This window comes from Haemorhous mexicanus, chromosome 2, assembly GCF_027477595.1.
Source record: "Haemorhous mexicanus isolate bHaeMex1 chromosome 2, bHaeMex1.pri, whole genome shotgun sequence".
Taxonomy (NCBI): Eukaryota; Metazoa; Chordata; class Aves; order Passeriformes; family Fringillidae; genus Haemorhous; species Haemorhous mexicanus.
In genome coordinates, this window is record NC_082342.1 from 30,666,009 (window position 1) to 30,725,478 (window position 59,470).

Here is a 59,470-nt window from a genome sequence, read left to right on the forward strand (position 1 = left end):
GCCTTGTTGCCATGCAGGGCAGGAGTCTTACTGTGCCCTTTGCCGTGACGTGTCCAGAGCCATGCAAGTCCCTCACCTCTGGCAGGGCCCCCACCTCCTCTCCATGTCCATTGCTGCCTCTGCTGCTGCTGCAAAAGCAGCTGAGTGTGATCCCAGCTGGCAGTTTGGAGCAGCCTTGTAGCTGGCTCAGGCACCAAGAGCTGGGGGCTGTAGCCCTCTCCTTGGCATCTCTGACAGCTCTGGCCACGGCTTCCACGTGGGAGAAAGATTGGGCTGGTGAGGCATGACAAGGGCCTGGGTGGCTCCAGTCCCTCTCAGTCCCTGGAAGGTGTTATGGGGAAGGTTGCCACTGCCCAGCAGTCTGTGTTTCTTCACCTCTCCCTGGGGAGAAAACCTGCACTATGGCAAAGTGGAGAAATACATCCCCTCCTGGGTGGGGCTTGGCTCTGTGAGCTAACATGGGGCTAGCTGGGGGTTATGCTTGTGTTTCCCACTGATAAATTGCTGCTTCTCTCAGCCCCAGGGACCTGCTGGAAGAGATGGGCTCGTGCTCCTGGGCTGTCCCAGACATGGCTCTGCATGAGGAGAGCCACCTATAGCTCTCTGTAGGCTTGGGCATGGCTCGGGATGAGTTACCTGTGAGTCAGAGACAGCCTGAGAAAATGGAAAGGGAAACCCAGGGCCAGGCTTGGAGCTCTCTCAGGGCTGGATCTTGGCAAAAGCTGGCTTGTGCTCAAGTAGGGACCACCGGAACCTCAACAGTCCCAGGAGAAGACCCTTCCTGTTGAAGGCATTGCACATGTTTGGTTTCACTCTGTCACAACAGCGGCGTTCTGTGGCCACTGCAGCCATCCTGTTGCCCTGCAGGAGAGGCCAGGTTTCCTGGGGAGTTGGAACCACCAGGGAAAACATTCAGAAACGGGGGCCTGCTGGTCACAGTAAAGCCAGGACGCTTGGGGTCTGTCAGCATGCTGTAGAGCACATCCCTCTCCTGGCATCCATCATCTGGGCTGGCTGCTTTTGACCCCGGGGGGAGGTGCAGCAGGGCTTGTGGCTGGAAACAGCTGCTTTCTCAGTGGCCTATTCTGGCTCAAAACAGCAGCTTTGTGAGAGGACACAGCAGCTAAAATGGGATGAGGCTGGAGGGCCAGGTGCAGCATGAAAGATTTCAGTGTCCCAGGTGCTGCCAATGATAACAAAAACAGAGAGAAGCCTGCTGCATCCTCCTGCCCATGCACTTGGACTTCCAGCCAAGCACCTAAAGTAGGTTTCTCCTGGGTGAGTGAGTGGCCCCTTTCTGCAAGATGCTTTGGTCCCCATCTTCCTCCTCTTCTCCCCTCATGCCAGTAGACAGCATGGCAACTGAAGCTTCCTCTCTGCACCTGAGAAAAGGAATTTGTCCCCTTGCTTTCCTGCACTCCTGCACCCCACAGAAACTCTCCTGCCCTGTTTTTGTGCTCTGGCCTGAGCACCAGTAGGTATGTGGAGGTAGGTGGAGGCCAGGGCCAGCATGGAGCCCATGGCAGAGGACTCTGCTCCAGCTCCATCCGTCCCTGTACGTGTGGGGACCTGCAGGGTGTGACACAGACACACCAGGCAGCCTGGCTGAGCTGGGTCAGGGTCTCTGAGCAGAGGTGTTGGATGGTCCTTCCAACACCCCAGCTCCTGGGGAAGCTGGGGGGTGGCTTGCAAGCCAAATGCCACACACCAACAAAGTCCTGTGTGTGCTGCTGTTTCCCTGGCCCAGCCCAGTGATGGACCAGGATCCCAGCACCAGCTGAGCCCCTGCCACTGCAGTGGTGTCCTGCAGTGAGCTCTGTGGCTCATGCAGCACCTGCTCCACACATGGCTCTTCAGGGCTGTTTCCCAGCCCAGAGTCCCTTCCTAGAGTGCTCAGTGCCACCCACAGCATGAGCTGCTTGTGCTCATCCCCATCCCATCCTGGGGAGCCTGGGGCTGCTCAGGGTGTCAGGGGGGGATGTTCCCATCCACCATGGAGGAGCAATTTGTTGGTGAACCTGCCTAGGAAGGTTCTGAGCTGTTCATAGTGCACCTCAGTAACCAATCTGAAAAGTCAGTGTGTGGTCCCCAGAGGTGCTTGCTCCTTTGGGAATGTGGAATAGCCCAATGTGTGATCCCACCAAAAGGTCCCCGTGATGCCAGGAGGATTTGTACTCCCATGTCTGAGTATCAGAGCACAAGGGATGGAATGAATAACTTGTTTCTTGGCCAACACCTGTGCTTTGCAATGGGAAAGGACTCTTTGAAGGGAAGTCAGAGCTTTTCATGGAGTTTGGCAGCTGTGGATGGCAGACGTGGTGCATCTGATGGAGTTCTCGGTGCTGGCTGAGCCTCTTGACAGCTTTGTCCCATCTTGGGTGCCAGTACCCCGGTGTTCCTGGCTGGACCAGCACTTGGGATCCCAGGAGCTGCCTCTCAGCTTTGCAGGGGAGCCAGCACTGGTGCCGAGGAGCAGCTCAGTTGCTCTCTGAGAGATCTGCAGTGCAAAATTCCTGAGAGCCAGTGATCCCTACAAGGCAGCAGCAAGCTGGAGACACAACAGTGAGGTCAGACTAAACATCAGCTCTGTGCCAGGTTGTTGACATCTTGTCCTGGAGGAAAAGATCCTGACAAGGCCTTGAGGAAGCAGTGAGGTGAGGCTCTGTGCCAGGATGGGATCCTTGCCCCAGCCACAGCCCTTTTGGAGAGGCCCTGGGTGGGAGCTTCCAGCTGCTTGCAGTGCTCCCTGCCCCAGCGTGCATCCCCAGGCTTGTGGGACTTGGGCATTTATCCCAGAAAGGGGAAAAAATCCCAAAGGTTCTGCTGCAGCTCCAGAGTCACATCAGGTTTTGGGGTGCTGCAGAAGCTGTGTCCCAAGGAGGCAGCGATGGCACAAACCCCTCTCCTAGGCTGGCATCCCAAACTGTGCCTGCACTTCTTGGGATGGGCACCTGGCTCTGCCGGCGCCGTTGGGCATCGCTCCTGTGGCAGAGCCTGCTGGGGCAGGTGCTGCTCACCCCGACAATTAGGACTTACCATCAGTTAAAGTGGGCCAAAAATAATGAAGAATGGGGTTTGCTGAGCTGCTGTTTGCTGTTCCCAGGCAGGAAGGGGTTAGTCCAGCTGTGAAAGCACAGGACGCTCTGTGGTGTGGGGAGAAACTGCGTGTGGTGCTTTCACAGAAGTGTCCCTCCAGCCACACTCATTGCCAGCCTCAACCCAAATCAACCTCATCTTTAGGCTCACTAATCTCAGTCACTGTCCTGGAAACCTGACCAAATATTCCTGTCCATTTCCACCCCTTTGCCTGGTTTCCATGGCAGAACTTCTCCCCTTTTACCACAGCAGGCAGGACTCTCTGGTTTTCACTCCTTCTTAAACATACAGCACAGGAACCAACAAGTCCATATGGCCTGACACTAGCAAGGAAGGTTCTGATTTCTCTTTTAATAATCTTTAAGCTAAATACCACAAGGCAGAATGGATAGAAAGAAAAAAAAAATCTACAAGGCAATACCCATACACTCTGTCTGCAGATTACCTTAGAAAGGACCCTGTTAAAAGCCTCTAGAAGTCCAAATCAGTTTTTTGTTTGGTTTTTTTAGTCACTTTTTGGCTGACTCAGCTGACCATTCTGTTGAGTTTGTGAGATGATGGCATTTGCTCTGCAGCAGGTGTTCCAGGCTGCAGTCAGTGGGTTTATGAATTTTCTAAAAGTGTCTTTGCTTGTTCTTTATTTTTTGCCTTTGGAGATTTGCCAGGTAGGAGTTTAGGCCCTATGGTTCTACAGTTCTGTCAGTTGGTGAGCAAGCTTTTGGAAGTCTCAGCACAAATTGCTAGAACAAATTGACCCATTTCATTCTGTCTCCAACTTGAAAACTTTTTTTCTCTTGGAAAAGTGGCATTAAACCAGAAGGGAGAGTTGAAGTTCTGGCCCATCATGCAAGAGGAAGGAGGATGGACAGTTGCTGTGTTTGGGGGATGGTTTTGGCTGTTTGTTTCTTTAAAAGCAGATACAAATACCTGCAACTTTGGCAGACTTGAGTTCTTTTTTTATTATTATTTTATTTTATTCTATTAAGGAAATTAGATCTTGATTGTTCTCATTTTCCTGGAAGACTTTTGACACAATTCAAGCAAGGGGAAAAAAACCAAGAACAACCAAGAGGCTCAAAAATATTTTAGTCAAACAAACAATTCAAAACATCTATGTTTTATGTTGGCTCCTTTTAGCAGCTCTCTGTCTCCAGATGTCTGGCAAGTGGTCACAAGAAGCACTTTATGGGAAAATTCAGAGAGTGGTCACTGCTTCAGCCAGCAATGGACAGAGTTTCCATCTCTGTTTATCTTTACCTGATCATCTTCCTGTGGGAAACAGGAGTGAGACACAAGACCTTGGGGTAAGCAGATTGTGCAAGGAGAACTCAATTCAGGATTAAACAACAAATATATATTTAAAAATCTCTATTTTAAAAAAATATCCCAAACCCAAGTCCCTTTTCATCTGCTGTGGGGGTTTTATATTACCAGAAAGCAAAGGATCTACAACACCTGAAACTCAGCAGAGCCACAAATTGCCTGTGACCTTTTGGAAATCACAAGAGATTGTCACCCCCTGACTCTGTCAGTGCTAGCAATATTGCAAAGGGCTGACTCTCTCCACAGCAAGAGCCCTTTTTCTACCTGGCGAGGACACTTCAGCTTAGCTGACATGGATTGTCTCTTGGAAAGGAGAAATTTTCTTTGGAAAACCTTGTGCCGGTTGGATCACTGGCTTTGCCCAGCTGAGGAACTTTCGCAAAACATGAATGGAGCTTTAGTTGTTAAAACTTTGTGGGGGGAGACAGCTGCATTGCTGCTCTTGGTCTTGGAAAAAAGAGGCAATTGAAATTGCAATTGCATGCAGTTGCATTTGTGTGCAGCTGGGCTCAGGGCTGGCCCTATATTTTTATTTATAAATTTGTTTTCCAGAATAAAAAGTTAATTACTCCTTATGCGGCTTGGAAAGTAGTAAGAGTAGGATGCATGGAAGTCAAATGGGTGTGACCTTTCACAAAATTGTCTGCCAGCAGGAAAGCAAATGCAAAAGGAAAAATAGTGAGGTTTAAAAAAGTGAAATATTTAAATAAAAAAAAAAAAAAAAGGAAAAGGAAATCCCCATTAGTAAAGCAGTTTGGGCCATCAAATAATATCCTCAAAGTTTATTCTTTGGCTGAAGACAACCCTGTTCTTTCTGTCTCTTTTTCTGGGCCATCACAAGATGCCCAGGACCGGTGATGTGCCTGGCCATGCTGTCTGTCTGTCCTGGGGCAATCAGCCTGCATGAACCAGAGCTGAGCCCAGGTTAAAAAACAACAGCTTTTTTGGCCTTGAGAAGCAGAGCACTTCATTCCCCTGACCCCCTCCTGCACCTTGCCAAAGGGGCTGAGAACTTCTGTGGGCCGTGCAGGCTCCCTGTTGCACTCCTGATCCCTGGGAGAGCAGCTCCAGCCCTGCCCCATCCTCCCTGCCGGTCCTCCCCATGTGGGGCTACTCGACTGTGCATATGAAAATAACTTGGATGTCCCAGTTTATTATTTCTCCTGGGCAGATGAGAGGGTTGGAGGCTGATCAGAGCAGAGGAGTCTCCTGGTGAGTTCATTCTTCAAAAGCTCGTGACGGCTGCTTCTCGTTAGGGCTTGCTCTGGTGCCAGGAGAAAAGAATCATTCTCTCTGGATTCATGAGCACGTCCCTTTACTGCTGTCCTGGAGCGGCTGCAGCTGCTCTGCTCTTGGGATTTTCAGACACAGCAAACTCTGTGCTGTTTAGGCTGCACGGGGTGCTGGCAGCTGGAGATGGAGGGCTGGGAGCAGTGTGAGCTCCCAGCTGTGCAGAGCAGCAGGGCCATGCACTGACCTCCCCAGCAGCGCTGAGGTGCCGGCACACGCTGCAGTCACAGGTGCTGTGATGCATCAAAGAGCAATTGGAGCATCCAAGGGGCTCCTAAATGGCTTTGCTCCTCCTCATCCCAAAAAACCTCAGCTGAAAGCCCTGCAAGAGGTGTCTGGAGTCAGCATGTTTGATTGAACATTGATGGCTTAAAGCTGCAGTGAGCTGTGCTGTGGGCTGGGGGCACACAGGAACTGCTCGCTGCCCCTGCCATCCTCGCTGGTTGCTCCAGGGTTGTGGTGAATTCCCTCAGGCTGGCTGAGGAGCATTGCAAGGCCAGCCTAAGGAAACAGCCCTGCATCAGAAAACCTTGCTGCTGGCTGCAGTGTGTTCTCCACAGATGTAAGGACTATTTCTGGTTGTACGACTTGCTGCCGCTCTGAATCAATAAAATAACTGATATCCATCAGCAAACAGTGACAGGCCTTTCCAAACCAGGTGCTGCAAAGGTGTTGCATTTTGAGCCTCTTGGAAAAGGGCCACTGGAAGATGGGGCAGGAGGGAGCAATGGGTTTTGCAGGGGGGCAGCCCCAACATCTATTTTTAGTAACTCACTTTGAAAGTTCATTGCTGATAGTGAATTATTTCTGTGCTGTGGCTTCTGTAATGACTGTGTAACCAGTTTTGCTGGCTAATGGTAGCAGTGATGATCACAATGCACAGAGTGAGACATTTAAATGTGATGCAGCAGAGGAGAATTTGCCTAACTGCACCAGTGACTCTAAACATGTCTAAAAGGGCATCTCTATTTATGGCCACTCCATCTGCAAGAACTCCACCTGCTCCAGCACTTTCTTTGGGTCTCAGTAGCTCTGATGGACAAAGCACCATCCCACACCCTGGGCTCTGCTGTCCTGAGCTGGCACATCAGCAGTTCCCACTGATGGCTGCTACTGCACCAGCCAGGCTGCAGAACATTTCTGCATCTTCTTCTTCGTGGTTGTCAGTTCTTGGGCTTAACATTTTATTATTATTATTTTCTAAATTCTTGGATCAGCCCCTCAAAAAATGTTTTGGTGTATGGCTGTAACAGAGTCCAGCTCAAAGAGATGCTCAAGTGCAAACAAAGACACCACAACAGGACATGGAGCATTTCCCTTCAACGTAACTACTTCACTGGGATCTGCCAAAAGAAGCTATCCTAGCATCACCATAAATATGTTTGCATTTTTTAGATGCTCTTGTCTGGTCTCATAAAGAGCAGCTCTTCTGCTTAGTGCTCTCTTTTTGATGGCTCTGGCCTTAGAAAAATTCTTGTTCAGTATTATCATTCAGATCATGATGTTGACCATTAGCTGGTCTCTGCTCAGTACCCTCTTACCAAGATCAAATTTCCTACTGACAGTGTGTGCAAGCTCCTGCACGTGTTTTCATAACAAACCAGAGAGGCTCACATTACTGAAATGTACTGTTCAGCACCTTTGAAGAACCCTCTGAAGTCCACTGGGACCAGAAGAGGGGGATTGCTCCTGGCCTCCAATGCAGAGCGCTTTCTGAAAATGGGAGAGTTTCAGCTATGCCCAGCAGTTTTCTGTCAGTTTTCCCCTTGCTGACAAGGGATGGATCCAAGGGTTGGATGGGCTGGATTGATGAGGCTTTACCTACTGACAGTGGCAGGATCAAGTGACCTCAGGGTCTGCTCTTTCTTTCTCCACTCTTCTCTGCTCAGGCAGTTGCATTATGCTTCACTCGTTATTGCTGCTGCAGAGAACAGGTTCCAAGTGCTGTGGGTTCACCTGCCCCAAACTGCACACTCTGCATCCCATGAAGAGGGTGCCAATGGATCAATGGGCTGGAGAACCAGCAGGGATAATGAACCCAGCCAGGCCTTTCCCTTACTACCACTATTAATTCAGTCAAGGGGCCATTTTCCACATTCCCTATTCTTGTGGAGATGTTCATTAGTGTTAATCTTCAATATGCAAAGCCACCTTTGAAATGTCCTGTCTGGGCAGACAGGGAACATCTTGTTGCAAAGAAGTAAACCTGTTCAGATGATGTGAAAACAGCTTTTCCAGCCAAACCATTAGCAATGGCTAAGTGTGCCCAAGCTGTGATGGCAGCCAGATGCTGCTATTAAACCTCTAAACCTTTAAACGACAGCGAGCTCCTTGCTGCACAAATGTTCTGGTGGGAATGAGAATCAGGGTTTGCAAACCTCTCTTTCACTGAAATAAGCATGATGAACTGATGGAAGACTGGGCCTGTTCTGTGGGACAAACACCTATCCCCAGGGCAGGACACAGGTACCAGTATTTCTGTCTGCTCCTGTGCAGCATTGCTTTATGGTAGATGTCAGTTTGTTAAGAGTGTCCTGCTAGAAACCAAACCTACAAACAAGACTCAATTGTGAATGCTCCTGTTGATAAAGCAGCTCTACAGCCACATTTGAAACTTGCTCTGCAGCCCTCTTCAAGCAGAAGGCCAGGTTCCAGCCCAGTTGCACTGAGCACAGTGTCCATGTGCCAGCCCAGGACTGCAGCTTGGACAGCAGCTCAGGTCTGTGGCAATCATGAAGACCCTCTCACCCAAAGCGTTCCTCAGTCATAGCCAGAATCCTCTTTCCTGAAGGTACCAGGTACGAGGGAGATTTTTGGCAAAAGATGGACAACACAGGACCCCTATTGCTCTGTGACAGGTCACACAATTGATCCCAGCAGAGTTGCTGAGTACACCACTCCATAGCTTCTTCAAAAGAAAATTATTTAAGAATTAAATAATTTTTCGTATCAACTACTTAAAAATTGCTTTTGCTTTCTGAAAAATAACAACATGAAACAAGAACAAATAATCAGGCTGAGCCTTTCCTCTGTTTACCATTCATGTCAGTTCTCAGTGAGTTACAGGGCCTTCCCAATGGACTGAGATTAAGCCCACCACATTTGCCCACAGCTTCCTTAGTGGATGGATCTGAAACTCACACACAGCAAATGAGCTGCGGGTACGAGGCAGAGATGTGTCAGGACCACACTGACTGACAGTGCAGAACTGGTTCTAGTCCAGGAACAGTCTATCCTGAGCATTTCTGCAGGACCTGGCTCAGAGGATTCCTGCCATTACTGGTTACCTGGCTGCAAACCACATCCTGCTCCCAAAACCAGTTCCACTTGGAAGCATTGGTATTAGAAGACACTGACCTGGTTTTGACACCTTCCTTGCTACTCCCCTCAAAAATAGGAGAGGCATGAACTGCGGTAGAAGGCAGGAATGAAGGGGAAGAGGTTCTGGTACCTACATCTTCCCTGGAGCAAGGACTTCTCACAAGAGCTGGGTGAAAGTGTTGAGCACGCAGTAACATTTTGAGTTTTGCTGCTCTTGTGCTAACCACACTGTAATGGAAAGCAGTCCTGCCACATCTGGATGAGGAATCTGGTTTTCAAGGGAAGCACAGCTGAGAAAGGCTTCAAACAGGATCTGATTGACCAATTAAAACCAGATGCTGTGCTGGCAGACAGGCTGCTGTGGATCATCTGATACAATCCCCTTCCCCTCGTTTCTGTACATAATGTCCTTCCAAGCAAAGCCACCTCCTCCTCAGCTACGTCTAAACTGCATTAGGAATCTTGGCATTTTTTCAGTTATACATATTGAGAATGGTTTTGCCATTTAAAATATTTCAGGGGGACTGTAGAATCAAGCAGTAGACTGCTTATCAGAAATCCACCTGGTACTCAAAGAGGCAGAGGCCATGCTGCAGAGGGCTCAGGGCTGCAGCATTTTAATGCCTGCAGTCCTTAACCTTTACACAGCACTCTCCACCCTTCTCCTGGAGGAGGGAGCTGTATCAGCTCTGGAACCAGAGAGGAACACCCTCCCCACCACCTCACACACTGCTTTAATTTTAAGCATATGAGCAAACAAGGTTCTGTATCTCATACTGAGGCATGAAACATCTTTCTCTCATTTCACTTTGGAAGGAAACAGCACCTTGCAGCAGGTTTGCTTGCCTCTACCTGCTCCAGTATGGCTCAGGGCTGCTTTAGCTCACCCACATCCTCACCCTGGCCTAGCACAGAGACTGGACACTGCACATTGCCAGTCTCTATACTCAGTTGTTCATCCCTCTAATTTGGGGATTATTACTTTCCTGGGGAGACTGAAGATAATCCAGTAGGCCAGCTGCTGTGGAAGTACGGGCTATATATTGGTGTTGGTCCTCCCTGGCACTGGAGGATCACAAATTGAATTGTTCCAGGTAGTTTCCTTCTTTCCCTCTTCCCCAAATACAGCTGAAACAATTCCCTTACTCCCCCAAGACTGTGCTTGCTAACAGAAGTCATCGGGATCAGTTCCCATTTAGCCAGAATCAACATAGTCAGGAATTCCTGTATTACCCTTAGAGGTGCAAATAAGTTTCAGACCAGGACTAGCTGGTTGCTTAGTCACAAATGTAACAGGAGATTCATCCCAGAGAGGCCAAGGAAAGGGGATAACTCCTTTTGCTCTTGTTTTTCAGTTTGACAGGGGAGAAGGGCTGGTATCAGCTTGCTGAATAGCAGAACCATCTAAATTGATTTCACATGGAGTGTCTGCTCTCAGCAGCAGGATGCTAATCCTGTGCAGCCCCTGCAGCCACAGGAGTGCTCAGGGACAGACCGGGGAGAAGGCCTCCTTCACTGCAAAGCTGAGGCAACAGAGGCAGCTGCAGCAGGAAAAATGGGTTCAGGCAACCACTGGGGAAGGGATGTCCAAGAAACTCAGCAGCTCTGTTTTCATCCTTAGATTTTTGTGAGCAGGAGAGCACAGGAAAAAAGAACAGTTCAGGTTGAAGTGTACATGGCCAACAAGGCACAAGAACAGGTTGTCCAGAGAAGCTGTGGATGCCCCATCCCTGGAACTGTTCAAGGCCAGGTTGGACGGTGCTTTGAACAACCTGGTCTAGTGAAAGGTGTCCTTGCCCATGGCAGGGGAGGTGGAACTAGATGACCCCTTAGGTCTCTTCCAACCCAAACCCTTCTGTGACTCTATAAATTCACCCTGGCTCAAAGGCCTGTAGATGTTCTGACTTCACCCACAACTTCTTCCCACTCCCCTACAGCATCCAGCTGAGAAACCAGCACAACACTCAACAAGAGCAGCAGCCACCAGGTAAATTATCTGTCACTGCCTTGGCAATTGCTACAACCTCAGCCTGGGCAAATGAGAACAGGTAAGCCCAGACACTAAGCCCAGACTTAGGACATCTAATGGCAGTGCCCCTGAGAGAACACAGGATCTGTCAGAACAGGGTGGCCAAGGAGAGCCTGAGCACCACAGCTCAGTTTTACTGACAGCAGTGCTGCCACTCTACCACTGAAACACCCCGGGCCATACTGAGGTGAATAATGACCCTCATAATTCCACTAACACACTTCTCTAAGGAGACTCCCCTTTTTGAGCATACAGATGGTGTAAGATGGCTTTAGGCAAGACAATAAACCCTTCACCAGAACTTTAAATTCTGCAGTGGGTAGGGATGATAAAACGCACAGACTGCCTCCCTGGCCACCTTCCAGAGGAAAGCATCGTGTCCACCCTTAACTAGGGCAGGCCAGTGTTTATCACTGCCTAGAACAAATGCAGCTCAGCTGTTTAATGCAGTTTTTTGCATCTTCGAATTAAGCAATGAAACATTTTAATAGCAGTGAATATCCTGAGCATTTCAATGATTTGGGTTTCTTCACTGTCACATTACCTTTTCAAATGTCTCCATTAAAAACATAAAACTGGTAAATTGTCACAGCTCCAGACTCACTGGAAAATGCAGGATCTTTGCAGCACAATGCAGGTCTGTCTTGCCTCTGAGATTTGCAAGACTTGGATAAAAAAATAAGATTTAAAGCAAAGTCTTTCAAGGGAAAAATATACACAATAAGATGCACAGAGCCAAAATCTCCTTTCTACTCTGCAAGTGCTCTGGAGGCACATTTACACTTCACTGAGCCAAATAATTCCTGAAAATGACTGCACGTTTGGAAAACGTGCAGACTGAGTCCTAACAAGAACTGTTTAGGTTTTATGACTCTGAGCCATCTGTGAGCTAAAGGGACAGAAACCATCTAAAAACTGTCAAGCTGAGAGTTTGGTTTCCACAATAAGCTCTGAATCACCTTTAATCTGCCCATTAAGTGCTCGCCGGCAATTCTGCAGCAGCGGCACTGGAAAAGCCAGGGGTGTGAAAAACAGCAGATGGTTAACGGGGGTGGAAAGCTGCACAAATCGTTAGAGAAGCATGGAAAATTCAGTGCTGGCTATAAAAATCACTGGGCAAGGGCAGCTGGGAACAGCCAGGTGAAAAGGGGCGGGAGGGACACGTGGTAGCTGCTCTGTACAAACTGCTGGTGTTTCCTTCTCCAAAGCCGCCAGAAAAGTGCGGAATCAATCCCATGTGAACAGACCATAAGGTGCAATGCTCCCCAGTATTAGCACTAAGGGAGTTTTCCATTGTGCTGGAGTTTCCGAGTTTTAGAAGCACCTTGGATGTGATTATGGAATCAGAGACCCTGAGGGACACTTAGAAAGCAAACCCACTTGCTTTTTATATGTTACAGCCCGGGCAAGTGATTACCGTAATCTGTGACTGACATAGCAACAGATATCCCAATATGCTGAGGACAGGTGCAGGATAAACACAACACTAAGCCAGGAGGCAAAGGTGGGAAAGAAAGGGAACTCAGTATGGCCTGTCATAGATCACACTCCAAACTCTGACTGCAAACAGAAATTATGACATGCAATTAGATGACCAAGAGAGAACTTTTTTCCCTGCTTATCCCATCAGTTTACAGTATCTTTAAATAAGACAGGGGTATAATTTCCAACCAGCTCAACAGGCATGAATAGCCACCTTCTAGGATATCTCACAATGACTTCTGCTAATGCTTAAATAAGGTAGTTATTGCAGAAATGGAAAACAAGGAAAACTGAATTTTGGTAAACAGAGAGCAGCAGATACGAGCCGGGGCAGGAAAGCAGCTAGAATCAAATCATGAAAATCATACCATCGTTTTCATATTCAGTAGTGTTGTGACATTCTTCCTACCAAGGATTTCATTCTTCTGCACTTGGGTCTGCCATCCCTGATTATGTTTTACAAGGGAGACTTCTTCCCCTCTTTTAGCTTTCCATAAGCAGCCCTGAAACACTTCTCGCCTCCAGTCCCTCAAGTAACCTATGGCTAAGCTCTCTGGCATGTATCATGTCTGTCAAAAATCAATGAGTGTCAGTGTAACAGGAAATCAGAGGGACACTGATACCTCCAAGAAACAATCTCTGCCACCAGAGGCTGGGGTTGGAGCCACCATTTCCCTCTCCCCTCCAAGCCCAGTTTAGGCAGATGGCATCCACTTATACCAACATACCTGGCCATGGCAAAGCAGAACATAAATGAGTACAGTTAGAGAAAAGAAACCACAAATGCTTTTCAGTTTTATTCTTACTGGGAGGGTAGTGGCATCCTGACATGGTCCTTCACATCATCCAATGAAAACTGACAGGGACTTTTCAAGGCTCCTAGCAGTTTATGGGACTAAATCCTGGAGTAATGTTGGCTTGGCTGTAGTGCTCTGTCAGCCTGCAGACATGGCATTCCCAATTCCAGATAGTTTTGCTGGGTCAAGACTAAAGTAATCAGTACTAACAGAAAGGGAAAGTAATCAGATGTGAAACACAGACCATATGATGAGTGGATGTGTCAGGCTGGTACTACACAATACTTGTACAGACCAGTCAGAAATGGGTATTACAAACAGAGCTGGAAAATAGTAATAGTTAAAAATATGATCAAGTGCTTTTCATGGATTTCCCAGAAAAGAGAAAGTCTCTTCAGAAAAATAATGTAACAGCTTCAAAAAACAATAACAGCAGCAATAACAACAAAACAACAACAAACAAATAAATGCATCTAGTGATCTTTAAACAAACAAATAAATGCATCTAGTGATCAGCTTTTCCATTGGATAAATATATTTGAAATAGTTGTACAGTTCACAGTGGCATAAAGTTCTCTGATTGCTTGAGTGCTTGAAAATATTTCATCAGTAAAAAAATACCAGAGCTGGGGGAGGAAAACCCTCTCTCTGAATTCTGTACATGGGTAAATGCACAGGTTTTGGCAGGCATCAGGTCATTGGATCCATGGGAAACTGGCAGCATCACAGGACTGCAGATCACAAGTCAGGGGATGGAGGATAAGAGGAATAGTAAGGCCCATTTTCCTGCAAGGAGAACAGAATAAGCAGTTGAACTGAAGTCTTCTCCAATACACCTTGGTGCAGTGACAGTGCAACAGAGGCAGAAATAATTAGGTATTAGGTTTTGTTTTCCATGGGTACAGTGAGTGCCACAACTGACCCAGGAGAGGACTGTGCTGGTAAACAAGCAAACCCAGGCCTTGCTTTTGCCTGTGTTTTAAGCACAAGCAGGAAGTGCAAGTTAAACTTCTGCCAGGAAGCCACAGATGCTGGCACAGTCAGTGACTCAGACAAAGCTACTAATGCAGACACACAGCTCTGGCTACTTCTTTGGAATTACATCACACAGTCTTTGGAAGGATTTTGCCAACGCAGCCATGATCATGCCACCATTTGGTTAGAGACCTGAGGTGCAGAAGGGAAGGGGGTCCTATACAAAGAACCTTCTACTGTTCTATTCTGTTCTAAACCTTTCTAATGTTCTAATTTTTCCCTGTTGTTTTTGTTCGTTTTTTCACTTTTCCTGCATGCTTGTTAGTATGTGGGGCAGGGAAGATGAAACACAACTACTATTTCTTTTCCCAGCCAGTATAAGGTGTACAGCAGCTAACACAAATTTTATCTTGTCCACAGGCTGTTAATGTGTTATCTTACAGTTCTTGGCTGAAGAAGGGTAGGCTGCCTTTTATGCAATAGGAGACTGCTCTAATGGGAAAGCAGCCCTCCTTCTTAGCCAAGGCCTCTGCTCAGGCTGATGTAGACAAAAAATTCAGGGAATCATTACTCACAGAACAACACAGACTCTCCAGGAACCTCCCTCTTCCTTCTCCCCATTCTTAAGGTGTGGAAGTCAGTGCCCTTAAAGCACTTGCAGAGCAGGATGGGAGCAGCACAAGGAGTGCTCTTAGGGCAGAGTTTCATGCTGGCCACAGGCAGTCACTTACCCTGGCGTCGTACTCGAGGACGAAAGGGGGAAGATCAATCTGTTCTGGGGGTATGGCTGTGAACAACTGCTGAAGGCTTTCCACATAGTGGATTTTGTCCTTTAGCCCTGAGACTGTAAAGGTTGTGAAAAACCATGCTGAGACCTGAAAATAAAACCCCACAAAAACCAATTAACAAGGTGCTGCTTCAAAACCTTCAAGTTCCATGTAATACTCCACAGTGAAACAGGCTTGAGTTGAACTTGAAACACTAAAATCATTGCCACAACACAACAAGGTCAGGCAGTATGCACCACCAACTGCTAGCAAGCAGTGTCTTGAGAGCTTCAAGCTAGCGTTTTCTGACTCTACACTCACTCCTCCCTAAATGCCAGCTTAAGGTCCCTTTCTCCAGTCCTAGAGTGACAGCTATTCTGCTATTTTTCCTCAAAACCCCATCAGTATAGTGGCATGTTTTCACTCCAAGTTTAGCCAGTTCAGAAAATTACCTCTTTGCCTCAGTCAGAAGCATTTTCAACACTTTACATTCAAGTCTTCACTGGAAAGAAAGGCCAGTTAGAGCGAGAGAAAGGGAGATTTGGCTTTTCAAAGATTGTTCTGAAATCCCCTCCTGCTTTGGGTTGTCTGAATGAGCTTTTGTTTTACCACCTTTTTTATCAAAGCCTTATTAATTTAACTCTACAAGAATAAGCCTATCAACTTGTTCTACAAGATTTTACTTTAAATAGTCACACCTCTGTCTGTTTTGGGTACTAACAGGATAGGGATTTTTTGTTTTTGAAGACCAGTAAGACAGCAATCTAATCCTGCTTAGACTGACTGCACAAGCTTTACCTTTTCAATCCACCTTCTCCAAAATTAGGTACTGTATTACTTATTGTTTATTTCTTTTCTATTCTTCTCCTGGCAGACTGAAGGAAAAGAAAAAAACCTGTTCTACAGGTCACAAATGCTCATAGTAGGGATCAATCACATGGTCCTGTGCAACCAGCTCTTGCTGACTCTTCTTCAGCCAGAGGTCAGAGCAGATGACCTCCAGAGTCCTTTACAACCTTGACCATTCTGTCATTCTGTTTGATAATTTTGCTTTGACTGCAGGAAGTTAACATAAAAGAAGCAACACTGCAAGAAAAGCCTTGAGGAAAGCAAGAGTTTCAAATAAACTCTAAGATTAAGTCAATAAAAATGATCTGCCTGATACAACATTAAAGAGAAAGTCAGTTCCTAAAAACTGTCCTGGAATAACTGTGCTGCCTCCTCAGAACAGCTTATTTTGATGAGAAAGGAACGATGAAAAAGAGATAAGGAGGTAAAGAACACGACAGAACATTTGAAATAAATTCATTATTTTGAGGGCAAAAATAGAGATTTATGTTAGCAGAAAGCAGGGAGACAGATTTTACTGGCATCCATTATTCATTATATTGTTCTAACAAGACCTCTTATGAGTGACACTAAGTGACAGTTTAAGGAGTGAAAAATACCTTCTCAATCTTGCACCAAAGTAGCATGGATTTCAAGGTAGTTATGAATTACACTCATTACACATAATTGCTATGGATGTTTAATGTATAAAATCCTAAGAGGGGATATTTTTGCAGCCATCACAAAAACTGCTGTTGGGAAAAGTACTTTTTCTTTTTCCCCTCCTTCCTCTCACTATACAAGCCACTGCAGCTTGGCATTCCCCAGGAGCACAGAGAGAAGGGAGGGGGGCAGAAATGTTTCTGGAGAATTTTTCTATTATCTCTATTCTTGATAATCACAGGGTATAGAAAGAGTAATACAAGAGCAGCTATTTTCTTACTGGTAACAAGACATGGAACTTTCAATTAAATTAAACTCTTAATGCACTGAAAGTAGGGGAAGTTATACCAGAGCAGCCAAAGAAAGTTAAAAAATCTAGACATCCTATGAAGTTTCCCTTCATTTTTCTTGTCCTGATATTCTGAATCTAAATAAAAGGCTGTCAAAGTCACTCTGCCAAGCTATAAACCCACAGTTAAATATATGAGATGTCGCCCACAAAAAAAGAGCAATACAGATTAGCTATGTCTCTAATCTCATAATTTGGGCATACCTCAAAGACAAATTTATTAAAATCTGAGAAATTTTATTCCAATTGGAAGGATCTTGTGCAGAGAAAACCTAAGTGATTTGCAGCAACCTTTTCACTGGCATCTGATCTCAAGAAACTGCTTTTAGGACCAGTACAGAAAAACAAACCAAAACATGTTCATGATAAATACAAAGAGTGTGATGATTATGAGTATCTAATTTGAGTCTTTGGGTATATTTCAGCTGTGAAACATTCTTGATTCACAGCCACTTAATGAAAACAGAATTGCTCTGGGTGAGATTGTTTCAGATCCAGCAATTTATAGTTCAGTTCAGAATACAAGCTCTGAAAAAGTTTGTTTGGAGAGCTCTCAGAAGAGGGGAGCTGAGAGGATTCACATAAAAATGCCTCCAAAAGCTCTTTATTTATCTATCAGCAGCTTTATCAAAACCAAGCAGGAGGAACTTTGCATGAATGAGTACAAAGGAACTTGTGATGGCACTTCATGGGTGCCTTGATCTGGAGCCTGGCAGCAAAGTGCTCATGCAGCAAGAGCCACTCCAACCTACAAAACACCTATACTGTGATTTCATGACAAGCACAGCTCCATTTCACAGATCATAAGAACACTCAAAGCATGAGGAAAAGCAGGAGCACTGTACAAAAACGTGTGCACAGTGGCTCACCCTGCTTCATTTACTCTGTGCTTTAGGATAACTGCTGAACCTTCCCCCGGCACACCAAACTCCATGTATTCTAGACAGACCATTACCCTCAGAACCACACAGTTTACAACAGTTTCATACCTAGAAACCAAACAAAGAATCACTGTTGGCACCATAAAGTACATGGAGAACTGTGCTGGTTTTCTAGGGACATATGATTTTCCAGAAGACATGATGAAAAGCCTTTTGATCCCTTTTAGCCCATACATCAGCAGAAGGGACTCTAACAGATGGCAGCCATCCACTGTGCCAGGATTCAACCCCGCTGTGAAAGAGACAATTTATACCAGATATTTAAGATCTGTGAATGAAGGTGATGTGTTTGGGAAGTCACATAAATGTACAGACCTCCCTCCTGAATTTGAGCCATGGGGTATTTCCTACTACTTCTAGGAAAGAAAGAAAGCAAGCAAGTGATCCAAATAGGAAGATGAATGTGCCAAACATTTTTGAAGAAATTTGAAGCTTTTGAGCTGCAATCTTCCATGGAGACAAGAGTCCTGAAAGAGTCAAAAAAAAGGAGGGGAGAGAAAAATCATTCCCTCTTAGCAGCCATCTTCTTCACCACGCTTTCTGCTGCATATTCCCCGTCATGTTTCACAAGCTGATGGTCCATGCAACAGTCAAAAGCAATCCTGCTTGCCTTCCAGTTATAGAAAAGGTTGGCAGAAAAACATGGATACACATTCTCTTTTGCCTCCAGCTGTGCTGCCAGAATAGGATACAAACCAATACTATTTCCAGCAAGTTAGAGAACTCTGTGTCTCTCACTCTCCCTGCTTCCCACCAACCATCTGCTTTGCCTACAGATCTGTTGAGTCCCACTGCAGTTTCCAAAGGGACAGACAAGATGGCAATAGACACCAGTAAGGATGAGCTGTCATCCTCTAACAAGAAGAAAAATATTTCTCAACTAAATAGAAATGTATGGGAAGAGAGAAGGGGGGTGAAGTGCTGCTGAGAATCTAAAACACCAGTACTTCATAGCTTCAGCTTTTCCACTCAACTTTGTGACCTTAGTAATGTTCTGTGCCAGCTCCTACATTTTTATGAGCACCAGAGCTGGAAGCTCTAATTCTAGGACACAGACCTCTGATCTGTACCCTGTGGGAGTAACAAATAACCTAACAGAAACTGGAACCTATGCTGCTGAGAAGCCTCAGCCTTATCTCCATAAAAACAAGGAAGCTCCAAGTCTCATGGTGTCCCAGCTGTGCACAGACAAAGAAAGATGCTTTGGAAATTTAGCAGTCGAAGAAATTCTTGCTGAACATGTGCAAACAGATGTGTTTTTCCAGGCATATAATTTTCTCAAATTTGATTAATGTCAGCAAAAAGCAGAATAAACACAGAGGTTAATCTGATGTGAACACAGAGGATCAGATTTCTGTTTTAATTGGACAAATAAAAATTCTAGGGAGGGCTGCTGCTGCCACTTAGTTAATCTGAACTACTCATACTGCTGCAATAGGAGGAGTGGATGTGAGGTCCAGAAGGGAACCAGCTCCATCTTCTGTTGCCCCACACAGATCCCAGCCAAGGGTAATAACTTAGTGCATGACAAGTTCAAGTTTTTTGTCTCCTGATGGATTAACAGGATTTTTTCTGTACTCCATCAAAGGCATTCTTCCCCTCTTTCTTTGCTGCTCTCCACTCTAACCCTGACTAATCTCACTGCTGCCTGAGACTGCTTTTGCCTGAGTCTGCCCTTCCCAGGGCAGCTCTGAAGTGACACACAGAACACACGTGATACCTCTTGTGGTGAAAGAAAAGGTGAAACATCCAAGAGATGAACTACACAAAAAAGAATTCCCTGAGTGTTTGGTCATGGTTTGTGACCCTGCCAGCAGGAAAAATGACAAGATGTTTCCCTTTGAAAGAGACATGATTCAAAGCTTCCACCTCTCTCTGGTAAGAGCACACAAAAACCAGGGCACAGACAGTGTGCACTGCACTGGGGTTCAGCTTTTCACAAAGGTTGGAAGATTGCAGCTAGATCAAACATGGGATGAATTTCAAACTCTGACTGTGGATCCAGAAAATAGTGCCTCATTTTGGGAATCTTCTGTATGTCTCCACATTCTTCATGCTACAGGCTTACATGCTACTCCACCAACATGCAAGATACACTTTTCTTTTGGAAGATTTACCTTACCTTTGAACGAAATGTTGGGTGGACAAAATACAATGCCTTCAAGTTCCTCTTGTACCTGGTTTAGAGAAAGAAAAAAAACATTTAAAAGTGAATTCTAACTAAAGTCATCTACACAAACTAACTGTCAAAAGAGACCATTTTTCTTAAGTGCCTGTGATGTAATTTTATAAAGTCAGATCTAATGTAAGGGCAGACACCAAAAAGTAAATGTAAAGGGAAAAGAAAAATTTTAAAAAAAGCAGAATGGTTATTTTTCAGTTAAAGACATCACAGCCTTCAGCCTTTCAAGTAGGAAGTGAAAGAAAGTTAAGGACAAATTATGACTGGCACTGCTACCCAAACCTCTCCTCTCACAACCACCAACACACTTTAACAAGGCCAGGCTCCAAAAGCTCCAGCTCTGGATTGTGACAGACAAAACAATCAGAGTGCCTCCCCAAGAACTCCAGAGGGAGACTGCAGAGGACAGAACTTCTGGTTAAAAGATGGACTTGAGAAGGAAAGAAAACACCTCTTCCTTCTTCTTGCCTTTGTTAGTTATTTAGGTCTTTGTCCCAGCCAAACTCTCTCAGAAATAAATGGGAAACCAGATACAGGGAACAACAAATATTTGCATAGCACAGAGGAAGACCAGAACATGTTCTTTTCCTATTGACACTCACTTGGCATCAACAACATCATAGAGTTTCTTCAGGAAGTTCGAGTCTAGTTGATTGTAATCATTTGTCAGTGTGTGGAAATACACCAGGACATACTCCTTCACTGCAATATGATCCATGACATGGATGAAATACAGAAGAGCCTGAGGCAGAAAAAAACCTAAATTTATATTTGCAAAGAACTCTTTCACAGTTGCACTACATCTTAATATACTTTCCTTATTTCATCTAAAAATCAGGAATCTTGAGGCTGGATGGCATTGCATTTCAGCTACAAAAGCAGGGCCAACATTCCAAGTCTCCACTTGACTGTAATAACTTGGAAGTCTTTTGTCTATCTGACCTCACAGATGGAGATATATTCTTGCTGTTTCCCTGAAAAAACTACATTTAACTCCTTACATTTCACTCTTCACATCTTGGCAGTCAGAGAAGCATGGTAACTCTCCTTCTTCTTGAGAAGAAAAAGAAACCCATACTAGCCCTGTTTTTTCTAAAAATAGCCTCACTGAAATGTCTCAGCCCAATGCACACATAGCTCTGTAAGGCATTTACATCTGCCTATAAAAATACTTTCTAGTTAACATCTTAAGTCCTACAAATGATGTTTCTTGTATTAAAACCGAATTACCCTTATAATCAGACTTTTCCATCCAAAACATTCATATGTAACCTACACAACTCTAGTTTTACAGAGCCTTACCTTCTCCATGTCTATCAATGTCACAGGGATATTCCTTCCAACCACCACCATCACAGTGCGGCCACAGTTATCTACACCTACAAAAGAAAGAAAGATGTCTCAACTTCTCTCAGCCATGCCAGGTTTTGTAGCTGGGCCCATTCAAACTAGGGAGAAAAAAGCCTCAGCTCAGAACTTTGGCAATGCATCTGGTTTCCAACAGAGGAAATATGCTTAGTTACTGCTCTCACTATACCAGTATCTATTCTGATCAAAAACCCCGTGCATCTGAGAAACTTAAGGACTGCAATTTTATTTGCCTGTGTACTCCATATTTACCTAAATATCAAATAATAACACGGTTTTTATTTTAAAGCCCCTTCACTTGCAATCCTACCACCAAAGCAAAATTCTGCCTAGAAACCAGGCTCTGAACTCCAATGCACAGATTCCCAGAGCACACCTCATGGACCTCCTGCAGCACACAGAGCCTTGTCTAAGGCAAACAAAAGAGCTGAAATTTGCAGCTACTGAGCAGAAGGTATCACACAGCCTTGGTATTTACACAAAGATAGAGGTAAGCTCTGGATTTTCATGAGGCCTAAGAGATCAGCCAAAGTGCTGAACAGATTCTCTCCAGAAACACAGCTATGCTTTCAGCATGACCTATTGTATAGGCAAGTCCAAAGAAAATATTTTTAATTTAAGACAACACAGATCAGTCCTCAGTACCCCAAACTTACCTGTCTGGTACAAAGCTTTAAGAGAAGCAATGTCAGAGAGGTCTTCAGCTCTTGCCTGACACAGCCAGCGATTATAACTAGAAAGTCAAAAACATCTGGTCAGATCTAATCCCCCTTTGGATTAGCAGTATAAGCCTGAAGAGGTATATGGGAAGGACAAAACAAGCTTTTTCCTGACTGAGCCCTCTCTGATGTTGCTGTTTTCTGACCTATGGAGCAACTATCAAGTTTTTAAAGAAAGAAGTGTTAAAAAATAAAATTTAGTGTCTTAGTTACACACCTACTGATTTTCACTAGGACATTTAATACAGACTAATATCAACTAGTAACTGTAGAGGCATTGCATTTGGGCTAAAAAGATCTCAGAGGTTTTTCCATTTAAATATGCCAGTATTTAAAACGCAGAAAAAAAGGAGAAAATTTCCTTTAAAAGCCTAGACGTTGAACACAACTATGCAGTAACCAGTTTCATGAACAACTTAGTGCCTCATCTGACAAAACAAGCCAACACCGAGCCTTGAGAGGTGTCCAGTATGGAATTACCTTCTAGAGAAGTGTACTTGGGCAGGGAGGGGGAGAAAGCCAGAGCCTTCTTTTATTTACCAAATGGAAGAAAAGTGTTTTGCTATCTGCGCAGAGCCTCAGGAACAAGTGGGCAGTACCAAAAGCAGATGATCCCACTACTAAAAGTGGTGACAAAACAGTGACATCTTGTGGCAAACAGGTAAGGCAGCTGGCTGGATGCATTGGGTGTGCTAAAGGGCTCATCACAAGCTTCCCTCTTTCTCCTACTGCCCCGTCCCTTCTCCCTTCAGGCCAAAGAAGCTACTTCATCAATCCAGGGTGACACCATGCTTTACCTGTACTTGCGTGCTGGAAGATGAGGCTTTGCAGATAACAAAACCATCATTCATAAGGGTTGGTCCTAACTAACACAAATATTCACATGAACAAGCAAATTCTCACTTCCTCTGGTGCTGTTTCTGCAGTGCTGCCTCTGACAACTGTCCCTGAAGGATGAGGCGCCTCTGTTTATCAACGTCCCCCTCCATGCGGGCAAAAGCATGGGACCCAATGAAAGACAAATCTGCCTCCAGACCCTCTTCATCTGAAGCATCTGCAGTGGAAACAAAGATGGTATCAAATGTTTGGGCTGTGTACAGGACAGCAGTGCTGCTGATGACTTGGTACATGTCCCAGTGAAACAACACAGTCACTGTGCTACAGGCTAACAGAAAGGCCCCGAGGTACCGTGATGTGGCTCTGATACCTCAGCAGTACCACTGGCAGATCACAGCATGTGACTGAGAACCACTCCCTTAAAGTGTTGCTTTGCCTGGAAACTAACTGAGAAGTCCTAGTCATCAGTGCATAACAAAGGGTTTACTCCCCCAAAAAAAAGTTCTGGAGAGAGTGACTTCAGCTTTACAGTCATTCTACTTGAGCTTTACAGTCATCCTACTTGTCAAAAGGGGAAAAATTAACATGCAGAGGCAGAGATGCTGCAGTTTTATTCAATTTAGAAGCTGTAATGTAGAAAGGGCCCATTTCTTGTATCACTGACACTTGCTGAACAAATGCTATAGTGATCTGGGTGTAGCTATTTTCATATTATTGTTTACAACACGACTGAGTGATGAAATAGAAGAGCACAGGCTCACTTCCTGGTGACAATACCAGAATGCTCCACTGAATTGACACCACCCAGGCATGTTGCTAAGACTTCTAGCACTGTCTCTCTGAGCAATCTGGACAGAAACTGAGCTTCTCCTTTCAGCACGACATGCTATAGTAGCAATGGAACAAGAGCACAGGACTCTGCTATACAAACTCACTCTTACCTATGCAAATCCAGTAATTTCACAAATTATTAACTAGTGGTTGAATACCTCACACTGATCAGCCACAGCAGCAAATATCAAATATTCATATCCCAACTGGCTGTGCAAAAGCAGAAAACTGAAATTAACTCCCAGTTTTCTGCTTTGGATGGTTTAAGGCTGTAAAACTTGCACATCACTGCTCAACAAGAAAGGCATAATGTGTCTGCCCTGTCAGTTAATATATTAAATTGTTTTGCTACAAGTATCTCATCTCCACCCTGTCATCTAGGCAAACTCTTTACAAACAGACTTTCACTGAACTTTGATAGCCACCTCCAAATACTGTTCTCTGGGTTCCCCTAGTTATTTCATACGTTTTAGGGAGTTTCTGCTAGTTTTCATTGCCCATTTACTAGTTGGATGCACTGTATCCTGGTGGTATCAATACAATCCAAGACAGACCATTAACCATAATACCCTTTTCAGTTAGGGGCCGCACAAGATTCTGCAAGAACACCTTCAAAGATCCTAATCACTTCGGGAAAAAAAAATTACAAAGGGAACGAACCACCCACCTCTTCCACCAAGAAAGGAAAAGACAGAACGGCTCTACTGCAGCTACTGCTGGGGAACACAAGAAGCCAAGGAGGCAGCTTGAGAACTGGAATCGTTGTAACCTGACTTAGGTGAGTTGAAGCAGGAAAACATTTCTCTCCTTCCTTTTCTGTTTTTCCCCACTGACTTTCCCAGAGAGACACTAATCCAAAGTCCAGTTCCAAACCCACCATCCGGAACTCCTGGCTTCTCAGTGATCCTGATCTGCCGCTCCGGTACCACCGGCTCCCCTTCCGCGTTGCCAATGTCTGCAGGGAGGTAAGGCAAGGACTGGACCTCTTCTTCCAACGATCTCGGAAAGTACAGAGGCAGCAACTTCTGGTAAGTGGCCTACAAATAAGAAAAATGCATGAAGGTTCTATCACACATCCGTGCTCTTCACTTAAACAGCACCTGCCTTTGTAGCAGGGAGCTGGTCAGCAGCTTGGAGGCAAAGTACTGCCTCCCTCAATTTGGGCTGTGAGCTGGGAGTACTTTATCAAGTAATCTTGATAAAGGTTAACTTTTTGGGTCTTTTTGCCACACTGGCAAATGACATTGAGAGGACTTTCCTAAAACCTGCATAAGCTCAGGTAGATTGCAGATACTTTAGCTTTGTAATGAAGTTAAAATATGCACGGACAACAGATTTGAGCAAATGTTGTTATGTTAAAATGTACCACTACAGAGATCACCTTTAGTGATCTGCCTGGGAAAAAAGAAAAAACACCAGCCAAACAAGAAAATCCCTCCCCACATGAAAGAAAACAGTGAAAATCTCTACAGAATGTATTACTTCATGGGCTCTCTCCAACTGATCAGCAGTTTTATGACCCCAACAAATTATTTTCCTTATCCATATGCCATAGAACCTGAACACAGCGTGGGTGTTCTGCACAAGAACAAGTTTGATGTACAAGGAAAGCCAATATTCAGACTGCCTGCATCTCTCAGAACACAGATCATTAAATGTCAAGTTAGCTATTCCAACAAGCCAGCAAGCAGTGCTTCAGATCTTTGTAGGTGATCTGTAGGGATGCTGAACTGGTCCTCTTCAAGCACATCTTTGTGCAAGGAGGAAATTTTGTGTGTGGAATTTCCTTTCTGGCTAACAGATAATATCCAGCACAGCTGCATGTTATCACCTCCCCGACTGCTCCCTGTCCACAGCTCAGCAAGCTCAGAAGCCGGAAGCAGAAAGTTTCTCAAGTGTCCATAGTGACTGCTAAGAGCATGAACAGTTCTGGGAAGGAGGCTATGCTAAGAAGGAGGCAGAAGGATGCTCCAAGACCAAGAGTCTATGTGATCTGAAGGGGAAATCCAAATCCAGTTTTACTGTTTCAGAGAACATCAGTCATGCCCAAGAATTTTGGTGGAATGAATGCCAAGATACCTCTTCAAGCTCAGAGACAGCAAACACCACCTTCTCCAGAGTCTCTCCATGAACCTCCAGAAACCTCCTAACTGTGCCTGCAAGGAAGCAGATTAAATGTAGTTAGCAAAACAGAAGGAGAAATTTACACACACAGCTACAAGTGAGTAACTCAAGAGTGCAGAAGAGAGATACATCTCTTCTCATACTAAATAGCTCCACAGGCTGTAGGCAAGTGTGGCTTAAGTGGTGGTTTAACACACGAAATGGGCTGCTGGGCTTATGGGAAGTTCCATCTCCACCCTCTCCTGATGCTGACTTTAGAGAGAGATACAAATAGAGAATAAATCTCTCTAATTTTAGCTTACTAGGATTCCTTAGACTGTGAAATGTGATTCAATAGCCCTGAAAAATCAAGCTAAATCCTTACTTTAGAGAGTCCTGTGCAAACTGCTAAAACCAGGCATTCTTAAAACAAGCCACTGTGCCTGAAGTTATCAGCAAAGCAATATAAGCAAGCTACAGCAGAAGCTGGTTCAAGGCAGGCTCAGCAACACAAAATCTCTGGGGTCAGCTGTGCCAAAGCGGCATAAAGAATTCTATTTGTAAATCATGAGAGAAAGCGTTCAAACAAATTCGCTGGTATCAGAGTATTTTATCAAGTATCACACAGGCCTACAGAGACAACAGAAGACAGCAATAAAAGAAGTTATCTACAGAGAATACTTTCTGGGGAGTTCAAGAAACAGCAGAGAAGAAAAAAGGAGCTATTTTCAAATACTTCCTGTGTACTACTGTACACAAATTCCTGTGTAATCGTGTTGACCGGCGACATTACTTTACACAACAAATGCAGTTGTGCAGTTTCACAGCAAACAGTTCTGAATGCATGTGAACGTGTGAAAAAGCCAGAAGAGATGGGGGAAAATAGGAACCAGTATATACAAGAGTACCTAATATTCTTGTTTGAGTATTTTTCTATACTTTGTTTTTAGCCTAGAATGTTTTCTGATTTGTTTTCAGTGATCTTCATTTTTCCCTTAATATAGTTTCCTCTCGAGTGCAAGGAAATTTGAAAAGTTTTAGCAATGCTTCTTAGCAAGAATTTCCATAAAACAAATAACAAGCATAAAAACCATTTCCCCTTGTTTGTTCTGAACCGGCATGGTTTGATGGTTCTTATTCTGGGAGACAGTGAACAGCTGATTTCTTTTCACCATTTTCATGGCACTCATGAATTTACAGACATCTATCACGCTCCCATCAATTCAGTTATATTTCAGTCTGAAAAAGTCTTGAGCTCATTTCACTATTTCTTGCCTTTTTCTACTCTTGTTGACCTCTTAAACTTCTCTGTCTACTATATTCTTTTTGAATCTGCAGCTTTAAAGGGTGAACAAAGCACTGATTGATTGCAAAACATTCTTAATTTTGTTGTGTCTTACTCAGCTTGATGTTTTGAGCTCCTCCCAAGCTGTAGTTTTCATGGAAGTATTATCATCTCAATGTTTTGCTGCCTATAATCAGCCCATCATTTTGCATGTGAAGGCAGAAGTCTGTAGGAGTGGGTCAGTGGGGGAAGGATATCACTTTACATTTGGATGTGCTGATGACACTAAAACAGCAGATGAAATTCACTGTTGCTCTAATCTGCCTACAAGTATTCAACAGTAAGGCCTCATCTTGGCTCTTCTGAACAAACTTTTATTACCAGCAAACTCTCTCACCTCATGTTTAACATCTTTTCCAGGTTAGAAATTAATGCACTGAAAAATGCAAGCTCCAGAACAGATTGCCATGGATCTTTACTGATGAGATCCCTGGAATCTTTACTGAGAGAAAGGATAATTTATCTTCCATTTCCTGATCAACCATGGAATGCCTTGCCTTTGTACAGGCTCTAATGAACCACAGACCCCCCAAAAAAGGTTTCTCCATTTCAAGAGCAATCTGTCAGAGGTACATGACCTGCTGCCACCCAGTTTATGCTGTTTTCCAACACACTTACGCAGTGCTATGTGGGTTGCATCCTCCAAGGGGTAGCATCTTTTCAGAGTATTAATGACACAAAATCCTACAGAGCACATTGCCTGTTCCCTGGAATCCAGAAAAAGAGAAACAAATGAATAGACAGCCAGCTGCAAACAGAAGTCTGTCAGGGCAGTAGGGAGCACCATTAGTTTCTTCTCTGCCTCTAAACAGAAGTAATCCTCTTTCAGGTTTTTGCAGGAGGATTCTTCCCTGGCAAGATGTACACACCCTCATTAAATAGAGAAGGAGAGAACCATTAATTATTCCCCACTGGTTCCTCTGGTGCTTGTTTTCAGATTTCTCCTTCTACCTCAGTTATGTTGTTCCTACAGTTCCTCATATCCTGAATTAAGTTCAGGACAGTAAGGAAAAGGAGGGAAAAAGAAGGTGCTCTTCAACACATACACACTCCTGTTTCTTCACCTGACCAATGATTTTGTTTTGTTAGAGGTCTGGTCACAGGCCAAGGCAACTTACTCCATCTTAGGTATGATTAGACAGCCATCAGAATGGAGTAACACACACTTTAAGACCAGTAAGATGCTTCCAGCACTGAGCCATATTTTCAGAAGAGTAAAGCAGAGCTGCTGCAAACAGTAATCAAAGGAGTTTGAGCAAGCTCAGAGATGGTAGGCAATTTCACAAACATCAAAAGTTACTCTGGAAAACAGATTGACTGAAAGACATTCAGCATGCAGAAGTACAAGATTTTTAAAATAGTTTTTAATATGTTTCAATCCAGGCCTGAATTTGCTAGTAACTTCTGAGGCAGAACAAAACTGGCATATGCTAAAAATCACAGCTGCAATCTTGAAACAGTTACTATTGCACTGCAACACAAAGTTCAACCTTGGAAGAACTGATCTTCCCAACCCTAAAAAATTGTTAGGTATGCTTTCTGACACTGCTCTTGCTCAGGTGTATTTTGTGACTGCTACCACTACAACAGCTGTCACAGGAGATGAACAGAACACAGAAAAATAGGAAGAAAACCCCTGTTAGTTAAGAGGGTAGAGGAAGTAGAAAATACCGAGGTAGAGGAAGTAAAAAATACCACAGACAGAAGGAGAAAAGACTACAAACCTAGCTACTGCAACTGTAGATATAGAAGTAACCTTATAGCCTGACTCAGAATTTTAGCTGTCTGTTGCACAAGGGCAGAGAAGCCAAACACACACACACAGCAGTCAGATCTGCCTGTGGGTGTGTCCCCATGGTGGCAGACACACATGAAGTTGCTGCTGGAGCAAGCTCCAGCACAGAACCCAAAGCAATTATTAATGATCCTCCTTTGAAGAACTGAATGCTGCACAGCTCTAGCAACCCCGTTTCAGGACTTGAGCCAGTTTAGATCTCTCTGCCCATTTTCCCTACACCACAGCAGAGATAACCAAAGGCATGGAGCACACTGTGAAACCACTCCTGTTTTCATGTCCCTAACCAGACCCAGCAAACACGAGGTTCTCAGAGGTGAGATCTTTGTGCAGAGCCGAGTTTCCAGGACAGCTGTGCCCCAGATGGAGGCCAGTGTGGCTGTGCAGTGCTGTGCTTACTTGGCGAGCTGCAGGACGTTGCGGTAGCAGCTGTACAGGGAGCTCTCGGCCGCCGTGCGGTACCGGCTCTTGTACTTGGGGCCCACCGTGTGGATGATGAAACGCGCAGCCAGGTTAAATCCTTTCGTCAGCTTGGCCTCGCCTGTCCTGCAGCCTGCCACCAATAAAACAGCGGGGTAAGTGTACATGCCATGGTAAGAAAGGCAGAAGCATTCAAGCCCTTGTCTTCCTCCAGTCGGACACCTCCACTTTATACACAAAAGTCAGTGCTCTAGACATCGAATATCAAGGACAGCATCCGATCTCATACCAGCTGCTTAGCACCTAGTCAGGCTGAGGAGGTGAGAACTGCGCTTGTTCCTCTCAATTTTAAAACTATGTGTATAAGGACTAACCAGATATTGCTAGAAATTCTGTCTTAACTGCAGTGCTTACTACACTACTTACAGAGCAAAGGAAGAAATGATTTAGTAATGGGCAGAGAACAGATGCACAAGTATACCACAGAGCTAGCAATAAAAAATCCTTCTGATTTAACAACTTGGTTTGGGGAGACCAACTTTTGGATAAAATGACTACAAGTCTCCTTAATCAAATAAACCAGTCATTGGCAAAGCTATTAAAACTGAATAGATAATACATTTACTTAATTTATGCTCTCGGAATGAGGTAGCTTGCTGTTTTGCACGTTTCTTCATGTCCACAAGGCAGACACATGATCCTTATGCAGCTCAAACTCTCTGGACAGACTAGTTGTCTAGTCTCAAGGAAAGGAAGTTCAAGCAATCCATTTAATTGTTCCATTCATGGCACCCTCCAGTTACATACTCTAGGAACAGATTCTGTGTTTGAAGTCTGGTTTTCCTTCAGCACACAGAAGAAAAGTCTGCTAAACTTCCCCTTCTTCACCTAAATCAAGTCCACTCCAGGTCTGGACAGCCGAAGAAATACTTCTAGCCTCTCTCTTTCCCCACCCTCAAAGACAAGTGTTTTCCAACCTTCTTCCCTCTGCTTGTACTGCTGCACTTCAGCTTTCTGATCTGACTGAAAACCAGAATTTTCATTAGATTAGCTTTCAACCTTATTGTCTTACAGGTTGCTGGTGGCCACAACAGGGAATGAGTCAGAAGAAGCAGCTGCAGGCAGCCTTCAGGCAGCAGTGCTGCAGCAGCTTGGCTTAAGCTGCCCACTGAACAGGGATGTTCAACTCTCCCACTCCACTCTCTCCTCATAGTGCTCAGGCAAGCTAGCAGTATGCATGAAAGCATATTTTATGGGAAGAGACACTCCAGGCTGAGAATCTTCCTTATCTAAAACTTCAAGAGTATCTTTTTAATGGCAACCACACTGCTGCCTTGAAGCCAGCATCTTGTAACTTTTTGATCCAACAAATCACATAATTAGCTCTATAGACCTCTACCATGCTTCTTCTGGGTTAATCAGAAGGAAGAAAACACCATACTAAAACTAAGCATACTCTTCTGAATTTCCTGCACAGCCTCTAAAACAGCTCGAGAGACGGATTAAATAAGCACAACATGGAAAAAGGAAAGCCAAACCCAAAACAATGTATCAGATATCAAGTTACTTTTCTTCCTCTGCAGTCCCCACGCCTGACAATCAGTGAGGAGCAAGCAAAGGCCTGTAGGAAAAACTTGTGAAAAAAAGAATGAAGCAAGTTTGATTGTGGTATAGCTGTGAATTCAGTAGGGAAACCAATAAATTCAGGGAAGCAGATGTAGCATTGGTAATCTTTAATTATAAAGATCACACTTCATACCTCCCAAGGCATTCTGCCTGGAGATGTCTATACAACTTATAAAATTAAATGAGCAGTAGGTATTACTCTTATTTTAAAATACAAGGTGAGGGGAGCTGCACAAGTCAAGGTCTGTGGCAAAACTGAGAACAAAGTCAAGATCCTATTTTTTATCCGATAAGATTTCAGCTATTAGAATAGCTTACTCAAGTTTAAAATGGAAAGTCTGGATCGTCTACATCATGTGTGCGGCAGAGAAAAAGCATCACCAGAGCTGTAAGTGCCCCAAAAGGTCTTTATTAGACTGCAACATGTATTTGTTGATAAGCAAGCTTCTATCAACAGCACTACATCTGCAAGCCTGCCCCTGGCTGTAGTATTTCTGCATTAATCAAAACTCATGCTGCTCCCAGGAACATACAACTTAGCTGAGCCTTAAAGAAGGCACAGGCCTTTGAAGAGTCAGCATGTCACATACTTTCAGGACATGGTTTTTCTTGGAATCTATGAAATGTGAATATATACCAAGCAGCAGGAATAAAGCAGGAGAGACCTAACTGAAAATGCATTTTACAGCTTTAGAACACAGACCAGCATTTTCCCTTTTTCAGCACATTCTCTAATGAAAAAATGTCAAGGCTAAGTGGGAAAGAGGGCAAAAAGGAAGCAGAGGTGACAAATGAATCCTAAACTGATTTAACTAAGCTCTCCATCCACTTCTGCTACTGTGACAAATATACCATGGGTGCTTAAATGCCAAATCTGTAACCCAGCCTCTCTTTCCTCCCCCACACAACATGTCAGTAGGGTGTCACAGAAGAACTGATTTCCATAAAGCTCTTGGCACAAGATTAAAAGAGAAGTGTCTTCATAGGGAGTTGTGAACCTGCAGAATGCATTACAGGGAGAAGACATGGTGTTTTCACTGTGGTAGAAGATGCAAAACTATGCATAACTCAGCAGGGTAAAAGGGAATTTAAGAAGCTGAGCACAACAGCTCCTTACAGAGCTGACAGATCTCAGACTTTAGGACTCCTTGAAATGCAGCTCCTCTCTTCCCACCTCTCAGTCCACACAAGAAACCCAAGTGTATTTCAGATGAGTTCTGGCATATAATGTGGGGTCCTAACTATTCTAGATCACCTACGGTATTTTAATTTCCTCCCACAGCATACACTGAATTTTTGCTCTGTTATAAAATGGCTACTCTTTCTCCTGTTTAATTTCTAGGTTACTCAAAAAAAGCAAGCTGAATCAGCAAAGGATGATTTTATAGAAAGAGGACCTCTATTCAATTGCAATTTAAGCTACTGAGAGTTTATATTAGAATTATGGCTCTTCTATATCCATTTTGTCACGATGTAAGGAGACCAAGCTATGTAAGGACCAAGTTATCAAGAGTGAGCAGTACCATACAGAGACCTCAAAATTCAGTTCAGTATCATAGTTCCCAGAGATGTGAATTTTTATCTGCAAACCATATTAGACTTCTGTATGACCTTGGATAACTATAAACTTTTGTTTGTCACACACAAAATAAGGAAGCTCTTATTCCCAGTGCCTGTTAGATGAAAAACAAAGGTTGAGTATTCATCTCCCATTATCAACAATAAACTCGTTTAATAAAGGCTCTAGGCAAACCTCATCCATTTCTACAACAGCCTTGCATTAGGGCTTCTCTTTTAGCTTTCCAATAAAGTCATTTGTTGTACACGAGAGACAAATGAACCAACCAACTTAAGAAGTCACAAAGATTTTATTTAGACATGCAGTGTTTCATCAATCCATCTATTATTATCATATCTTTCTGAAAGACTGTGTGTATATTAATATCCTGAAAGAGGATACACAAAGTGCATGACATAATCCACTTAACTTCTTTAATGGTGAACTTCAGTTTCTGTCTTTCATTATGTATACACACTGAACAGGATAAAATCTCAAGATGTACAAGACTGGTCCCTTGAGCAAAAGCTCTGATAAGCTAACTGCTCAAAGTGGCTTCAGACACCAATGGGAATTCTTGTATCACAAAGTAAGGGCTCATCAACTCAAATATCTGCCACAGACTTTCAATTATCTGTCACGTGAGCAGCAAAAAGAGACTGGACTGGCAGGTGTTTCCCCCATTTTTTTTAATGTTAATATCAGCTGTTGGGGGCTGGGGAAAGCTCTATCTTTTTCATTTGTTCCTCAATCCTGATGCTTTGTACTATGCAAGGACAGGAGACTTCAATAAGATAAAAATGTCTCTGGCCACTTACCTTTGAGCTTCTGGAGCTCATCCTTCAGGTCAGGCCCAGCATGCATGAATATACTTTCAGACACCGGGTTCTTATCTGTGAGAGTCTCATTGCTGGTGTTTACGATGGCCGTGCAGTTCAGTAACGCCACATCTCCTTTCCTGAGGAAACAGTTTATTGCAGCCTGAATGTACAACTGAGCAGGATATTCTCAAATCAGTGCTGACAAGAGAGGAAATGTCGAGTTACAGGAAAAGCATCGACAAGACTCCAGTGCCCACACAGCACAGCGTACCCCGATGTGCTCACCAAGCCGAATCATCTCTGGCCTCTCCCTGATGGAGACAGACTGCATGCAAAACTCAGCTCTTTAGAGTCCCAGCCTCAGCAGTAACTTGGGGTGTTTGTAGAAAAGGCAGTGCTGTAGCTGTATGTAGGGCAGCTCAGGCAGCAAACATGCAAAGCAGCTTGTTAAACTGATGGAGTGCAACACTTCCAAAAACCCACATATTTTCTCTTGGGGATAAGAGGACAGCCCTTGTGTTATATTATTTTCAAAACTTAAACAACCTTTTCAAGGCACTTCTTTTATTTTTTTGCAGACAGACTATCCAGGGCACCTTACAACTGCTCTTCCTCAGACCACTGTGGGTATAGAGTGATGCTGCAGCCAGACAAGTTTTCTTCTTTTTGCTCCCAAATTGTGAACCTTCAAGTTGATCGTGTTCATTCTGCTGTCCAAAGATCAGACATGCAGAAGATAAACAAGTCACAGATGCATAAGGGACAATGGAGTAGCAGAACTTTGACCTGCTTTTTGTCACAGCAGCAGCCATCCGGGATTTTGGGATCAAAGAGCATAGGAAGGGAAATAAAGATTCCCACGCACAGGGAGCAACTAAACTAACAGTTGAAATTGCACACATTTGCCCAAGCCATAAGAGATATTTAACCTTTTACTCCTCTCTTTCTTTACTCTCTGTTTTACTCCTCTCTTTCTTTATTTAATTGAGTTCAGGAAATCCATGAAGAATCCCATTTCCTCCATATGTTAACCAGAAAGAGGTTCAGGCTGATCCTTGAATCTGCATCCCTGAGAAATCCTTCTCCCTTCACACTGATTAAGTTAAGAGTTATTCATCTAAAGAGCAGCCTCAAGTATCTGAGTAACAGGAAAGAAACACTGGTGGAGTACAGCACACTATACTTCATCAATCAATTTTGAAAGAAAGTCATGGAGAAAAAACACAGAATGGTGGAAGGAGGGGCAGGAAGAGCCAGAAGCAAGCCACAAGAATCACAGAAAAGAAAGAAATACTGATTTAAAACAGAAACGTGAAAGCAGAATAACACCAGCAAATACAGAAAAAAGCTACTAAACAGCAAACATATTTTTTTAAAATTAAAAACTCATATCCAAATGCCCAACTAGATTTTGATACTAAGCATACTGTATCACAGTAGGAAGTACAGCTCCAGTCTGCTGCATCAAGGACTGCCTGTGAGCAAAACCTATGGTGGAGCAAAATCCCACACTTTAAAAGTTACAGTGAACAAAAAGATTATGTTATTCCCAGACCTGTAATGTTTGATTCAAGAAAAGAGGATTTAGAAGTTTTATTCTACAGCAGTGATCATTACATGAAGATATGGATCCTGCAGTAAATGGAGAAGTGATGACTGACACCCGAAAGCCACATGGAACTTACCACAAGATTATTTTTTCATTGATGTCTTTCCTGTATGGAAAAGGTGATCTAACATCAACTTGAGCTTTTTCAACAGGACTTTGGTGACAATCCAGCTGCTTGGCCTCATAGGCATCACTCCAGCCTGGCAGACTATCAACATCCACAAACTGGGAAGGAGCACCCAAGGGATCCATGGAATGGAAACAGCAACTCCCTTCCTCTGCTAACTTGTCACACTCCAGTTTTCACTGGAGTCTTCCAGGTGCTTTAAAGAAAAAAAAAAAAAAAAAAAATCAAACCAGGTCACCAGCTGTTCACTAGAAGTAATTGTCCCATAGAGACCTTTCACAAGACTGCAATGCAATAACAGCTAGCAGACAAAAGAAAAACAGATTTCCCACTCAAACACTCCCTCTTTTGTTACCTGTCTGCAATAAGGCCATGTAGATACTCACAGTGACACAAACCTCTTCCAATAGTTCAAGTTGAAAACACCTTCTCTACTATATTGATCCAACTGACTTGTGATCTTGCATTTTGGAAACTGCAAGGACAAATTTCCAAGTGCAGAGAGGAACTCAGTCTTTCTGAAAAGTGTTATTTCTTTATTTAGACTAAAAGCAAATTTGTAGCAGGGAATGTATAATCTGTCCTTTCAGAGATATTGGTAAATACTTATATAAAATAGAAAAAAGACAGCTTCCCAAACCACAATGCCCCTAACCCTCCAAAACCCCAATTCTTACAAACAAACCAACGAAATCCCTCCCTCTCCCCGAATAATACATCCTTGCAGTTCAGTGAATTCTGAACTGCTGCACACAAGACCGACTTACTGTCACACAGCTCTTACAGCCATGCACTCAGGCACAAAACCCCTTCACCCAAACCAGTTTTGCACGAAAAAGGAAAGCTGTAAATTTGAACGCTGGCCCAGCGCATTTAAAGACGGCACTCTGCCACCTGACTGATTCTGAGATGACACTGTTGGCCAGATGAAGGCTCAAACGCGTTAACACTCACTTTTCAGCTGCCAGCAGGTAACGCTTGGGCTCCTACGTTCCCGTAGTGACTACTGAGCTGCACTAGTGAATCAAACTAGCGCAAACATACCCACGTAAGTAACTTCAGCCTGCCACATACACACCCACTACTTAACTCCTTTTACAGGTTCATAATTGATAATAATTTAAAAACGATCGCACCCACAAGGAGTAATTGTGAAACGCGACTTACTAAGTACATTCATTAGCCCGGGGAAAACAACACAACAAAACAAAACAAAACAAAACAAAACAAAACAAAACAAAACAAAACAAAACAAAACAACCAAGTATCCAAGCTCACACTGAGGGGTAATAAAGGCTGACACTAGGACAAAGGTAGCGGTAAGAGCATCTAAGTATAATTTTCGCTGGGAGAAAAGGCAATGAGAGAGAGAGGGAAGGTAAGCACGGCTACACTGGCCCCAGCAGGGAGCTCATCTACAAAAGCATCTTCCCACTGCTGAACAGCCATACCCAGGGGTCTGGCTATGGCAGCGAGGAGGAGGAGAAGCGGGGCGCGCAGATCTCCGGGGTATCTCCCCGATCGCTGCCGGGCCCTCCCAGGGCGGAGGCGGCCCCGAGGGATTGTCGGGCTCGGAGCGGAGCACAGAGCGCTGCGAGCGGGGGCCGAGGCCCCAGTGCCCGGGACGCAGCGCCGTGCCCGTACCGGGAGGAGAACCCGCCTCTCCCGCCTCTCCCGCCCCGCGGCTCGCAGCCGGGATTGCGGCACCGCGCTCCGCCCGGCATCCAGCGGCCCCCGCCCGGCTCCCGCCGCGCCCGCCCAGCGCAGGCCGGGCTGCGCCCCAGCACCGCAGCGCACTCACGGGCACAGCCGCAGAGCCGCCGCCAGCCCCGCCCGGACAGACGGTCCCGGTCGGCGCCGGTCTGGCGACATCACCCAGGGCAGCTCCGCGTCTGCCGCGCTTCCGCTTCCCTTCCCGGGCGGGGCCTCGGGGCCGCGCTCGCAGCCGCGCCCGCTCTGACGCACTTCCAGCGCGGCGGGCTCGGTGCGCCGCACGTGTGGCGGCCGCGGCTCCTCGGCGCCCTCCTTCCCCTCATTCCGCGCCCTCCTTCCCCGCGTTGCCCGCGCCGCCGCCGCCGCCATGGGCCTGACGCGGCAGTACCTGCGCTACGAGCCCGCCGCGCTCTTCGGGCTGGTGGCCAGCGCCAGGGCCGGCGTGGCCTTCGTGGCGCTGCGCGGCGAGCGGGGCCGCTACGTGGCCGTGCCGGCTTGCGAGCACGTGTTCGTGTGGGACACAAGGAAAGGAGAGAAGGTGGGACCCGGGATGCGGTGCCGGGGCAGGGCTGGGGTGCAGCGTGAGGGGCTTTTAGGCCGCCTGAAGCGAAGCGATTTGTGTTACTGTGCGGCGTTTGGAAAGAAGCGACACATCCACAGCATCCCCGCCTCTTGGGAGGGCTGAGCGCAGCCTGAGGTTAGGCTGTGGAGTGGGTCTGCAGGTCTGGCTGCCTCCTGGCCCAAAGTACTGGTGTCTTCCTGTTCTCCAAACTGGAGGACTGTGCATCGTGTAGCAGTATTCCAGAATATACTGCAGTGTTGGATGCTTACAACAAAGTCTTGCTAGTTACAGTTGGTTATTTCTGTTTAAGGAATTTATAAGGGTTGCATTAAGGAATTTATAAGGGTTGCATTTGTTGAAATCCAACAGGTAGCACCAGCACACAGACAGAACAGAGGCGGCTGTGGATGATTTGGATCATGGATATCTGGAGTGCAGCAACTCTCACCTTGTTTTCTTTTGGTAGTAACTTGTAGCCATCAGTTGTTACAGGGAGTGGTGGTCTTGCTGCTCTGCTTTGAGAGTAATTTACTTTATCTCGACTTGGTCTTAAAATGGATCTCACTGTGGATCCCTGTGAGATTTGCGTCAGGACCTCAGTTGTGGAAGAGTAATTGCTGTTGCAGTAACTAGAAAGCTGCTTCCAGTTTAGCTGGTTCTGTGAATGTTTTTGGACAAATCAGGGATGTCATAGAGTTTGTGTTGTGGCTGTGGAACTGGGCATCCCATGTTAAAGTTGTATCCCATAGGGGGGTTGTGAGCTGTAACTTTTAAGGACTTTGACACACACTGTCTCCTGTGAGATTCAGAAATCACTGTAAGTACTACTGTCCACTACACACTGAAATCTGGTTTTGTTTCACAGCCTCTGGAGTGCTGACTGCTGGTATGTTGTTCTGGAGATGTTTTCATCATTCTCAAGTTCTTGTGCAGTCTGTGGAAGAGCCGCTCTGCCCTATACCCGAGAAAGGCTAGGCAGAGAGGATGGAGTCAGGAAGAAACTTTCCAACTTTTACTCTCAAACAATATTTCTTGCTCTCTGGTTCATAATATGTGGGGGCAGAAATTTCAGGTTCTGAGTGCCAGGGCTTGTTCTGCTCTGTTTTTTTGAGAAATTGCTTTGCTTCTGGCTGCTGTTTACCTTGGAAAATGGGGTTAATGATGCTGTATTTGGTGCAGGAAGTTGAAAAATGAACTTGTAAAGTGGCTGAAGTGCTCAGTTAGAAGTTCAGGAGAAGAATAGACTTTGCTGTCTAAGTATCTGACTCTGACATGTCATTTATCAACATTATACATGTTTTGTCTCCTAAAAATTGCAGGTTCTTATCCTTAAGGGTCTCAAGCAGCAAGTCAGTTGCCTCTGTCCCTCTCCAGATGGGTTGCACCTGGCTGTTGGGTATGAAGATGGAGCAATCCGTGTCTTCAACCTCCTAAGTGGAGAATCAACGATCACTTTCAATGGGCACAGGGCTGCAGTTACAGCCCTGCAGTATGACCACCTGGGTGGCAGGCTGGTGTCTGGCTCAAAGGTGAGGCTTTGACATCTGGAGCATAACCCTGTCACGGAGATGCCCCGTGGGGAAGGCTGACCTGCACTGAAGTGTGGCCTCTGCCCGTAGCCAGAGGATGTCAGTGAGAGGGGCTGGGGGAGCAGCAGGGGCTGCAGGCAGGAGTAGGGCACTGGTGGAGCTGTTAAAGTGAATAATCTTGTGAGATCAGGAATAGCAAAAGTGTCTCAGGCTGGGGTGATGGTACATTTCTCAGTCTGACTGCACCTCTGGGTAAGCAGTGTCCCCTACATTTATCATCCTTGTGATTCAGAGTGAGAAAGTGTGCTCTCAGGCAATCTTTCCAGTCTCATGGCAGAGGTTTTGCAGAGACAAGGGCCAGTCCCGTGGAGACATTCTCTCTGTTCCAGGATACAGAAGTCATCGTGTGGGATGTCATCAATGAGAGTGGCCTGTACCGGCTGAGGGGACACAAGGATGTCATCACTCAAGTCCTTTTCTTGAAGGAGAAGAACTTGTTGGTCACTTGGTGAGCCAGACTTAAGAAAGATTGTTGATCAAGAAAGCAGGCATGGTTGTACTTGCAATTTAGACATCCTGTGTGCTACAGTATTTTTCTTCTTGTCTTGTGGTATCTCAGACCCACCAGCATCTTTGAATATGATTTTGTCACATCCGTGTATTTTTTAAGTCTGGTCCCTGCATCCAAGTCTTAGAGCAGCTGATATGGCCATACTGAAAAAGGTGTTTGGAAAAGGGTTTAAATTGTTGGTAAATCCATCAACTTAAAATCATTGTAGCAAAGAATAGTGGTAACATATTCATTATGTATGTAACAGTTTTTGGTTTTTTTTTGTTTATCTTGAAGAATTAAGTAGACTTACCTTCTGTATGTGTAATTTGCACAGCAGTGTGACAGAAAAATTGCTTTCTTGTAAGCTGCAAATACACAAGTTAATTAAAAGATGATAGGGTTTTTTTTAGCTGATTTTAAGTTATCCGACTAAAGGAGCTGCAAGTTGACTGAATCCCTTTGATAATAATTGGTTGACAACAACAGTCACTAATGTTTTACTTTTTAATATGCCATATTCTAGCTTAATAGAACAGTGCATGCAATTAGTCCAGTTTAAAATTGAAACAGCTTTCTTTTGCTTTTTTCTTCAGATGAAAAAAGTAGTATTTTGTTGGTAGATGATACCCATTTCTTAATGTAATTTCAGATATTTGCAGGTCAGCTTCAGTGACTTGACAGATACCTTTTTGCAGCATTGCTGTGCCTTTTTTGTTTGGCTTGCAGAATGTCAATGTTTGAGCAGCTGCTCTGTGACACATTCTGACATGTTTTAGATTTTTTTGTATTTCTGACACTTAGAAAAATGGTGAGCTCTGAAGTCTTTCCTTACGTCTGAGTTTTCCTTCTTTGTTCCAGTGCCAAAGACACGCTGGTGAAATGGTGGGATCTGGACACCCAGCACTGCTTCAAAACTCTGGTTGGACACCGAGCTGAGGTAAAAAGAGGATGTGTGGAAGTGTTGGGCTGGAGGGACTTGGGATGTCAGGGCTCACTCTGGGCTTTCCTTGCTTTCAGGAGTTGTAAGCTGGCACCATCATACATTTTACTTTCATTAGGCTTTAGGAGTAAGCAAATGAGAAACTTCCAAAAATTTCAAGAGCTATCATCACATGCAGTGGGTGACAATTCCCATGCGCATGTCCCCAGAGGCGGTCCCAGCTTGATCCATTCTGTTTGGTTGCTGTTTAAATAGTTCATTTAAAGATGCTGTGCTTTTTTATGATAGTTAAGGGAGTCAGTTCCTCACATTGTGCTTCTGGACAGGTCTGGGGCATGGCTTTGCTCTCCCAAGAGAAGCGTCTGATCACTGGGAGCGCTGACAGTGAGCTGAGGGTGTGGGATCTCACCTACATCCAGGAGGTAAGACATTCCCCCTGTGACCCCTCAGCCCCCTGCCCAGCTGCTTGTCTTTGGACTGAGAAGGAACTGGAACATGTTCAAATCTGATGGATGTTCTGGGAAGCAGCCAAAGCAATGTCTTTGCTATCTGAGGGGTCCACAAGCTGCTCATGGGATGGGCTTTGCTGTTTCCTGTCTTTTGCACTTTCAAGTGAAGCTGTGAGCACTTCGAGAATGAGATTTCCACAGTGTGTCAGATCTTCCTCCCTTCTGTCTTACTGTCTTGATTTCGAAAGACAGGTGTCTGATAAGGAAGGCAGGAGCCTCTCCTGAAATGGAAAATGTAAACCTCCCCTCTTGGAATTGCTATAAATTTTTACTTAAGGGGCTTTTAGGCAAAAATATGGGAGCAGGAGTAACAGTTCTTTATTAGGGAAGAAAATAAAAAAAGGTAAAATAAACAATGCGGTAAACTAAAACAACACTGACAGAGTCAGAATGTGACTTGACACCCTGTTGGTCAGGGTGCAGGTAGCAGTCCAATTGGAATTGTGGTTGCAGTCCTCCTGGAGTGTCAGGTGTGGTTCTGTTGGAGCAGGGATCCTGTAGAAAGGTGTCGTTTCCCTCTGAAGACCCAGTGGAAGAGGCAGCTGTTCCTCTGGGAAATCCAGTGGAGAAGCCATGCTTTTGTTCCAGAATGTCAAGATTATGTCTCCAGTAGGAATGCTGGGCTCTTCTCTCTGGGCAGAGCATCTCACATGGGATGCTATAGTTTTTATCAGTCATGCAGTGACATTCCATAGCCTGTTATCAGCAGATGTCTCCCCTGAGAGAGGATTGGTTGTGGAAGAGATAAGGAAAATTACCCATTTAACAGAAGACAACTGCCATACAGATGGCAAATAGAATACAATTTGCTTGGCAATCCAGGACACTTACAGCTGAGGAAGACAGCCTTGTGGGTGGATGATAGTCATGGAAGCACATGGAGTGCTTGGTGCCTACAGGAATTCTGTAGGACACTCCAGTGTATGCTACTCAGTTGTATCTCCAAGGAAATGAAGTGGGAGCCAGAAAGCACAATACAATAGCTCTTGAGGTTTATAGTACTCCTTTTGCTGTTTTTTTTCCTGTGAGCAGGTAAAAGATCCTGATGAACCAGAATCCAAGAAAAGCAAAGCGTCATCTTCACCTGGAGCAGAAGAAAACACTGAAGAGGATGAGACCTTAGAGCTGGATGAACATCCTGAGGAAGTAAGATCAGTTTTCCATGCTGTCTCTGAGTTGGTGTATCTAACCCCATTTGCATGGTTTATGTCCTGAGTGTCATATTTAGCCTGTTTGGGAAAATGTGATAGTTCTTGTCTTGTTCCATAACAACTTCCTCAGCAGCAGCTGCTGCCTCATCTACCTGCAAAACATCAGGAGAAGTATGTGTGCCAAAACACCCACAGATTTTTTTTCCACTGACAGTTGTTCTTCCCTTTCTATTTGAGAAGGACTAGCAAATGTAAAAATTTAAACAGTGCTAATAGAGCTCTTTCATCGAACATCACAGAAATAAAATAGTTCCTTGCTGGTTTGCAGCTGCTGAGTTCAGTACTGATGCTCAGCTTTGCAGAAATTGGGAGGTCAGAATTGCACTGTAATGAAATATGGTGTGAGATTGGATTCTAGAAATCCATTCCCACTTTTCTGCTGCTGGAGACTTTACTGAATCTGTCTTTCTGGTTGAACTTTCTGGAGTAGTGCTCAGATCTCAGGCTGCTTGTAGTTGTAATAGATACCTGACTTCGTTAATAAATTTTACAGCTTTCTCTCCAGAGGATTTTTCTCCCTTCACTGCCCTGTTTAAGAGCCTCTGTTCTCAGCTTCTCTGCCTCTTTTGACTGAGCTCTGCTGTCTCTGTAGCATAAAAAATCAGCTCTGTCTCTTAAATGGATGTGGTTTGCCAGTATAATTAAGTTATTCTTCCACTGAGATGGCCAATGATTATTTTCAGTTGAAATGTAACAAAACATCAGGAGATAAGCTTGTAGCTCACACAGATGCTTGTTTTGTCCCTTTATTATCCTTACCAGCTGTTCTGCCAGGACCCTTTAGGTTCATTTCCCCCTCTGCTTGACATTTCTTGTCAGCAGGTTTCTTGAGTTTGCTTGAGAAGATCATTTGCCCTTTCAGACCCAGGTTTGTTCCTCTTTCCCTGTAGCGCATCGTTAAGTGCAGCAAAGTCGGATCCATCATGCGGGAAGGGAGAGACCGAGTGGTGACTCTTGGCACAGACAGGATGGGCAAGTTTTTGGCCTGCCATGTGAGTAATGGGGGGCTCTGCTGCTGAGCTGTAGAGGAGGCTGGTAGAGAGCCTGGGTACTTTCTGTAAGAGTCAGCTAGGGTTTTGCATACCTTTGAATTTGTCTCCTCTAACTCTAGGGAACAGATGCCATTCTGGAAGTGTTCTCTGTCCTTTCTGAAGAGGAAATCCAAAAGAAATTGGAAAAAAAAATGAAGAAAGCGAGGAAAAAAGCCAAGTAAGCAATTTTTTGGATGCTGTCTGTGTCCAGAAGGCTCTAGAAAAACTCTTCTTTGAGTAGCATTATGCAGTGGTCAAACTCCAAGCTTCTGGCCATTCTCTTTGTGCTAGCTGTTGTATTTTGGGGTTGCTCTTTCTGTGCATCCTTGTGCTTGTCTGAGCAGCCCTGCTCCCAGAGACTAAGGAAATACCTTTCTTTCTGAATCTTCCCTCTGAAAAAATTAAGCTAAAGTGTGAAAGAAATGGATATAAAATGGGTTTTTCAGAGCTGCTCAGCTCTACCTGGCATTAGTGTTTGTACTGATTGATGCATCAAAGTAAGGTAGGCAATACAGGAATGAGAGTTTCATCTGAGAAGTCACAGAGAATCTGATACTTCATTTCCTGTTTTACAGCAGGCAGAGATACAGGTGAGAGTTTTCTTAATGGTTACTCTGTGTTAAGTGTCTCTGTGTATCCTGGCACTTAACAGGTGCCTCAGAACAGCCCTTAGGGAGTGGTCTGGCTCCAGGGTAGAAACTAAAGCACGGGGCATCTGTGCAAATCTGCAAATCTGGGCATCTGCAAATCTGAGAATGCATTTTGGCAATGGCTGAGAGCTTTTGGTCAGTGATGGGAGATGAGCAGAAGCTGGTCTTGCTCTCAAATACAACTTCTCTTCCCTGTTCTGTATCCATCTTTGTAATGTGCCTGGTGTTTTGGCTCCAGAGGAGGAGATTTTTTTGGGACAGTTTGTGTCTTTAGTAGTCTGCACACTGGCATGAGCTCCACTGTCCACCCTTCACTGTCCCTATTCTTAAATATGTTTAGCACTGCTGGTAAGAGGGAAGTTGTTTTCAGCAGGCTAAGTGGTTTTCTTATGTTTTCTGTGTTGCTATGTTAGTTTGTGTTGGCTGTGCTGGGTCATTTGACTCTCCTCCCTTATCTAACATTTCCAGACAGAACTCTGAAGAGGAGCCTGAAAGGAGTGTGGAGCTGAGCCTGCAAGAAGAGATTCAGCGGGTCACTAGTGTCAAAGCTTCTTCTAAAATCAAGTGAGTGGAAAGCCTGTTGTAGAGTCTGATGAGTGGTTATGCAGCTTCCTGGGTAGAGCTCTGCATGGCTCAGTGCAGGCAGAGGTGGAAGAAGTTTCCCCCTCAACATATGTATAGCTTGGAGCTGGGGAGAGGCCTGCTGTGATTTCCAGTCCATTCACACCTCTGTGGCTCAGTGTGCTCTTGGATGTGCACTGTCTATATTCCTCTGTCTCAGTTGTTCTTGATAATTGATCCCTCCAACACTTTGTCTTAGTACCCCTGTGTACAGCTCTGATTTTGTCTAATCAAACAGGTCATTTGACTTGATTCTCTCTCCAAAAGGAGAGCTGAAGATGGTACTGCTGCTCCAGAACAATGTCATTGAATTGTACAACCTGGACCTGTCAGCACAAGTGCCCCAGGCTGTCCGTGTGTCCAGGATAACCATTGGAGGCCACCGCAGTGATGTCAGGACGTTGGCTTTTAGCTCTGACAACATTGCCGTTCTCTCAGCAGCTGCAGAGTCTGTGAAGATTTGGAACAGGTACACAGGCTGGTTGTGTCAGTCTCCCAGAATTGTGGGATGCTGTGTTAAGAAAGGCAGTGATAAGAAAGAGGGGACAGTGGAAATAGATAGAGCAGTGAATGAAGTAAAGGAAGCAAATATAAAATGATTTTTCTTTTTTCCTTATTAGGGAAACTGATAAACTATAGATCTAAAATTTCAACAGAAGGTCTAAGCACAAAGTTCCTACATAGCAGTTGGGTATAAACTACTTTGCTACGGGTTTTTTCTTTTTTTTCATTTTTGTAAGAGTTATTAACTGTTATCCTAAACAAGTTTGTTCTTTAGGGAACATGTGGGTTTCTTGACATCTTATCTGAAGGATCTTGTATTAGACTGAGTAGGCTGTTGTGTTGATTTAGAGTGTTGTGTGTTGATGTAGAGTGCTGTCCAGTGTTTCTTGAGTGGTGTTGATTTCAAGCTCAGTTTCCTGTGAGTACACTATGTTACACTCTGTCCCTTCCTGAAATGCTGTTTAAAATTAGGAGCTCTGTTCTTGTTCACAACAGCAATAGGTCATGATGGTGGACAACACAGTACATGTTTTTATGGGCAACGTCGTTAGCAGTAGTGCTGGGTAGTGTTTGGGTCAGTAGGATGGTGGTGGCTTATCTTCTGACCCCAGCTGAAAGACAGCTGTGGGTAGAGGCCACACTGTAGCATGTGTCACTGAGCAGGCCAGATTCTGTGGGTGATGAGAGGTTTTGGGCTCTGTCTTTGTCCACAGGTCGACCTTGCAGTGCATCCGGACAATGGAGTGTGAGTACGCGCTCTGCTCGCTGTTTGTCCCTGGGGATCGGCAGGTCATCGTTGGGACCAAGGTAAGGAGTGGCCCTCTGACTCCACACTGCCCGGGTCTGGGAATGCGGTAGGAAAATGTCACTAAGGCAGCCTCACAGAAAATGCATTGCCTCCCCTGATCTGGAGCACTGCTCTGTTCCCAGAGTTGTTACAGAACTCTTGTGGCTCGAGTTGGAAGGCAGAGTAGAGCTTTGGGAAGGCCCTGATGGAGATCAGGAGTTTGGCCATCTGTGTGTAACAGCCACCTAGTGAAGCTGGCTGCTGGGGGCATGGGTGGCTGGGAGCTCTTCTGCCAGGAGCTGTCATGAGTTGTGAGTAGAGGCTGATTCTTCCTCTGTGATGTCTTTTTCCCCAGACAGGGAAGCTGCAGCTATATGACTTGGCTTCTGGCAGTCTGATAGAGACACTTGATGCTCATGATGGGGCAGTGTGGTCTATTGCTCTTTCACCAGACCAGGTAACTCAGCCACCCTTAAAAATATCATCTGCACATCTTTTCATGTAACTCTTTCCTATAGTAGTGTGTTTGCGCCATGGAATTTGTTTTTCACCGCATGCTTTGTTCCATGGAAGCATGGAACCCCTCATCCTCAGAGGTGGAGGATGCAGCTGATAGTGTCTAATAACTTTCTAGTGGAATCAAAGCCATAGCAAGAAGTAGTCTGCCTGAAATTCATCCACCCTACAGATGAAAACATATGGGATAGATTTTACCCTCCTTCTTAATGTAAAATGTTGAACTGCTGTTCCTTTAGGAGGCTCTGTTGTAGGGTGGTGGTCAGGTGTGTCTTATCCAGTAACAGTGAGTCTCAAGCTGGTCACAAATCAAAAGCATATTGTTAGCTGCAGCTGAGATGATTGCTTTCCACCCCAAGGTTTCGGTCCAGGTTTTGTTTTATGTTTGGGGTCTTTGTCTTAGACTTCCAAAATTAGCTAGGGCTTTTGAAATTGTTTTTGTTGCCCAGGCAATGTGTGCTCTAACCAGAGCAAATGCTCCTGGTAGTGTCCAATCAATCATTAATGATGTAGGAACTTGGGACATTTCAAAAACCTCCTCTGTTTTGGCAATTCCTTGCTGTAGACTTGATGTGGGTGATAGGAACTGGTTTCACAGCAGCTTTCTTGTTTTCCCCTACAGCATGGCTTTGTGACAGGAGGCGCTGATAAGTGTGTCAAGTTCTGGGAGTTTGAGCTTGTGAAGGATGAGAATAGTGTTCAGAAAAGGTGAGAAGATAAATCTTGTGCCATTGTTGATGATGGGTGCTTTGGCCTCTGCTGTGCACTGCAAGAATGACATCAGTGTGAAACAAATGGAGAAAGAGTGTGAGCTCAGTGCAGTTTTGTGGAGACCTGAGCTTAGCTGGAGGAGGGCACTTGCCTCATTCTGATCCCTTTTTGTGTGTGTGAGTTTAGTGTCTAATCAGGCTGGGCCTGCAGATCATTACCAGAAATGTAGCGGTGAAATTCATCAGCCACCAGAGCCTGCTTATTTCCAGTCCTGTCATAGTGAGGACTGATGTGCTGCGTGTTGGAATTCACATGCTTCCCCAGGGTGCAGTGTGGGACTTGTATCCATTTCTGTTCCTAGTCTGTTTGCTTGGGCTACCAGTTGTTTTTTCCCCTCTTGCTGCCAGGCTTTCCATGAAGCACGTGCGCGTTTTGCAGCTGGATGAGGACGTGCTCTGCGTGCGGTACAGCCCCAACCAGAAGCTGCTGGCTGTCTCCCTGCTGGACTGCACTGTCAAGGTTTTCTACGTTGACACGCTCAAGGTGCGTGACCAAACGGGCTGTGAGGCTGTGCAGGAAGGGATGTAACTGTAGCCTGCAAGATCAGGAATACAAAGGAAAAGTGTTTGTTTTATGTGGAACATGCACCCTCCTTCAGGGGCCTGTTTGCTGGCAAACCTGACAGAACCATGGTTGTTCCACACTGGGAACTGGAGGATGCATTTTTCATTTAGAACGTGTTCTGAGCCTGCAGGTGGCAAGGTTCATTCTAAACCCTGCAGATGTGGTGGTACTCCTTATCTGTCAGGCACTGTGAAGGTGGGGATGAATGTGCCTCACGTGGTGTTAAATAGGGCATGGCAGAGGCAAAGCCTGTGGGAGGAGAACCTTCCTTGTGAGCAGTGTGTGGTGGATTTGTGAGCTGTGTATTAGCATGTGAATGTTATGGAGTGACACAAGACAGATTGGTGCTGGCAGTTATGTGAAGAGAAACAGAAATGAACTCCATTGACACTGGTGATTGGCACCAGAATTAGCTAGAGAGCAAACAGCTAATTCAGCTTGCTTGCCTACTTCCACCTTCTTCTCAGTTCTAGCCTCATGACCCTGCTGCTAACAGTGTTCAGGGCAAGAATGAAAGTGGGGCAGTGCTAGAAAAACAGCTCCTGAGGCAGAGCAGAAGTAGGCTGGAGCTTGGGATTTGCACACCTCTCTACCCAGTATGTCTAACTGAGTCACCTTTCTTCTGCTTCAGTTTTTCCTTTCTCTGTATGGACACAAGCTGCCAGTGCTGTGTATGGACATCTGTTATGTAAGTATCATTAGGGCTGTGTATTTGGGACTGTGGTGATATGGATGAGAGTGAGAGCCTCTGCTGGCATCAAGGCCTCTAGGATAATGCTTCCTTGTGGCCTCCTTGCTCCCGACGGAACAGTTTCTGGGTGGGACACAGCAAGCCCCTTCTTATTCTGCAGTCCTGTGCTCACTGGAAGGGGTTTCAGAGTTGGGGTCATGACAGAACTAACCCTGGGGCATTTTGTGAGTGAGGGGAAATCCAAATGCTGTGATGTCCCTTGCACTCATTGTAACAGGTACAGCCTGCTAAAGTTGCTGTGTGAGAGGAGCCTGAATTGTTGGTGGGAGCAGAGGGCAGGTGCTGAGGGGAAGCAGCCTCTTTGTGCCTGTTCATTCTTGGGCTGCATCGTGCTCTGAGGTGTCTTTGGAATGAGGCTCATTGAAAGCCAAGAAGAATGTCAGGATATAACCAAATACCTGCAGAGGGTCAGAGGGGGCCCAGAGTGCTGTCAGTGGGCTGCGCCAGTACCAGAGCATGGGCCACTGGGAAGGAGATGAAGGGATCAAGAGGCCACATTTCAGGAGCCAGATGTCTGCCTACTCAGCAGTGCAGAGTCACTGGGGCAGCAGCAGTTCCTCGTGGGGCTGCCAGCCAGCTCCCCACACCCTCCTCTCTCTTTGTTGCTCTCTAGGATGGAACTCTAATTGCAACTGGCTCTGCTGACAGGAATGTGAAGATTTGGGGCTTGGATTTTGGGGACTGTCACCGTTCTCTCTTTGCCCATGATGACAGGTTAGTCAAATCCTACAGCATCTTTGGACTGTGGACTTGTCTCCAAGGAGTTGTGATCCAGCCATTATCCTTTTATCCACCATAGACAGGGGGAGTTCTGCAGTGTTTCCCAAGTGGGTAAATTTGAGCCTTTTTCTCTTCCAGTGTGATGTATCTGCAGTTTGTGCCCAAATCCCATCTCTTCTTCACAGCTGGGAAGGATGGCAAGATTAAGCAGTGGGATGCAGACAAATTTGAGCATATCCAGACACTGGAGGTAGGAAGTTTTGGAGTGTTGAAAGGAAGCATTATCCCTACATGAGCAGGATTTTCCTCAGGGGTGAAAGTTGTGTGATGTTAATGTCAGAGCTCTTCTGTCCTCGTGCAGGGGCATCACCAGGAGGTTTGGTGTTTGGCACTCAGTCCCAATGGAGACTATGTGGTGTCAGCATCCCATGACAAGTCTCTGCGCCTCTGGGAAAGAACAAGGGAGCCACTGATTTTGGAAGAGGAGAGGGAGATGGTGAGAGTTGCATCTTTTCTACCAAAACCAACTTCCAGACCTTTTTTTTTTCTTGGTCTTTAGTGGCTTTCTGCACGTCTGTTGCTTACAGTCTGACATTCTCTTGTGTGCCTTTCAGCACAAATGTGTTTGGGGGGCAGTTCAGCAAGTGGCTGATGGGGAGGGATGGAGAGCACTGCTCCTGTTAAATGCAAGTTTGTCCCTTTTTCAACTGTGAGAGGTCTGTCCTGTCTCAGTAGCAGGCCCCAGAGCTCAGGGATGCTGGAAGAAGTCCCTTCTATATCATTTGAGCATGTATTGGGAGGAATCATAAATTCAGAAGGACCTCAATAGGAAGGAAAGTCTGGAGGTCTCTAGTCCAACCCCTTGCTCACTTCAGGATGCTCTTAATGCTATATCAGACTGCTTAGAGACTTGCCTTCATACACTGACATCTCCAAGGAAATAGATTTTCCAGACTGTCTGAGCACCTGTTCCAGTATTGAGCCACCGTTGGGGTTGGCCGATGTGTTTGTTTCACGTATCCAAACAGAGGTTCCCTTGGAACAATTTGTAACTATCTTTTTGCTGGATCCCTCAGAGAAGCCTGTTTCTGTCACTCCTTCCTAAGGCAGTTTCTTAAACCACCGTGAGGGGGGAGGAGGCAGAAATGCAGAAGCAGGAGTGGATGAGAAACTTGCAATAGATGTTTGGGTTTTTTTATCCCAGCCTGTTTGCAAGAGCTGACACACTGTACCTTGATGCCCTGTGTTTGGTAAAAGCAGAGACAGAGATAGCTCTTTTCCAGATTGCAGAAAAGTTTGTTTTGGATCAAGTTTGAATAGCAAGGTGGGTGTGAGTACATGAGTAGTAAACTATGCATAACATAATTGGTGCCCTTTCTGGTGAGAGATGGCAGACCAGAGACTCTTTCCTTTTGCAGCCCAGGACAACCCTGGGACTTTTCTAGATTTGTTCCCTCTGTGTTATGTGGCTGGTGAAAGGTGTGGCGCTGAACTGTGGTGTCTGTCTCAGCTTGGTGGGATCCTGAAGGGCTGTTCCTGCTCCTAGAGCAGAGACCTGTATTTCTTTCTCTGTGGGAAATTCTTGAGTTCATTGTGGGGCTGGAACCAGGGACAAATGGGCATTTTGCCACTGGCATTGTTGGACTCTGCTGATTGGTCCTGGTTTTGTAATGGGCTGCATGAAGCCCTCCAGGTTGTCTTGCTTAAATAGTCTGGAAGGGACTTGGACCCTTGCCTTACTCACTGCTGTTAATATGTTGTGTTCTCATCCTCTGTAGCAACGAGAAGCTGAGTATGAAGAGAGTGTGGCCAAGGAGGAGCAGCCTGTGGTGAGTTGCACCATCTGAATGTGTGTCACTCTGTCTGTACAAACTCTGGAAAAACTATTTCTGTAAGAGGCATGGAAGAGGTATCAGGGAAAAAGGAACATTTTCAGGGGGGAAGGGGGTGCTGAAGCTGTGGCTGCTCCATGGTGCAGTTGGCTGTGGTGCTGTGCAGGGATGGAACTGCAGCTCTGTATTTTGTATTTTGTAGGTGGCTGGAGAGAGGCAAGGAGAGACAGGACTGGCAGGAAAGAAGACCATTGAAACCATCAAAGCGGTAAGGTGCTGTGGCTTTGTGCCTTACCAGCCTCTCCAGAGGAGCTCTCATGAGGTCATAGCATCAGTCTGAAGAGTTACCTGTGCTGTCTCATAGGGGCAGATTGCTCTTGCATGCACAGGCACTCTGTCCTGCTCAGAAGGCGACAGGGAGGGTTTTGACTCTGGAGAGTCACGCACCAGGAATTGTTTCCTCCTGAGAGGAATGAGGTGTGAGGTTCCTGCAGCTGCCTGTCATATGTGGGACAGACAGAGCTGCTCTTGCCCTCTGGGGTTTGCATCCCAAAGGAGGAAAAGGCAGCTGGGATGTTCTTAAGGCATTAGGCCTCTACCTGATGGGCTGTGCAGTCCAATGGGGGGATCTGTGGAAGGTGGAAATCTATTGTGGTGCTTGACGTGGGAGATGTACTAGAAAGGTGTGGGGTGGGTAATTCCATGGCTGCAGATTTCAATGGTTTGGTGATTTTCAGAGGAAATCTTTAATCTGAATAGTCAAAATGGCCTGACCCTGGCTTGTGCCTCAAAGGGACACTGCTTGGGGGCAGTGGTCACAGTAACACCTGAAGCTGCAGCAGAGAGCACCCAGGGCAGTGGGGGAATGTGGATAGAGTGTGACATATTCAGGACATGACTTGTTGCTCAGAGTAATGGTGCAGTCTGGAGTAGAGGTTAGCAGGGGAGATGCCATGTTGTGCTCTGTGTCAGCACCTTTGCTTCCACCTCCATTTGTCCAGCTGAGCTTTGTCCTGGCTTGTCTGGTGTCACTGATGTGCTGTTCTTGTGCTGCACAGGCTGAGAGGATCATGGAAGCTATCGAGCTGTACAGAGAAGAGACTGCAAAACTAAAGGAACACAATGCCATATGCAAAGCTGCAGGAAAAGAGGTAAAAGACTGAGGAATGTAAAAATCCCAAGGTGTGTTGGGCATATCCTTCCAGCTCAGGTGGAAAGGCTTAGCATGCAGATAAAGACAGGATAGCTGAAAACAGCAGACATTTGCTCAAATCTTTTGGAGAACTAAATGGCTCTGTGCTCTGGGGCATAATTAGGGGTTCTCTCCAATGATCTTTATGCCTAAAGTCTTATCAGTATGTAAGTGTTGTCCCTGGAAGAGTGTGCTGCTGCAAGTTCATCCTCAAGCCTCAGCTTTGCCTTCATCTCAACACTCCTTGCTGAATAAGGGGCTGTCATAGAAGTGGGAAAAGTGACAAGAAGTGGAAAAAAATTCATCCATGTTTGAGTTAGTCATATATATCTGAGAATGAGATTGTCTCATGGCTTCAAATGAGGCCTTTAGCAGCATTCTAGGGAGGGTGGAGGTGTGGGAATTGCAGGAAGATACTCAGTAAAAGCTCTCGTCTGCGCTGGGTAAAAGTTTGCTCTGAATATGCATTTATACACACACACACCTGCCTCATTCTAACCCATTCTGTGTCTCCAGGTTCCCTTCCCTGTCAATCCCATCCTCCGTGCCTATGGAAATATTACAGTAAGTGGAATGCCCAGGCCACAGGCTGTAGTCCATTCTCAGCTGGAGTGGGGCTGGTTGATTTGCTGGCTGAGCCAACATGCTTTGTTGCTGTGGGGCAGGACTGCTTAGTTCAACTTTTTTTGCTTGTGCAAAGTGAACATAATTTAGTGTTTTCATGTTGATGTGGGTTTTTTTGGTGGTTTTTTTTAGGTTTTTTTTTTTTTTAAGTATCATGCATGTGTATTACCAAGGTTTAACAACCCTGATGGTAGCCATGACTTTATGATGTTAAACATAAATAGGAAGGGTTAAACAACCCTGATGCTAGGCATGACTTTAGGATGTTAAACATAAATAGGAAGGGTTAAACAACCCTGATGGTAGCCATGACTTTATGATGTTCCTTGTCATGAGCCAGGGGGTTTACAGTCTCCTCCGAGATACAGGAAAGCTAGTTCAAATCTTTCCCAGGTTTATTTATGTGATGTTGCTACAGTTACTGTTCCTGTTCCTATTCCTGCAGAGTTTACATTGAGAAAATTCTGAATGGAAGTTCAGTGCCTGGGTATTGCAGGCTAGAGCTGGTGCCCTTATTCATTCGTGTCATACTACTGCACAGCAGTTTTCACTAAATTCTGTGGATTTTTGACATATTAAAAAATACACAGACATGGATGTGTGGATTTCATTGATATATCAAAGTCCACTACTCTGAGTAGATTAGTTTTTGTTTTTCTGGTTTATTCCAGTGTGCACTCCAAGACTGTGTTTTTTAAGTACCCTTAGGAAGAGCCTTGTTTTTTCTCTCTCCCCTTTTCATGCACTCATGCAATGGTTTGGGTTGGATGGGACCTTCAAGATCATCTGGTTCCAACCCCTCTGCCCTGGGCAGGGACACCTCCCACTAGACCAGGTTGCTCAAAGCTGAATGTCAGTGCCAGATGAAACAGCCTTTGTCTTCCTTCTCATTACCTGTAACCACCTTGCAAGAGCCCTTCTGTCCCTTCCTCCATGATTATAGCTCTATTTAATTATAAGTTGGATAGGCTTTAACAGAAGGGAATGAAATCCTATGATTTCGCAGTTAAAAGGCACTTTTCTCTCCCAATTCCCAGCTCTGCTCTGGGAATCTTTTCCCATCTGCCAAACGCTTCCAGCAGATAAACAGGAGTAGTAGGAATTAAGTCTGGGAGATTAGTTTGTATTAGGTTTTTTAATATATAATTTGTTTTACCAAGCTTTTTTTCCAGTTTGTACAAGATTCATTGACATAAATTGAGCTGACTTAGCTGATCAAATATAAATTAGATTTTTCACAATATTCTTCACCAGTGTAGAGTATGCCAAGAAAGCTGAGGGAGGGCTGCTCAGAGTGGCAGCTGATTGAAGCTGAAAGGGTTTCCTCTTTTTTGTATTTAGCTTCATGTGTCTGTCTCACAAGATGTGATGGTGTGTTTTTAACTGTGTGAAATGGACCTTAGGGCATGTTGGTCCTGGAATGTTTCTTGTTCAGCAGGGCTGTTGTCTTTCCTCTGTTGCAGCCTTCTGCCTATGTGCTGGAAGTTTTCAAGAAGGTCAAGTCGAGGTGAGTCCCAAGAGCTTCATTGCTGAACAGATTTGTGACTGAGTGTTGGGTTTCTAGACCCAGGACTGGCTGGGATCCTTGAGTGGTCTCATGCAAAGAATGGGCAGTGCTAGAGAGTCTGGAGTCAACTGTTTCCAGCAGCCTCTTTTGGAACATGCATGGGAAATGGAAAGTGTTCCTTCCATGGGGAGTGTTGACTGAAGCTTCTGGGTGTGGGTTGGCTTCTTTGAGATGGCAATGTATGTAGAGATGTGGAGAGCAGTTTGGGGATGCTGAGGAGGGAAGGCTGTGTGCCTGTTCCCTGTGCCTCAAGATGCCTGGGCTGTGCAGATGCAGGGCAGTCATGGACCAGCTGTGAGAAATGCTTAGCACAGCTGAGTACCAGAACCCACCTATGTGGATGTGTTTCCTGCTCATCTGTAGCAGTGTAGAGGCTGAGACTAATGCTTGTGTCCCTTTGCTTTTTCCCTCAGTGAGCTGGAAGAGTCTCTCCTGGTGCTGCCTTTCTCCTATGTCCCTGACCTGCTCAGACTTTTCAATGAATATATTCAGCAGGGCTCAGATGTTGAGCTTCTGTGCCGAGCTCTCCTCTTCCTGCTCAAGTGAGTCCTTTATCTGCCCAGACAGTATCTGGGCTTTCTTCTGAGTCTCTGGGCCTGAAACTCTTGGGAAGCATCCTTGGGAATAGACACATGGTCTATGCAGGAGATAAGGAATCTCTGCAGCCCACAGTGAATGGTGTGTGGGAATGAACTGCTTGGATGCAGAGTGCTGACATGCTTGGATGGGGATGCTGGTCCTGGTGGCCTAAGTCTCACTGGAATGAAAAGATCCCACATCAAGTCTGATGAGGCACTGTTGGTGGCACTGTAGAGCCTCTGTCCTCAGAAAGACCTTCCCCTTGAACCACTGTTAAACTTAAGAAAACAGCTTTTTCAGATAAATTTGTCCATGCCTGTCCATGTCCGGTGTCTGGGGAAGATTAATTATAAAAAAACCCCATATGTCCAGAGCATACAGAGGCTCAGGAGAGGGCCCTTGTGATGTTTCTAATAACAATGCTGCAACACACTGTCTGCTCTATTCCCAGGATACATTTTGGGCAGATCACAAGCAACCAGATGCTGGTGACAGTGATAGAAAATCTGAAGAAAGTCACCATCTCCAGAGTCAGTGAGGCCCGGGTGAGTGTTGCACCCTCCCCTTTTCCAGGATGTAGAATAATGGGATGAGCCAATGTTTGTGAGCATGAGTTGTCTGTGGTGCCTAGTTGGTTGGGGATCTGAGCTCATTTAAACCATCCTCTTTTGCAAATAGATTGCCTTTTCCTTATGTTCCTCCTCATGTGAGAATACCCCAGTGGTGAGCTTGTACTTGTGCTCCCTGTCTCATTTACACTTGGTTTTCTGATACATGTGCTTGGATCTTGGCTCGCTAGTTTCTAAATATGTGGGAGGTAAAGTAACTCCCCGCTTCTCTTGGGCTTTTCTGTGTGGTGCTACCTCAGTGCAGACTCTGCATTTTCCCAGAGGAAGATTCAGGTGCCTACCAGCAACTTGTCTTTCAGAAAATGTGGTAGATTATAGCTGCTTTCAAGAGAGTACTGTGGGGAACTGAGTGCAGGACTGGCTGTTCTGTTCTGATGAAGTTTACATTTAAACTAATGTTGCTTTCTTTAAATCTGTGGATTGTCTTCTTTTCATCATCTCTCAGTAGAGGGTGGCCAGTGCAGGACTCTCTGCCCCCTAACTAGCTTGGGATGTGCCTCACAGTGTGGTCTATCTCTGCAGGATGTGCTGGGATTCAACATGGCAGGGCTCCAGTTCCTGAAGAGGGAGATTGAGGCCAAGGAGGAGGTGACATTTTTTGCTGATGCTACTGAGCGTTTTGAGGAGAAGAAGAGAAAAAGGAAGAAGAAAGAAAAGATGGTTCTTGCAATGCTCTAGCATTTGCTGCCCAAGACCCAGAGCACCTGGATGGACTCATGTAGCCTCACTGCTGACCATGGAAGTGTTCTTGTGGCTCAACATCTGTGATGATGTCCCATGGCTGGGACAGAGTCTGTCCCCTCCACGTGGTATAACCCAGCATGTAAACCCAACTCAGAATGGTTGTCTGTGACATGGACTCTCTCTGGGCTGCTGCAGATGGACTCTTTCTGAGGTGGCTGTGCTCTTCCTCTAGTGGAATGCCTGTTAGAAATGGAGGTGATTTATCCCGACATCAGCTGGTTCTGGCAGCATTGATTCGATGGAATCCAGCACAGGGACTGCTGGTGAGACCCTGCCTTTGTCCAGGATTAAAATCCTGGCAGGATTTTTCACTGACACATGCTGGTGGCTTGTGGCCTGTGGAAAAAGCCCTGTGATTTCTGCTGAAGTGTGAGGATTTGAGCTCCAGCCACTCTTTAGTGGGACAGGGAGAAACATGGCTGCACTCAATTAAAGGCATATTTATATTTGCTTTGTGAGACAATTTTGTTCATAGTGTTTTGTCCCGGTATTTCCTTTGTAAATCCTCAGTTGCCTTGGCCTGTGTGTCTGTTTTCAAAGGATTTTTTACAGAGAATAAAATCAGTGGGAGCAAATGAAAGGGCTGCCATCCCAGATTGTGTTTTTCTGGAGAGCTGGCAGACCAAGTGGGAGAAGCCTGGATTGTTTGTCTTTTACTTGCTCCAGGCTTTAGAAATTGCACTGGTTGGTTGCAATGTTGTACTTGTCCTGTGTCAGATAAAATGATTTATTTTCACAGTGGGGGTTGTGGGGCAGAATGGAGTGAACAAGTCTCTGCTGCTGTTGTTATTAATTTATAGCACACGTTGTGTATTTTTTACCAGTGGTCAAGTCACTGGTTTGCAGAATGGTGAGGGCTGCTTCCAGATACTTTGCTGACCCTTGGGCTCACATGTCTGACTTAGGTACTCAAAGCTGAACTTCTGACTTGAGTTTCATGGATTTTTAGTTGCATCCCCGTTGTGGCTGACTGCTGTCTTTGACTCAGGTTGTCTATTACTAGCAATTATGCAAAAGGCCAGCAGTTCACTTGGTCATTCTCTAGGCAGCACCTCAGGTGCAACAACCATACCTCAGTTGTTCCTAAGGGGATGATTGTTCACTTGCCTCTTCAGGGTCTGGGTGATTCACAGGAGCACATTGTGCTCCATTTCCAGGTGGTTCTCAGGCTCCATAGAAATGGCAACTTTCATACAGCTCTGCCAGTTGTTTCACTTGAATCACAAGTTTCATCCATATCTGGACACATACAAAATTATAGGGGCACCTGGAAACAGCTGCATTCAGACATGTCTCTGTCCTGACTTACGCTGTTCTACTTAATTTTATTATGTTTTTTTTGCTTTATTACTCCCAAAATAGTCCCTCATAAGAGGGATTACTTGGAGGAAGAGGATGCACTGTAGGATGATACATTTTGTTTGTCAGTTGACATCTGTTATCCACATTATCTGCTGCTGAGATGGGCCAGCCCACTGGAAAAACAAGAGTTACAGATGGAGAGCTGGCTTGTGACACCACAGTGCACCCTCAGCTGAGGTGACTGAGGAGAGAGATGCCAAAAGCAGGTACCAAAAGGGGAAGGCTGACTGTGCCTCTGTTTACCTTAATGACAGGGAAATAGATGTTATGGATGCTGTACAATGAACTGCTGTTTGATGATCCCCTGGGAGGCCTGGAAGAAAAAAACATGGCCATGGGCCCATGAACTCAAGGACTGATGGGAAGTATGTAAATGGTGATACAGATGAGTAGCTTGGGATGCAGAGTCATCTTATGATGACAGATATCCTCTGGTCTAAGTTGGAAGAGGTGGAATTCCTACACTTTTGTCTCTGCTGTCACTGGTGTTACGGAAGAATCCTTGGAGAAAAGGTCTTTTAGGTGTTGAAAAGTTGTCTCCCTAGCTGCTGACACAGGCTGCCTTCTTGAAGTTTCCCTCTGGTTCTCTGATTTTTGTCACCTGTGACAGGTCTGTACTAATGCAGTACTTGGGTGGCTACTGACAGAGCCCAGCATGTGCTTTAAATGGAAGAGGTCTGTCCTGTGCCAACAATCCTCTGATAGGAATTTTAATATCCTTGGGACATCAATTTGCCCCTTCTTGGGTGAAATTCCCTACATTTACAAACCTGAGCAGGAAAGCACTTGCAAGTACAGGGCAAGCTTAAATCTGTACTATTAGAATACGTATCTCACCTAACAGTGTGGATGTGAGGGTTCAGAACTGGCATTCATATTTCACGTTGGTGAAAGCTGCTGTTAATGGCCACTCATGGGATTCTCAGTCACTGCGAAGTGTGGAGAGAACAAGTCATCTGCATGTATCAAGGGAAATTCCCCATCTCTCTCTCAGCATGTCACATGTTGGAAAAAGGATGAAGCTCAGGAAAGGACCTTGTGAGAAATGAATTCATAAACCAGAAGCAGAGCTGCATTTGCACACAGAAATGTGGTGGCTCAAAAACAGCCTGTGATCTTTCTTTTAGTCATTGCTGTGTAGGTGGGAACAAGGAGGGGCAAAAGACCATCTCTTAACTGGCTCAGTCTTCCACTATGAAGAGAGATGAGCAGGTGAACATTTGAAGGTGCTCATGTGTGACTGTGAACAAGAGGATATAAGGATCCCTCTCCTGTCAAGTGTAACTTTGTGTACTCCCAACCCTGTCTGGTATGTGCAGCTTATTAAAGGTAGGTGAGCACACAGAACGTTCAGCCTATGATTGTGAAAGCAAACAGAACCTTAGGAATTAGAAGACCAGAGCAGGTCAGCAGCTCCTGAAGAATCACAGTTGACTGTGTTGAAACCTGGTGCATTCCCAGTACTTGAAAAAGATTTCAGGTGCCTCAGCACAGGTTATTGGAAACCTAATGCCTTTTAAAAACAGACTTTGTGGGAACCATGCAGCACTGCTCTGTAGTTGGGTTGAAATACAGCAATCTTTGCACTGTTTACATTTCAGACAGCCACATCAGGAGATCATGCAACTTTTGGACCACCTTTCCCATTAACAGGGAAAAGGCAAAATATTTATTCTCATTTAATCTGACTAAATGAAAGGAAAAATTACTCTGGATGTTTCCACAAGGTTGAACTAAAATCTTTGTATTTCAGTGTTGCTGATCCTCATGTTGATCTTCTCGGGCTCTAACCTGTAGTTGAAGAAGA

The 59,470-nt window shown here is 45.1% G+C and overlaps 2 protein-coding genes and 1 long non-coding RNA gene across 4 annotated transcripts; 2 read left to right on the forward strand and 1 right to left on the reverse strand.

The window, feature by feature from the left end:
• The first annotated feature begins 1,081 nt into the window (after positions 1 to 1,081).
• LOC132323189 (uncharacterized) lies at positions 1,082 to 35,431 on the forward strand. The gene is made up of 4 exons (XR_009485279.1): positions 1,082 to 1,263; positions 24,377 to 24,576; positions 29,332 to 29,616; positions 30,536 to 35,431. It is a non-coding gene; the product is annotated as an uncharacterized LOC132323189 (long non-coding RNA).
• On the reverse strand, positions 13,326 to 35,327 carry GDAP2 (ganglioside induced differentiation associated protein 2). Its single transcript, XM_059838131.1, has 13 exons — positions 35,152 to 35,327; positions 33,464 to 33,603; positions 29,441 to 29,594; positions 27,865 to 27,953; positions 25,878 to 25,954; positions 24,676 to 24,835; positions 23,034 to 23,184; positions 22,068 to 22,144; positions 21,346 to 21,422; positions 20,646 to 20,785; positions 19,984 to 20,038; positions 15,045 to 15,188; positions 13,326 to 14,124 (listed from the first exon to the last, which is right to left on the reverse strand). The coding sequence occupies exons 1-13, from the start codon at positions 35,325 to 35,327 to the stop codon at positions 14,077 to 14,079; spliced, it is 1,488 nt and encodes a 495-aa protein (XP_059694114.1). The 3' UTR covers positions 13,326 to 14,076.
• Positions 35,432 to 37,163: 1,732 nt separating the features above from the next.
• WDR3 (WD repeat domain 3) lies at positions 37,164 to 56,881 on the forward strand. Of its 2 annotated transcripts, none has more exons than XM_059838129.1 (26): positions 37,164 to 37,453; positions 38,797 to 39,006; positions 39,396 to 39,514; positions 40,418 to 40,496; positions 40,826 to 40,921; positions 42,038 to 42,154; positions 43,110 to 43,211; positions 43,331 to 43,428; positions 44,369 to 44,464; positions 44,760 to 44,990; positions 45,739 to 45,832; positions 46,168 to 46,269; positions 46,951 to 47,036; positions 47,447 to 47,582; positions 48,295 to 48,351; positions 49,028 to 49,128; positions 49,273 to 49,384; positions 49,496 to 49,630; positions 50,913 to 50,963; positions 51,169 to 51,234; positions 52,025 to 52,117; positions 52,675 to 52,722; positions 54,246 to 54,289; positions 54,763 to 54,891; positions 55,380 to 55,473; positions 56,080 to 56,881. In XM_059838129.1, exons 1-26 carry the CDS (start codon positions 37,283 to 37,285, stop codon positions 56,233 to 56,235), a joined length of 2,823 nt encoding a protein of 940 aa, XP_059694112.1. In that variant the 5' UTR covers positions 37,164 to 37,282; the 3' UTR covers positions 56,236 to 56,881. The 2 variants fall into 2 exon arrangements, with proteins under 2 accessions (XP_059694112.1, XP_059694113.1); XM_059838130.1 differs by having other exon boundaries at positions 37,165 to 37,453; positions 42,041 to 42,154.
• The last annotated feature ends 2,589 nt before the right edge of the window (positions 56,882 to 59,470 follow it).

Coding starts and splice junctions, on each gene's coding strand:
- WDR3 (XM_059838129.1), top strand. CDS start 37,283: ATGGGCCTGACGCGGCAGTACCTGCGCTACGAGCCCGCCGCGCTCTTC. Junction 49,385..49,495: donor AGCATATCCAGACACTGGAG/GTAGGAAGTTTT, acceptor GTCCTCGTGCAG/GGGCATCACCAGGAGGTTTG. Junction 54,290..54,762: donor TTCAAGAAGGTCAAGTCGAG/GTGAGTCCCAAG, acceptor TTTTTCCCTCAG/TGAGCTGGAAGAGTCTCTCC.
- GDAP2 (XM_059838131.1), bottom strand. CDS start 35,327: ATGGATCCCTTGGGTGCTCCTTCCCAGTTTGTGGATGTTGATAGTCTG. Junction 21,423..22,067: donor TAAAGCTTTGTACCAGACAG/GTAAGTTTGGGG, acceptor TTTCTTTTGTAG/GTGTAGATAACTGTGGCCGC. Junction 14,125..15,044: donor TCCTCGAGTACGACGCCAGG/GTAAGTGACTGC, acceptor TTCTCCTTGCAG/GAAAATGGGCCTTACTATTC.